The sequence below is a fragment of the Haliotis asinina genome, chromosome 13 (assembly GCF_037392515.1).
Source record: "Haliotis asinina isolate JCU_RB_2024 chromosome 13, JCU_Hal_asi_v2, whole genome shotgun sequence".
NCBI lineage: Eukaryota > Metazoa > Mollusca > Gastropoda > Lepetellida > Haliotidae > Haliotis > Haliotis asinina.
Genome location: NC_090292.1, coordinates 24,052,051 through 24,124,139, shown reverse-complemented (window position 1 = coordinate 24,124,139; position 72,089 = coordinate 24,052,051). Strand labels below are relative to the sequence as shown.

At 38.9% G+C, this 72,089-nt stretch overlaps 1 protein-coding gene across 1 annotated transcript; it reads right to left on the bottom strand.

Annotated features, from left to right (window-relative positions):
• Positions 1-58,976: 58,976 nt before the first annotated feature.
• Positions 58,977-59,879, bottom strand: LOC137259448 (uncharacterized). The gene has a single exon (XM_067797103.1). It carries the CDS (start codon positions 59,877-59,879, stop codon positions 58,977-58,979), a length of 903 nt encoding a protein of 300 aa, XP_067653204.1.
• Positions 59,880-72,089: the final 12,210 nt, after the last annotated feature.

Here is a 72,089-nt window from a genome sequence, read left to right as displayed (position 1 = left end):
ATTAGCAATATCGGATTTATTTGTTAGTAGCTGGTTTCCGTCTTTTAGGTGGTGAATGCTAGCTCGAGAACCCTTACCCTTGATCTTCTGGATCATATTCCACACTTTCGAAATTGGGGTACGTGCATTGATTTTAGAGACATATGTTCGCCAAGATTGGCGTTTATTTTGCTTAAAAGTCCGCCGTGCTTTTGCGTTTAAAAGTTTAAATTTGTTCAAGTTATGGACTGTGGGATGGCGACGGAAATAATGTTCGGCCTTCTTCCGTGACTTTCTGGCCTGTTTGCAGGTATCATTAAACCATGGTTTTCGAATGTGTGGGTTCATAGAGGACTTAGGAATACATTCATCGGCTATCTTTTTCAGCTCATCAGAAAATAATTGTATAGGGTCAGAGACATCAATAAACACATCTGATTTTAAATTATTAATGGCAAGCATTTCAAATAAAGACCAGTTGGCCTTATTAAAATTCCATTTTGTGGAGGGAGGGACATCAGAAGGAGTCACAGGGTTTAGAATGGTAGGGAAGTGATCACTTCCACAGAGGTCCACGTGAACGGACCAGTCAAATTCGTTTAGCAGTGTGCGTCTGTAATTGATAAATCAAGAGCAGAGTAAGTACCAGTACCGGGATGTAAATATGTTTGGGAGCCATCATTAAATACACATAAGCTGTTATTAGAAATGAAATCTTCTAGGAGCTTCCCCTTAGTATTGGTCTGAGAACTACCCCAAAGTGGATTATGTCCATTTAAATCCCCCATGATAACGCAGGGCTTTGGGAGCTGGTCATAGAGAGCTTGAAGTTCAGATTGTTGGAGAGATGAAGACGGTGGAAGATACAGAGAACACAATGTAAAAACAATATGTAAAGTTACTCTGACGGCAACAGCTTGAAGAGGAGTAGTAAGGTTGATAGGGCTATGGATGACACCTCGTTTCATTAGGATTGATGTACCACCAGTGGCTTTAGCTCCATGAGGTGAAAAGACATTATAAGAAGTATAGCCTCTGACATCAAACTTGTCAGTGTCTTTGAAGTACGTTTCTTGTAAGCATATAGCCGATGGATTAAAATCTTGAATTAAGAGCTGTAAATCAGTGAAATTATTCCTAAGACCTCTACAGTTCCACTGAACTAATGTACTTTTAGACATTATGGTGGAGTTATAGGAGATCGCTCACGGTCTTTCTTCTTCGGAGAATGACTCCGGGAACGGGTGCTCTGAGGAGAGGAAACATCCATGTCCTCTAGCACGCCAAACTTATTGAAGAGAAAAGCAGTATTTTTCTGTGCTTTAGGCACACGATCTGAACGTTGCTTTTGCTTGGAATAGTTTACATTTGGATTTGTTTTCTTTTCATTTGAATGATGATCAGTTTGTGACGCAGATGTCCGTTGAGATGATGTGGCATGAGCATTAGTAGACAGTAATAACGGAGCAGAGGATTCAGTCCATGTGTATTCTGTCTGGCAACCCACTGTATTAACTGAAATGGTTCATGGGGCTGTATTAGAAGCTGGAATAGAAACGGAAACAGTAGCAGCATAGGATGGCCCTGGGGTTTCTTGGGCAAGAACAATCTTTTTTGCATCCTGGAAAGAGATATTGCGTTCATATTTGACGCGTGAAATTTTGGATTGCTGTTTCCACACTGGGCAGTCTTTAGATGAAGAAGGATGATTGCCTGAACAATTGACACAAGAAGGGGATTTGTCACACAATGCACTGTTTTCACATGTTCCGCCACATCGATGACAAGCAGCTGGGTTTCGGCATGATTTAGAGCCGTGTCCATACTTTTGACAACAGTAACATCTCAGTGGATTTGGAATAAATGCATCGACCCTTAGATGACAAGAACCTGCTTTTAGCGAGTCCGGACGCGTTGGAACACCGAAAGTGAATAAATAAGTGTTAGTATTTTAATTTCATTGTTTTTCCTGAGAGTAAAACGTTTCACATCAATAACACCTTGCGAATGTAGCTCTGAAAGAATGTCACACACATTCATATCTGAGAGGCATTGACCAACATCGCGGACAATGCCTTTACAGGTGTTTAAAGTTCTATGAGGTGAAACCTCAATAGGAACGTTAGCTAGTGACTTTGCAGAAAGGAGGATCTGTGATTGGATTTGTTTTTTGCATTCGATAAGTAAATGTCCCGATCGAAGCTTTTTTATCTGTTTGACGTCACCAGCTAATCCTTCAATGCCCTTTGCAATGGCAAAGGGATTTAACTTGAGAGGACTGCCATCAGGAGAACACATAACAAGATAACGTGCCCAATGATCAAGTTTGTTTTGAGATAGTAAGATATCATCATCAGAAGAACAAGAATCATCCGATTCGTGTGAACGTTTTTTTTGTGGGGGTGCCATGGTTGTAGCAAATATGATTCACCCTCCTAGCTCCCCACCCACCATGGAGTGTCTACATGGACGATGCCTTATGTCAGTGGGTCTCCAGCAGACGGCACCAAGGATACTAGGAGGGTATACTCAAGCAGGAAAAATCTTGAAAAGATAAATCCTACCAGATTGGCCCATGAGCCATCGCCTTCTGGCATAGGACTCTAGGCAAAAGAATGAGTCAGAAATTATGTTTTTCAACCAACCTTTAGCGCCAAGACAATACAATACATAGTGGAATAAATCATATTGTGTGCAACATATTTGTCCATGCACAGGGCTTGGCATGACCAGCCGATTGGTAGAATCGGGCCCATTCTACCACCCGTCTAGGTGAAGTAAGGGGCAAAGTGGTGTGTTGGACAAAGGAACGCTATTCCTGGAACCAGTGTCTTCAACCACCAGCCTACCGTCCTCCACCGACACGGGACGCAACCCACGGCCAACAGGTTGCCCAATTCGGTTGCTCCTTGCAACCAGCAATGGGGTGCTATGGACCTAATTGACCCGTGACAAAATCTATAAAGCAACTTGTACTGACACCTGCTAGACATCTCACTCACTAAAAACTGAACAATTTTACAAACTTCTGTACGATTAGAAACAATGACAATATTAAAACAGTTATCGAGGTAGGTTGGAATTGGTCAGAGTGAAAAATGTTGACAACAGTCTGTTTTGTTGTTGCAAAGATGTAAATGTTTTGTTTTTGCAAAGATGTAAATGAGAGTTTGTGTGAAGTTTATTGGGAATGTCAGGTGACTCAAAACTTTCGGATAAATTTAAAAATCTGGCTTAACAATTTTTATCCACATCCATTGGAATTATCACAAAACATTTAGTTTGGTACTCAAGGTGAAAATAGACTTCTAAATCACATCATAGCATCGAATAGACATATTCACATATGCAACATTAAAAGTATGCTTCCAAATTTAACTTTATACATGAAAAGAAATATTCTTTGTGGATAAGCATGTATCAATAAGAAGTAATAAAATAAACAGCTTTCATAATAAATGGCGTATGCTTGCCCAGTACTGCAATGACTCATACTGCATTGATTTGTTCTTGACATTATACATCATGTATTTAATGCACCATGCGTGTATATAAAAATATCATTACAATAATATTTCATCTGTACATTATGTAACTGTATTACTTTAAGTCGTGTGTATCACAGCCTGGTACTTGTATATCTGTATTGGTTTGATCTTGGGAACCAGTAAAAAAATAATTAAAAACATATGTACAAACTTAGTTTTAAACATAACATTTTAGACACTAGGAAATGTGTTAAAGACATCTGAAGGCAACGCAGTGGAAATGTTACATGAAAATGTCCACACGTTACAGTGCTCAAAGGGCCTTGATTGTTTTCCTTGTGTATCAGGTAATACTTTTCTACAGTTTTAAGCAAAATACTTGATAAATTTTGAATATTTGAATGGCTTTGAATTTTGTATGATGTTACTGAGATTACTGATGGCAGTTAAAGTAAAGGCATTGTCTCCCTGACGCGAGTCCAACTTACATAACGTATTTAACATGAACTAGTTGTCTACTTACTCGATTACAACTATTTAAAAATATTTCTTAGCTCGGCATAAAACCACAGAGGGCCAAAGTAATGACGTAAATCCTGCTGGGAATCAGAGTGAGTCGGGTTTTACACCGTTTTTAATAATATTCCAGCAATATCACGACAGAGGGCGCAGGAAATTGGCTTCATACTACGTACCTACACACCAGTGCCAGTTATATTCGGACACATGACGTAACTTCCTTAGACTTTACATGTTATTTCAGTGTAGCGTTAATGATTTCCATGAAATGACTTTAGGATAGATCTTTGTTATATTTGACAGGCAAATGTGGACTTATCTTTGCGCACATAATTTCAATTCAGTTTTCCGACCACCATATAACTAATGACATTACATTTATCATTCAAATATGGTTCTACAATGCCCAGTCTTGTGCTTTGCCATGTTAAAGGCCATCTTGGCACCGTACATATGTTGATCAACTTGTTGTCATTCGATAAATAAGCAACGGAAAATTAAACAGAAATCATGCAGTTGTAGATAAGATGATTCCCCACAAATGTGCAAAATTTGACTTGTATCATGTGAATTAAAGTCATGAAAATTATTTATGCTACACTAAATTAACATGTAAGTCTATGGGAATTACGTTAAGAGTTCGAATATAACTGGCACGGCACTGCACGTGGGAAACGAACACTTTAACAACGGGCCAACCCCACCGAACCTTGAAGCTAGCAGACGTATTCGGGCCAGAAGAACGGGACTTAATTAGTATAACAAAACATTCTATTTAAGTAGATTCTTATTAAAGGTAAAGAGGAATTATAAACTTGCCTCGTTTATGTGTCTATAGCATTGCAGGAATAGGACGAAATGTGGGACTGTGAGTGTAAGCGTGCTGGGTGCATGCCAATGGACAAGCCTTTACTCAACATGGGGCGTGGTTCACGGTGGTCCGAGGTGATTGAAACGTGATTCAGTATCATCTATAACACTATGCCTTTCTCATATGATCTTGAAACTAAACATAACAAATGTTTTCTACAAAATTAAACTCTTTCGATTGATAGAGTATTTAGCTACATACATCAAAACGTAAGAATTAATATTGTTTCCTTTCAAAACTTCTAAATAAACTAGAGCTTATACTAATTCATAGATCCTTTATAGACGGTGAGTTTCATCTGTCATGCGTTTCATATTCATGAATTTTATTTAATGTTCGAATTACATCTAGTTACTTTGTATTTTAGTCGAACCATTGTTTAATTAGATCTATTCCGTTTTGTCTTATAACATTGTATTTAACCTCAGTAAAATTTCTAAAATTTCTCAGATTATTAAAAAGCCGTCCAAGCCCGATTGCCGGAGCATAAAATGGGGAAGAGTACGGTGATATTCAAAAGCTCCCCTTTCATTTCTGCGGCAGGCTCGAGATAGATTTCGTGAGCGTCGGATCTCTTATGCTGTATGTTCCAGCTTGTCACGTCAGTTTCAGCCACGTGCAGTTCGTGCGACACAGTCGCTCCCACTCAGGGTAGATGAAAAGCCAATGACGAAGCGGCCTTTGCCAGGGTATAAAACTTAGACAGACTGTAGAAACACGCCTCAGGGTGTTTGGTTCTGATCCCAATATGGCATCGAAACGTTGAGAAACAGTCCGTGAATTTAATCGTCAGGCCTGGGATCAAACATAGCAAGGAAAACCCATGCAGTTCTATATAATATGAGGCAGCTCAACATTACTGCCTTTTCTGAGAACGAGGACAGTCCAGCTTGACATTTTTAAAAAGTGAATTTACAGACTTTTAGTTATTAAGTAAATTATTGAACTGTAGCCATGCATCCGTGATCTGCCTAGGGGTCCTGGCAGAAGAAAGATTCCTACCCAGAATGGCCTGTCAGACATATGTCTGCCTTCTAACCTTGAGACTTTGGCATTTATTACTAATGTCACGGTCTCGCAATGTCCGTTAGTATCACACAAATATGTATGAATATGTCAGTGTTAGTGACTTTTCTAAGACGTGAATTTGCAAGCGTGGATTTACTTCAAGAGCTTAAAGACCCGATCGGGAATGGTGGCCATGGGAACCCGGTATCTCATTGTCCCATTGTTAGTGGAGCTATTTAATTTGATATTTGAAACAGGTGTTTTAGCAGACCCATGGTTAACGGGAATAATTAAGCCGATTTATAAGACAAAAGGGGATAAATCTGATCCTAACTCATATAGACCAATTACGCTACTTAGATGTTTTGGAAAATTGTTCACCAAAATATTAAACAATCGCCTTTCAAATTTTCTGGATCCAAATAACATTTTAACACCGGCCTAGGCTGGGTTCAGAAAGTTATTCTCCACCGTTGATAATATATTTATTATTTATAATGTAATGCAAATTCTGAAAGATAGGAAACAAAAACTCTGTTGTGCCTCTATAGACTTTACAAAAGCTTTTGATACTGTTTGGCGAGTAGGATTGTGGAAAAAAATGCAGACGATTGGTATGGAGGTTAAATTCCTGAATCTTGCTAAATCAATGTATAATGATATCAAATCACTTGTACAATGTAATAAAGAGGTATCAACCATCGTGTAACAATGGCGTCAGACAAGGAGAAAATCTGTTACCGCTTTTATTCTCCATTTTCATAAATGATATTGAATCTAATTTACTTCATTCAGACTATAATGGTGTAAATCTAAATTATATTGAAGACGAAAATTTGGTGATATTTGTAAAGTTATTATTTCTTTTATACGCAGATGATACTATAATATTTGACGAATTGCCAGAGGAACTACAAGATTCTTTGAACTCATTTCAGAACAAATGTGATTCATGGAAGCTAAAAGTGAATTTAAGCAAAACTAAAATAGTAATTTTTGGGGGAGGACCATCAAAAAGCACAAACAATAAATTCAATTTGGATGGTATGTTTCTTAAAATAGTTGATAGTTACACCTACCTCGGTATAACGCTCCACAGAAACAGAGAACTCGTTTCGAGTATCAAAACTGGAAGTAATAGTGCTTCGGAAGCAAAGTATAATTTAGTTAAACAAAGCTAGAAAGTTGGATTTGCCTTTAGGTTGCTTATTGTCAGCATTTGATTCAATGGTAACACCTATCTTAACCTACGGGGCTGAAGTGTGGTCTTTTGAAAACCTTGAAATTCTTGAGAAAATTCATTTAAATTCTTTAAGACTCATTACAGGATTAAGAAATTCAGCCCCTGGTTTCATGCTGTAAGGTGAACTAGGAAGATTCCCTATTAGAATTATGATATATAAACGTTTATTAAACTTTCGGCACAATCTAACTTACCAAGAAGGTGTTTTTTAAGCTTACCAACTTAACTTACAATTACCTATCATTCCAAAGAAGAACAAATAAAAAATGTAGTCCCCGGCTACAGCACTTTAAAAATATATTAGACTCTACTGGACTATCTTATGTTTTTGAAAATCCATCAACTTGGACACCCCAGAGGCTGGTCGCAAAAGTTGATTATATTCTTAAGGATCAGTTTATCCAAAACTGGCACAATGACATTATTTCTAGCCCCAAGGGAATTTACTATCAACATCTAAAGCCTTTTCCTATTTTTGACGAATATCTCTTTCTCCCAAAACGTATTTCATTGCCACTGTTGAGATTTAGAACATGTAATCATAATTTACCTATTGGGACGGGCCGCTGGTATAATATTCCATGGGACGAGAGAACGTGCCAGCTATGTACTTCTAAAAACATTGGGGACGAGTATCGTTATAATTTCCATTGTAAAGCATTAGATACTTTGAGGAAGCAATATCAACCAACCCATCTAATCATTTTTCCTAATTAAATAAAGTTTTCGAAAATACTTTCTGTCAAAACTTCGCAAGATATAATGAATCTATCAGAATATAATATGTTAATGTGTTTACATGTTGTTTTCCTGCCATCTTTGATCTGAGCTGATTTTGTATTTGTATATGTGTCTAGATTATATGCTCTTGTACCACCAAGGTGGTTTTTGGAGAATAAAAAAAATGAAATTGAGATATAAACTACAGGGTCTCACCGGCGCAGATCTGGGTTAAGTTGTATGCAAGGTGATTAAGGAATGGTGTGGTCAGGTCCGCTGCTCTTAATCACTGGTGTGTCTGGTCTAGTGTTGATTATTTTACAGACCGTGTTATATAACTGGAGTAGGGCTTGGCGCGGCCGTAAACAATAACCTGGTAACAAACTAGAAGGTCACGACTTCATGTTTTGTTGGGACAGCCAGTTTCCCTTCACGGGAGACATCTATTGCGATATGCGGATTTACTGACCCGTCAAGACCTGGGTTAGAACAGCTCAAACTTGCAGTAACCATATCGCATGTTCAAACATCAATCACCGGCTTGTTTTGTCCACACTCGGTAATTTACTCAGATCAGTGCCATTACACTAGATTATTGCCGAGCGGCGCTAAAGAGATACACAATTGATCAATAAAGGACGCGGTGAAATTTTGTAGTGCTGAGTGAGAGAGTGAGTGATTAAGTTGGTTTAAGTTTTGTTCTGTCACTCCCGTCACATTGCCTCCAATCAGAAAATGCTTACTCACAGAGTGGACATATCGGCTTTAATGGTCATTTCTTGCTTATTCCATCTTGGGGTCAAGGTGGATAAAATGCGGGAAAAATAAATGTTGAACATACATCAGCCAAACCCGTTGAACCTGCTTGTAGAATATAAGGTAATTATTTCATCATTGTTGACATTCATGTTATTTTACCGCAGGTTTTTTGACAGGTTTTCATATCGTTAAAGATCGTGTTTCTTATTAGTCTATAAATTTCATATTCTGAAATATAGCCTATGTGACTTTTTAGTGTTCACTCGCTCACTCTCTTGTTGAAAACATAGTCTGTAAATATATACATGTAGATGACAAACATCTAAAATAAACATGTTTATATTTCATAGATAATCGTCGGGTGGTCAGACTGGCTGAAACTATATCACATCCCAGTTGCGTAGACCGATGCTCATGCTGTTGAACACTGGATTGTCTTGTCAATTATTTAGAGACAATTCGACTGTTGCTTACCGCGGCCTCTATAGTTTTATAAGATGCCTTAGCTCCAAAGTTTGGCAGGATTTGAGCGGATTTTGTTGAGAGCATGTTTACCTTTTTCATTCGGCCTTACTTATTTAAAGCTCAACAACAATGGGCGCTTTGATGGGTGAAAACAGTGAGGATTCGAAGTGATTGCAAGAGTATACAATGGGGAGAGTACAATGTATGCAACTGTAGCCCTTGCAATTCTCCGACTGGGTGCGTTGTACTCAGACCACACCAGCATATATTGTAAGAATTTATCTCTCCAATGCTGTCTGCCCTAGTGAGCCGTGTCAATTTCACTCACGTGAATTTCGTCCAGCACAGTCGCTCCTACTCAGGGCGGACGAGATCCTATGTTGAGGCAACCTTAGCCAGGTTATAGAACTTGGACAGACTGTAGACAAGTGCCAGACGCCTTTAACGTTCGATACCAATGTTGATGTGGCCTCAGCCAGGTTATAGAACTTGGGCAGTTAGAAGCAAAACGTGAACTCACAGGTTCTCAAACAAATATATCCATAACGGCCCATGCAGGTATATAAGATGTGGCAAGTCTTGATCGCTACAGTTTCTGAAAATGAACTAAGTCACTTAGCTTGTTTTTTATTCCATATTATTCAATTCATACAATTAACGATAAATTCACAGACTCGCTAAAACTACATGCGCACTTAACCGAAGCTGATTAGATTTAGTAGTATCACTCCCGTGAAAACAACGGAAAGAATTGATATTTCGCAGCCTATGCGGAGGCGACAATCAGGTCGTGTGTTCTCGCTCGCTGACTTGGCTACGGCACTGACCAACGAGCTGAAGGCTCCAGCAAACGCATAATTTTCAAATCACTTTGAAGCTGACTAGGTCCTTGCTCATAATGTTGATCATTGGATTGCCTGGTACAAACTCGATTGAAGAGCACCGCCATAGAGCTGGGAACTAGGTGAGTGCCGAGTAGAATCAAAAAACTTTAATGGCCTTGGAGAGATGATACATATAGGGGGTTTCTCCATGTGATGGGACAGCAAGCAGCAAACAATCACTCTTGTTTTAGTTGTTAAGTAACGTTTCCTTTTCCGACGTCGTACGACAGATTTCGCTTACGTTAAATTATCAGTAACTGTTTCTTTTTCTGCATTGTTGACGCATGACGTTGTACGACGTCGTCAGATGTCTTTTTCTATCGCTACATGTGATGTGGGCCGTTATTCTCGAAACGTTCGTAGCCCTAAGAATTCTCAACTTTGATCGTAGTCTGTGCGTTAGGAATGGACCTAAGAAGTTCGTAGGGCTACGAACGTTTCGAGAATAGCTAGCCTGTTCGTATGACGGAGCCCGTTGTATGGGTTTCAAGGGGCAACTGTGCTAAAAATAATCCGGGAAATTCCAATTTTCAGTTTTGACCATGTGCTTCGAACTCTCTAATGGCGTATGTATTTCTGAAATTTCATGTTATGAGTGAGTGAGTGAGTGAGTGAGTTCATATATACCGTCACATCGGCAGTATCTCAGCCATATCGTGACGAGAACATTAAATTCTAAAATGAAATATATGCCTATTATAAAACCTGTCAACGAAGGACAGTAAAAGAACTAGAATATCACAGAGGAGAATATAAAACTAGTAACTATACCTAAAACAATTAATCTATAGAGGACAATACAACACAAAAATGGGCTATAGATTGCTAACAACTGAAGGTAGATCACCATACTAGGGACCATGGGGACTTGCAGTACCTTTGCTACCTGCATGGACCCTAGCTGAATTTACATCATCCCCTCAGCCGTCAGCAATTCGGGAAATTTAGCCATTCAGTAAACGACACTTATTCTACGATTAAAAACATGGAAAGTTTGAATTTAATTTGAATGTTTGTGGACTTACGTACCCTCTCAGGAGGACAATAGTTTTACGGTACTTCAACCCCCTTTGAGGATACAGCCACTAACAAGCACAGTTACCAATTTAAACTTCCAATAATAAACAATTATCTATGTACAATTCATTTAATAAATCTAATTCTTTTGAAAATCCAATAATTAAATGAGAACTGATATTAGTAAAAAGGTCCTTCATACTACGTGATTTAAAATAGGTATCCCTTGTGATGGAATATTCCACGCACTCAAGCAAGACATGCTTGACCGTGAGTCTTTCATCACAAGGGATACAAAATGGAGGATCCTCACCTTTCAAAAGGTATTTATGCGTATATCTGGTGTGACCAATACGACATCGTCTCATAATGACCTCTTCAAATATGGACTGACAGCCCAAGTAGGTGTAACCAATATACGGTTTTTATTTCATGTAATTTATTGATACCTACTTGAGTGTCCCACTTCTGCATCAGATCACGGATATACCTTCTAATGCAAGCTTTGTAATCAGTGTATGGAATAAGAAGTGGTGTCACAGATTTGTTGAGTGCTGCCTTGCCAGCCAACGCGGCTGGGTAACCAACAGAATACGATGCCGCATTGGCCAGTAGCAAGAGTATTATACAATTTAATGTACTGGTTGTGTTTATGGTGTCTCTGAATATAGCGTCACAGATTTGTTGAGTGCTGCTGTAGCAGCAAGGTCAGCCAGTCTGTTACCAGAAATGCCAACGTGGCTGGGTAACCAACAAAAGACAATGTCGTATTGGCCAGTAGCAAGATCATTGTACAATTCAATAATTTCTATTAAAAGTGGATGTTTACAAGAAATATTTTTAATCGCCTGAAGACGAGAGAGAGTCTGAATAAATTATATATTGTTTACGTTTAGGATGTCTTTGAATATATTTAAGAGCTGTTAATATGGCGTTTGCTTCTGCAGTAAAAATAGAGCTGTTACCTGGAATTCTAGAACATATTGTTCTGGATCCAATGACAGTGGCAGGCACAAACTACTGCACCACCGTCCTTAGAACCATCTGTAAATAAGGGTTTATGATTGCTATATTTAGTTTTTAATTGATTATTTTCTTGTTTATATCGTAATTCATTCGTTTCTGATTTTTTAAATGAAGTTAATGTTAGGACGACTTGTGGTCTTACCAGTTGCCAAGGAGGAGAAGAAAGAAGACGGGAAAGCGATATACTTTCCAGCTTAATGCCGGCAGAAGAAAGAAAGGGTTTAATTCTGTGCTCTAAAGCGGATTGAACACACAGTTATAGGCAGGGTTAGATTCATTAGAATATAATTTAGTAATGTGTTGTAAGGATAATTTTATAGACGTTGTGGAAGGGATGGTTCATCAGCCTGAACGTAGAGACTACCAATAGGTGAAGTTCTAAAAGACCCAAGGCAAAGTCTTAAGAAGTTTAAAGTTGCTTTGGCAGGCTCCAGCATATACGATGGAGCCATAATCGAGTTTTGAGCATTTAGCTTCAAGCGATTTAATGTGCGGTAAAAAAGGTAAATGAGAATTGAAAATTAAAGCCAAGGACTTGGCCTCCTTTACAACTTTGATGGGAGTGCTATTTAAAGATAGTTCAAGGTCCTTATGCGGCTTATAATTCTACAAAGGTATATACAATTAGTTTCGGATTTAGAAAATTTAAAGCCGTTTTCAAGACACCATGTATTTTTTTTATTTAAGCACAACTGTAGTTGGCGTTCAATAGTATGCATATTTTTACCACGACAAGAAATATTAAAATCATCCAGAAACAGTGATCCGTAAATGGAATCGTTTAAAACTTTGGATAAACTGTTGATCTTAATACTAAATAATGTGACAGACAAAATACTGCCTTTTGGAACACCCTGATCCTGATTGTAATGATCAGACAGGGTAGAACCCAAGCGGACTTGAAATTGCCTGTCATTTAAAAAGTTGGCTATAAATTGAGGCAAACGGCCTCGCAAACTGAAGCAATGCAATTCTTTTAAAATGCCATCTTTCCAGGTTGTGTCATATGCATTTTCAAGATAAAAAAAGATAGACAGAACATGTTGTTTATTACTCAGCGCGTTTTTTACAAAGGATTCTAAACGCACTTCTGTTTTTACGGAAACAACACTGTATATCTGTTATGAGTTCATTGGTTTCCAAGTACGAAACAAGTCGATTATTTATTATACGTTCCATGATCTTGGAAACGTAGCTAGTTAGTGATATTGGTCTATAATTGGAGGGATCCGTATGATCACGACCTGGCTTTGGTATGGGAGCAATAATAGCATCATTCCATTAATGGAGATGTTCCAGATGTCCAAATGTCATCAAATATATGTAAGAGCGTCTCTAATCAATACTCAGGTAAGTGCCTTAGGAGCTGATAATGTATACCATCACTGCCTGAAGGAGGATCGTGAGCCTGGTCAAGCGCACTATGAAGCTCATGCATCGAAAATGTTTCATTGTAATCTTGACCATTATCTGAATTGACATTAATATTTTTCTTTTTTTCCATTTTTTTAAATATTTTTCAAATTCGGATATATAATTGGATGAGGAAGAATTGTTTGGCTAGCGTTTCACCTAATTTATTAGCAATATCTGATTTATTGGTTAATAATTGATTCCCATCTTTGAGATTTAGAGCCCTTACCTTTGAGTTTCTGGATCATATTCCATACCTTTGATACTGGTGTGCGCGAAATAATTTTTCATGCATAGTTCCTCCTAGAGTGGGGTTTATTTTGCTTGAACATTTGAAATTTTAAATTTGCCCAAATTATGGACCATGCGATATCGACGGAAAAACATTTCAGCTTTCCTCCGTGCCTTCCTAGCCTTTTTGCATTTATTGTTAAACCATGGTTTATACACATGTGGAATTGCAGAGGACTTCAGGATACACTCATCAACTATGTTATTTAGTTCATCTGAAAATACATTGTATGGCATCAGGTATATCAGGATCAGTTCAGGTTTGAGTTTGTCAGTACATAGACTTTTAGCCTTTTCAAAATTCCACCTTGATGATGGAGGAGCATCTGACGGAGCAATAACTTTGAGAATGGTTGGAAAATGATCACTGCCACACAGGGTATTGTGGACTGACCATTCAAACTGATTCAGAAGATCCGGGTCTATCATTGACAGATCAAGGGATGAGTAAGTACCTGTACTGGGATGGAAATACGTGTTGGAAGTATCATTAAAGAGGCATATGTCATTGTTGGAAAGAAAATCTTCAAGTACTTTCCCCTTATTATTAGTGTGTGCACTTCCCCAAAGAGGGGTGTGTCCATTCAAATCACCCATGATGATACAGGGCTTGGGAAGTTGATCATACAACACCTGAAGATCAGCATGCTGAAGAGATGAAGAGGGAAGAACATAAAGTGAACATAATGTACGAACAGTGTGCAAAGTTACTCGGACAGCAACAGCTTGGTGGGGGTATTCAGAGAAACAGGGCTGTGAATAGTACCTTGTCTCACCAGAATCGAAGAACCTCCTGTTGCTTTAACACCCGGGGGTGAGAAGAAATTGTATGAACTGTACTGTCTTAGGTTTCTCAGTATTTGGTAAATATGTCTCCTGTAAACATAACGCTGAAATGTTGTCTCACCAGAATCGAAGAACCTCCTGTTGCTTTAACACCCGGGGGTGAGAAGAAATTGTATGAACTGTACTGTCTTAGGTTTCTCAGTATTTGGTAAATATGTCTCCTGTAAACATAACGCTGAAGGTTTTTAAATCCTGTATAAGCTATGGTAAATCATTTAAATTATTCCGCAGTCCTCTGCAATTCCACTGAGTGATATGTGAGTCATTCATGGGGGCTTAATTTGAGATCGGGATTAAGGTGTGCTATCCCTCACAATGTGCGAGGGACCATCTCCATGTCAAGAGGTTCAAACGAATTATGAACCTCAACAGTATTTGGAAGTGAAGAAGGTACCTCCAAGTGCAGGAGGGACCTGGTTTTTCTTCCCATTTGTGTCTTTTCTTTTCTGGATAACTGGGCTGTGCCCTGAACTGCCTTGTTGGATGTATTTCTGGCATAATATCAGTTTGAGATGCTGATGTTGAAGTTTTAGCATCAAGCTGAGGATTTGGAGCTACAGTGTCCAGTGGAACCTGTTGTTTGAACCAGGAAAGTGTTGTTTGGCAAGCTACAGATACTGTCACTGGAGCTGGTGTAGATTGTTGAGTTGAACTGCTGAACAAGTTTTAGTTGACAAAGAAGATACAGATGCTTGTGACATCAATAACTTTTTAGCCTCATGATATGAAATGTTGTGTTTGCACTTAAGTTGAAGAATTTTTTATTTATCTGCACATCATTTGGAATAGGCCAGATAGTTTACAGTTTGCGCACTTAAATGTTTCTGTAGCGCATGTGGAACTGTCATGAGTATAACTGCAACGAGAGCACACAGCGTTGTGATTGCAGTTCTTTGGTCCATGGCCAAACTTTTGACACCTGTAACATCTGAGACGCGTTCATACTTGTTGGCAATTTTGGAAGGGAAAAGACCCGTGAAGGTCCCGGGGTAGAATAGGCCTTCAGCAACCCATGCTTGCCATAAAATGTGACTATGCTTGTCGTAAGAGGCGACTAACTGGATCGAGTGGTCAGACTAGCTGACTTGGTTGACACATGTCATCGGTTCCCCATCGATGCCAGATCGATGCTCATGTTATTGATCACTGGATTGTCTGGTCCAGACTCGATTATTTGCAGACCGTCGCCATATAGCTGGAATATTGCTAAGTGCGACGTAAAACTAAACTCACTCACTCACTCATTGGAAGGGAAAACATGAAGAGATAGGTGTTAGTCAGGATAATATTGTCATTTCGCTTTTTAGTGAAACGTTTCACATCAGTCACTCATTGACTCTTCATTTCAGCAACAATGTCCTTTTCACTCATGTCAGATAGACATTGAGCACGATCTCGTACGATTCCTTTAAATGAATTCAGTGCTTTGTGTTCTGAAACGAAAACCTCAATGGTGGCAAACTGTTTAATCGACAAAAGGTTCAAATATTGCTGTTTACGTAAACTGTCTACTAGCGAAGAGCCGGAGAGAAGGCGAGTAACATTTTTCACTTCAGTATTCGTATACCAAAGTGCATGCCAGGGAGGATGAGTCCAGTGACAAGAAATTGGAAACATAACGAATTTGGAAGTCAACTTCACCAGATTGGCCCATGAGCCACAGCCTTCTGGCATAGGACTATAGGCAGTTAACCATATTAATAATTTGAACAATGGAAGAGGCAAACACCGAAAACGACGAAAATGTGCACAGAGTATTAGCTATGCACATGGCATTGTGTGACCAGCCGATTGGTTGAACCGGGCCAGTTCTACCACCTGGGCACCCATGAAGAGCAACCTCCTCGTGGTGGGTGCTAGGTAAAGCTAAGTGATCTTCTCCTGTGTGGACCCGGGACAGAATGTGTCCATATTACCCCATTGCTTGTCGTAAGAGGCGACTAAATTGGGCAACCTGTTGGCCGTGGGTTGCGTCCCGTGTCGGTGGAGGATGGGATCCTGGTGGTTGAGGGCATTTGGGCTTTTAACTGCGTTCCATTGCCCAACACGCCACTTTGGCCCTTACTTCACCTAGATGGGTGGTTGAATGGGCCCGATTCCACCAATCGGCTGGTCATGCCAAGCCCTGTGCATGGACTGTGTATGTGTTATTGCACAAATATGATTTGGAATTGTTTTAAATTTTGGCCTTGGCACTACTGCTTATCTGTAACTTTTTGATTGTGAATTCTAATATGAACTTTGCCTAGAGACTTATGCCAGAAGGCGATGGCTCATGGGCCAATCTGGTAGTTTAATTATTTATAGTTCTTCTACTGGAGTATATCATCCGGGTATCCTTGGTGCTGCAAGTTGGAGGCCCGCTTGCTTTAGCATTGTCCTTGTGATACTCCGTTGTGGGTGGGGAGCTCGGATGATGAACCATATGACACCAACCATGGCTTATGAAGTACCCAACAAAAAAAACAAAACGTCCACTTGAAATTGATCCTGTTGATACTGACCACAGACCATATCTATCGAATGAGTATTGGCCACGTTTCCTTGTTATTGGGACTCCCGACAAGACAACATTAAAGCTGAACCCTTTCGCAGTATCCAAGGGTATTCAAGGTATTGCTGGGGATGTTACATTTGATGCATACGTTTGGGTGCGCTACTAGTTGAGTGGGACAAGAAACAACAAGCATCCAATCTGATGGGCATTCCGGTCATAGTCTCTACTCACAAGACCTTGAACACTAGTAAAGATATCATCAGACATCGTGATCGATTGTTTGCTGATATGTCCGAATTTGACATTGCATCAGAAATGAAAAATCAAGGTGTGCTGTATATAAAGCACTTTTCAAACCGAAAAAAACAATGAAACATTCCAAACCAATACGTTTCTGTTTTCTTTTTTTATGTCCAAATGCTCCTAAATCAGTGAAGGCAGGTTACTGTAACATTGTCAGTTGTATGTGCTCACTGTGGTGAGAAGACACATACAACAGAAGATTGCGAGAGTACCTTTATGAAATGTAACAACTTCTCGGGTGCTCACTCATCTTTTTTCCAAAGCTTGTCTAGTTTGGAAACAGCATATGGAGATCAACAAGATCAAATGTACTCAAAACATTAGTTTCTCTGATGCAAAAAAGATTGTCTTAGGTTCTGAGATTAAGGAAACGTATATGCTTCAATTGCAAAAACAACCTCGGATAAACCCCCCACAGTAACCATGTCATCTGATAGCTGTCAAACGAACTTGACTTGGCTTAAAACCGAATCTCCTACGATGTTACCGCCTGTAATATCTACACAAACTGTGGAACCAACGTCCTGACAAGCCCCAAACCCAATCCGAACCTTCTTCTGCTTGTGATACATCTTCTCAGGCATCTCAAATGACTCAGTCTAACAGGAACGTTCAACCAGTTGTCAAAAGCAAAACCAAACCGAAACCAGATTCTTTCACAAAGCAAAGTGGCAGGGCCCCAAAGGGGTCAGATGATAAGATCAGATTATTTAACAGATACGGATCCCTTGAGGACATGGACGTGTCTGAAAACGTCCATTCTAGGGCACATAGCTTGTCGCCCTCGAAAAGGGTATGGGGTATATCCCCTATTAATCCACCTAAAAGATAGGTCCATCTCAGCATATCGTGCAGTGGAACTGTAGAGGACTACGAACAAATCTACAGTTGTTAATCCAGGATTTAGCACCATCAGTGTTCTGTCTGCAAGAGACATATCTGAAACAGACAGATAACTTTAGTTCACGTCAGTTTGAACCGTATTATTTTTTTCCCCTGCAGCTGATAGGGCCACTGGAGGTTCCACTATCCTTATACGACGGGATGTAATTCACAGGCCTGTTACACTTAAAACTAATCTACAAGCTGTTGCTGTGCGACTGACTCTGGGAGTAGCATTTACACTATGCTCTCTGTATATTCCGCCTTCGTCAAAACTACAACAGACACTCACTCTATGACCAACTCCCGAAGCCATGTGTTATTATGGGTGACCTTAACGGTCACAACCCACTATGGGGCAGTACTAACACTAATACTAAATGCAAAATACTTGAAGATTTCATTTCAAATAATGAGTGAGTGAGTGAGTTACTATTTAACGTCACCTTGGCAATATTGCAGCCATATCGTGACGGGAACATTTAACAATGAACAGGACTATATGTATATTATAAAAACCTGTCATCGAAGGACAGTAAAACAACCAGATTATCACAATTTGAAATAAAACTAGCGTGGGGCGTTAAAACTAATATCGCTATTTAGACGATGCAATATAAAAACAGGCTATATATATCGCCAACAACCGAAGGTAGATCACCACACTAGGGACCATGGGGACTTACAGTACCTTTGCTACCTGCATGGACCCTAGCTGGATTTACACCATCCCTTCAGCTGTTGGCGATTGTAAGAAATGTAGCCACGATTAAATTAGAGGAGTACTACGTCTAAAAATCCTGGTAAGTTCAAATTTACTTCAAATGTTTTGGGACTTACGTATCCTCTCAGGGGGACAATAATTTTACAGTACTTTAACCCCCCTCGAGGATACAGCCACTAACAATCTTAGTTACTAATTCAAACTTCCATCCATAAAATATATATCTATTTACAAATCACTTAACAAATCTAATTCTTTTAAAAATGCAATAATTAAATGAGAATTTACGTTACTAAAAAGATCCTTCAAAGTTCGTGATTTAAAATAGTTATCCCTTGTGATGGAATATTCAACACAGTCAAGCAAAATATGCTTGACTGTAATTCTTTCATCACAAGGGATGCAGAACGGAGGATCCTCGCCTTTCAATAGGTATTCATGAGTATACCTTGTGTGGCCAATGCGACATCGTCGCATAATGACCTCCTCAAATCTGGACTGACAACCCAAGTAAGTATAACCGATATAAGGTTTTATTTCATGTAATTTATTTAGACCTACCTGGGTATCCCACTTCTTCTGCATCAGATCACGGATGTAAGATCTTATTGTAGCTTTATAATCTGAGTAAGGAATAAGAAGTGGTGTCACAGATTTGTTGAGTGCTGCCTTCGCAGCAAGATCGGCCATTGTGTTGCCAGAAATGCCTACGTGACTGGGTAACCAACAAAGGACGATGTCGCATTGGCCAGTAGCAAGATCATTATACAATTCAACAATTTCAATTAAAAGTGGATGGTTACAAGAAATATTTTTAATAGCCTGAAGGCAGGAAAGAGAGTCGGAATAAATTATATACTGTTTATGTTTAGGGTGTCTTTCAATATATTTAAGTGTCGTTAGTATGGCGTTAGCTTCTGCTGTAAAAATAGAACTATTACCTGGTAATCTAGAAGATATTGTTCTGGATCCAATGACAGTGGCACAAGCCACTGCGCCACCATCCTTGGACCCATCTGTAAATAAAGGTTTATAATTGCTATATTTATGTTTTAATTGATTATATTCTTGTTTGTATTGTAACTCATTTGTTTCTGATTTTTTAAAAGTAGTTAATGTTAGGTCCACTTGTGGCCTAACCAATTGCCAAGGAGAAGAAGACAGAAGACGGGAAGGAGCTATGTATTCCAGCTCAATGCCGGCAGCAGCAAGAAATGGTTTAATTCTTAAACCAAGAGGCGGAACAAGAGAAGATTTCCTATTGTATAAATCCTCATACAGAGAACTGAAAACACAGTTATATGCAGGGTTTGACTCACTGGAATATAATTTTGTTACATACTGTAAAGCCAATTTTATACGTCGCTGCTCAAGAGATGGCTCATCAGCCTCAACGCACAGGCTGTCAACAGGTGAAGTTCGAAAGGAGCCAAGACAAAGTCTCAGACCTTGATGGTGAACAGAATCCAAAAGTTTTAGGTTGCTTTTACAGGCTCCACCATATACAATGGAGCCATAATCAAGTTTTGACCGGATCAGTAATCGATAAAGCTGCAGGAGGGTAGCTTGATCCCCACCCCACTTAGAATTTGAAACGACTTTCAACAAGTCAAGTGCCTTCAGGCATTTAGTTTTGAGGGATTTGATATGTGGTAGAAACGACAAATGTGAGTCAAACATTATTCCCAAAAACTTGGCCTCCTTTACAACTTTTATGGGAGATCCGTTTAGAAACAGTTCAGGATCATTATGCGGTTTATATTTTCTACAAAAGTGTATACAATTAGTTTTGGATTTAGAAAATTTAAAGCCGTTTTCAAGACACCATTTATTAATTTTATTTAAACACAGCTGCAGTTGCCGTTCAATAGTATGCATATTTTTACCACGACAAGAAATATTAAAATCATCCACAAATAACGATCCATCAATTGAATCGTTTAAAACTTTTGACAAACTATTTATCTTTATACTAAAAAGTGTTACAGACAAAATACTGCCTTGTGGAACACCCTGATCCTGATTGTAATGATCAGACAGGGTAGAACCCACTCTAACTTGAAATTGCCTGTTGTTTAAAAAGTTGGCTATGAACTGAGGTAAACGACCTCGTAAGCCAAAGTCATGCAAATCTCTTAAAATCCCATGTTTCCAGGTAGTGTCGTAGGCTTTTTCTAAATCGAAAAAAATCGATACTGCATGTTGCTTATTAATTATGGCATTCTTAACAAAAGATTCTAAACGCACTAAATGATCGATAGTACTTCTGTTTTTACGGAAACCACATTGAATATCTGTTATTAGGTTATTGGTTTCCAAGTACCAAACAAGTCGATTATTTATCATGCGTTCCATGGTTTTGCAAACACAGCTAGTTAATGAAATTGGCCTATAATTGGAAGCATCAGTATGATCACGTCCAGGTTTGGGGATGGGAACAATTATTGCATCTCGCCACGACGAAGGGAAATTTCCACTTGTCCAGATGTTATCAAAAATATGTAACAGTGTCTCCAAACATGATTCTGGTAAGTGCTTCAGAAGTTGATAATGGATGTTATCAGCTCCAGAAGCAGTGTCGTGAGCCTGATCAAGAGCAGTATGAAGCTCATGTATCGAAAAGGTTTCATTGTAGTCTTCTCCATTATCTGCATTGAAATTAATATGTTTCTTTTCTTGCTGTTTTTGATATTTTTGGAATTCAGGTACATAATTAGATGAGGAAGAATGTTTGGCCAACGTACCACCAAGTTTGTTTGCAATATCTGATTGATTAGTCAATAATTTGTTCCCATCTTTTAGATGGTGGATGCTAGATTTTGATCCCTTACCCTTTATTTTCCGGATCATATTCCACACCTTTGATATGGGCGTGCGCGAATTGATTCTTGATACATAGTTGCGCCAAGACTGGCGTTTACTTTGCTTGAAAGTACGCCGTGTTTTAGCATTAATGAGTTTTAATTTATCTAAATTGTGGACCATAGGATGGCGACGGAAGTAATGTTCAGCTTTCTTCCGTGCCTTCCTAGCCTGTTTGCACTCATCTGTAAACCATGGTTTTCGTATGTGAGGAACTGTAGAGGACTTTGGGATACATTCGTCAGCTATTTCATTTAGTGTATCTGAGAAACATTTTATGGCATCAGGGATATCATTAAAAAGTTCAGTTTTGAGTTGGTCAGCACAGAGACTTTCATATAAAGGCCAGTTAGCCTTTTTAAAATTCCATCTTGATGATGGAGGAACGTCAGATGGATTCACAGGGTTTAGTATGGTTGGGAAATGGTCACTTCCACAGAGGTCGTCGTGGACTGACCATTCAAATTCACTCAAAAGGTTGGAGTCCGTAATAGATAAATCAAGCGCTGAATATGTTCCTGTGCCAGGATGTAAATAAGTATTTGCACCGTCATTATAAATACACAAGTCATTATTTGAAATGAAATCCTCCAGTAATTTACCTTTGGTGTTTGTAACATTACCACCCCAGAGTGGGTTGTGGCCATTTAGGTCACCCATGATGATACATGGTTTAGGTAACTGATCATACAATGTCTGGAGATCAGACTGTTGAAGCACACAAGAAGGTGGAATATACAAAGAGCACAACGTAAACACAACGTGCAGTGTAATTCGCACAGCAACAGCTTGAAGATTGACATTCAGCAACACAGGGCTGTGGATCACTCCCTCCCTTACTAAAATAGATGAGCCTCCAGCAGCTCGTACCCCAGGAGGAGAAAAACAATGATACGAGCTAAAGTGTCGTATTTCAATTGTATCTGACGCCTTCAAATACGTTTCTTGAAGGCAAAGAGCTGAAGGTTTCAATTCCTGGTTCAGTAGCTGTAATTCATTTAAGTTTGTCCTAAGTCCTCTACAATTCCATTGCATTAGTATTTGGGAATGATTCATCTCTTGGGCGGTTTGATTGGGGACCTACCTCGCCCATTTCTTTTAGGTGAAGAACTTTCAATTCTACGGTGGATAGTTTCTGAGACATCCATCTCTTCTAATGATCCATACTTATTGTACAGTTTGATGGGATCATCTGAACCTTTAGACTGTCTACCAGTTTGATTTGCACGAGAAGATGTGTTGTCCGATTTACGTGACGCTTTAACGTTTTGGTCTTTTCCAGAATGTGCCTTTTGTGATAGTTCATGGTGTAAACCTGACTGTGATTTTGATGTAATTGTCATAGAAGGTAAAACGTCAGAGGCCTCTGTGGCTGAAATTTGATCAGCAGTTTGTGTAGTAGAATCAGATGTTACGATGGGCTTTGGGTTCACAGAATTCACCCACGTTATATCTGTCTGACATTGAGTTGATGCTGTCATTGTTGATACTGCGTGTCCTTTGGTCACATTTGCATACGTAGCAATCTGCTCATTATTTGGTACAAGTTTCTTTGCCTCTGCATACGTGATGTTTTTGGTGCATTTTATTTTGCTGATTTCCATCTCTCTTTTCCAAACTGGACAAGATTTACTGGAAGATGAATGAGACCCAGAACAGTTCGTACATTTTTTGACCTCACTGATACAGTCTTCAGTGACATGGGTAGTTTCACTGCAATGTGCACAGGTTATATTGTTTCTACAGGAATTGACACCATGCCCAAATTTCTGACATTTAAAACACCGCAGTGGGTTAGGGATATACATGTCAACATCTATTTTACAGTATCCTGCTCTGACTGATTTTGGTGCAGTGGGAGATGAAAAGCTAAACAGGTACGTATTTGTGTTGATTGTTTCAGCACCTTGACGCCTGGTGAACCTTTTCACAAATCTAACACCTTGATCCCTCATTTCGTAAGCAATATCCAATTCAGTCATATCACTGAATAGTCTATCACGATCTCTAATAATTCCTCTGCTAGTATTGAGAGATCTGTGAGGAGACACACTGACTGGGACTCCGACAAGTTCATCAATTGACATCAGGTTTGTTGCTTGTTGTCGTTTGCAACACTCAATGAGAATTGATCCACTTCTCAACCGTTTGATATTTTTTACATCACCCGCTATTCCATGAATGCCCTTTGCAACAGCAAAAGGGTTAAGTTTAATTGGGGTTTTGTCAGGTGTTTCCATCACCAAGAATCGTGGCCAGTATTCAACAGATTTTGAAATGAGATCAACATCATCCGTCTCAGAATCATTTTCAAGCGTACGTTTGGATTTTTTAATGGGAGTTTGAAAAGCCATGTTTATATGTATAACGTTTCATCATCTTTACTCCCCACCCGCCACCGAGTGCCAACAAGGGCGATATCTAACGCCTGTGGATGTCCAACAGACAGATATCAGAGATATAAGGATGATATACACCAGCAGTAAGTTCTACCAGTTTGGCCCATGAGCCATCGCCTTCTGGCACCAGCATCTAGGCAAATTTGTTCAAATTTAAAATTCATGTAACACAATGTATACAAAAACACACAAGTCAGTAATATTTCTAAAACAACCAAGCCAAATAATCACAGAGCAATAACAATTAGGTGCTCAGGGCTCGGCATGACCAGCCGATTGATAGAACCGGGCCGGTTCTACCACCCGTCTAGGTGAAGTAGGGGCCAAAGTGGTGTGTTGAGCAAAGGGAACAATGTTCGAGCTCCCACTGCCCTCAACCACCAGACTACCGTCCTCCACCGACACGGGACGCAACCCACGGCAAACAGGTTGCCCAATTTGGTCGCCTCTTACGACCAGCAATGGGGTGCTGTAGACACATTCTGCCCCGGGTCCACACGGGAGAAGAGCACTTAGCGTTACCCAGCACCCACCACGAGGAGGTGGCTCTTCATGGGTGCCTTCAAATAATGATCTATGCATATTTAATGATGATTCAAGCACCTATATGCACCCTGCAACTGGCACTTTTTCTTCTCTAGATTTATCTCTTGCAGATTCTAACATCCTCAATGAATTTGATTGGCCTGTTCATAATGGCCTTTGAGGAAGTGACCACTTCCCAACTATCCTCTCAGAAATTACTCCATCTGATTCTCCATCGTTTATGAGATGGAACTTTTAAAAGGCTAACTGGTCTTTAAATCAAACTATGTGTGAATCAAAACTTGGACCTGAGTGTTTTAGTGATATAACTGAGTGAGTGAGTGAGTTAATATTTAACGTCACATCGACAATGTCTCAACTATATTGTGACGAGAGCATTTAATACTGAAATGAAATACATATATAGTATAAAAACCTGTCAGCGAAGGACAACTAGAATGTCACAAATGAGATTAAAACTAGTGTGGAAAGTTAAAAATAATATAACTATTCGGAAAATACAATATAAAACCAGGCTATAGATTGCCAGCAACTGAAGGTAGATAACCATACTAGGGAGCATGGGGACTTACAGTGCCTTTGCTACCTGCATGGACCCTAGCTGGGTTTACATCATCCCCTCAGCTGTTAGCAATTTAGACACATCTAGCCAAAAATTAAAAATACACATATACTACGACTAAGAACAGTGGAAAGTTTAAATTGACTGTGAATGTTTTTGGACTTACGTGTACCCTCTCAGGAGGACAATAATTTTACAATACTTCAACCCCATTTGAGGGTACAGCCACCAACAATTCAAGTTACCAATCCAAACTTCCAATAAATAAAATACATCTATTTACACAACATAATTTCAAAATTCAACCAAAAATTTCTTTTAAAAAATCAATAATTAAATGAGACCTAACGCTGGTAAAAAGATCCTTAATGGTTTTAACTGTAAAATACTTATCCCTTGTGATGGAGAATTGAACACAGTCAAACAGGATATGCTTGACCGTAACTCTCTCATCACAAGGGATACAAAATGGAGGATCCTCACCTTTCAAAAGGTATGCATGAGTATATCTAGTATGGCCAATGAGACATCGTCTTAAAATAACCTCTTCAAATCTGGACTGACAACCCAAGTAGGTGTAACCAATATACGGTTTTATTTCATGTAATTTATTTGTACCTACATGGGCGTCTCACTTCTTCTGCATCAGATCGCGGATATAAGTTCTAATGCAAGCTTTGTAATCAGTGTATGGAACGAGAAGTGGTGTCACCGATTTGTTGAGTGCTACCTTCGCAGCAAGATCGGCCATTGCGTTACCAGAAATGCCAACGTGGCTGGGTAACCAACAGAATACGATGTCGCATTGGCCAGTAGCAAGTTTATTATACAATTCAATAATTTCTATTAAAAGTGGATGTTTACAAGAAATATTTTTAATAGCCTGAAGGCAAGAAAGAGAGTCTGAAAAGATTATATACTGTTTATGTTTAGGGTGTCTTTCAATATATTTAAGAGCTGTTAGTATGGCGTTAGCTTCAGCTGTAAAAATAGTGAGAGAGTGAGTTAGTATTTAACGTCACATCGGCAATATTTCAGCCATATCGTGACGAGAACAGATTTGAAATTGAAATGGGATATGGCTATATGATAAAAATCTGTCATCAAAGGACAGTAAAACGACTAGAATATCACAGTTGCGGATAACACTAGTGTGGAACGGTAAAACTGATATAACTATTGGGACAAGACAAGGTAAAACACGAGCTATATACGTCACCAGCAGCTGAATGTAGATCACTATGCGAGGGTCCATGGGGACTTACAGTGCCTTCGCTACCTGCATGGATCCTGGTTGGATTTACACCATCCCTACAGCCACTGGCGATGATATGAAGATTTAGCCAGAAGTTAAAAGAACAAAAATACTACGACTAAAAAGTATGGCTGGGCAAAATTGACTTTGAAATTTTTGAAATTTTTGAAATTGACTCCTCTCGGGAGGACAATAATTTTGCACTACTTCAACCCCCTTTGAGGGTACAGCCACTAACGATCGCAGATGCTATTTGACAATACCATGATTAAAATACATATTATCTATGTACAATACATATTCAGAATTTATGTAGCAATTCTATTTCCTTTAAAAATTCAATTATCAAATGATGATTAACATTATAAAAAAAATCCTTTATAGTTTTCACATTGAAATATTTGTCCCTTGTGATGGCAAAATCAACACAGTCAAGCAGGACATGCTTGACCGTGATTCTTTCATCACAAGGGATACAAAACGGAGGATCCTCACCTTTAATTTTTTAACTCATTAAGGCCGAGAGCCGCATATATGCGGCAAATTAATTAGCTTCTCACAGCGAGAGCCGCGTATTGGGGGTAATAAAAAGCACCTCTTATTCAGCGAGAGCCGCATATTGGGGGTTTTACATTTTATATTCGTACATTACCTATAATTTCAATCCATTTAGCAGTAATGATCAAAGATTAGCCTTTCTTACGAGAGAGATTACTTTCTGTGTTAATCAGAAGAACTATTAATGTGTTTTGATAACAATTGCTTGCAATGTCGGGGGCTTATACAGGCAAATGAACACATGTCTGCGAGAAAAGGGATTATCAGATGTTGTTTCAGGAGGTACGTGTTTGTTACTCGTCATTGGGAGTGAATACTAAGATACTATGTTTGCACATTGATTGAATTAACGGTGACAAGGTTACAAAACCTTCTTCTAAATTAAATAATTCATTCATTCATTGAAATAGTTCATATAATGAATCGTAGACATAAATAGCAATATTATATTACACTCATGTTCGTGTAGATTTGAAATAAACCAAGCTACTAATTTAGACCTAATTCATTTGCGACTATTGATTTTTAAAGTTGACAATAATACATAATCGAATATGAAGTGATAACTCTTGCATCTACTCATAATATACATATATAGTACACATAAACCATCCAAAGGTAACTGGGGTATTTTGTTCAAGCTGTTTCATGCTTATTTGAAATGTGATTTTTCAATGCAATTTACATAAGCATTGTGTAAGAAACGTTTGTATTTGATCTCTGTAATTATCTTATCCTGTGTAATGGTCACGTGTATCAGATCCATCGTCAATAAAAGGAAGAGAATATATCAGTTACGGAACTGATGCGTATAATCATTCAATCAGACAACACTAAATATATGAACACCTCTTTCAACCTCAAAATAACAGCCTCTAGTCGAATGCATGTCCAGGTAAACTTTTGTCCTGTGACAAGTGTAAAACAAACTTATGCGCTTTTACATCATTGGACAACCTGTTTTGTGGAGTCACGCCCATTGTCAATCTTCTGAACCTCGTTTGCTTTCAAAACAAATATAAGTATGCCCATCTTCATAAATATTTGCTGAGATTCAACTGCAAGTGTATACATCACAATAAATCAGTATCGTTTTACTTTTTTGAATTCTATAATACATGTACTTGAATTATGATATTTATTCATAACAATGTACAGATTATATTGAAATGTTCAGCAAGCCATTATGTTTGATGTACAAGTAGTGTGCGCAAAAAGTATACGCAAATAAATACTATCTCTACTCAATGATTGGATTGGGTTATCCGGGGTAAAATTAATCGGACTGTAGCGCTTTGAACGCTTAGAAAAAAATAAACTCGTCAAAGTATTTGTTAGTCCTGCGTGTACATTTCAGGCATCCTTACGATTATGTATGTTCACGATACACAAAGTTTTTCATGATAGCTAGAGGTGATGAAGCCGAAATCTAGCATATCGATTGGTCAACGATCTAACCAATAGTCAATCTGTATCCAAGCTGTCTAGTGACCGAACGTACTCTTCAGAAATTTAGCCCACGCCCCATCACCTGTCATTTCCAATGCGACAGGTATCTCATGATACGATTGGTCATAGATAACAAATCAGGGACTACATTGAACAGTTAAGATACAAAACGTCCTATTCGGGAACTTTAATGACGCCCATCCCATGACCCTTTGTCTTATATATGTGCATATATACATTCATACATCATTACAGTAACTGATGTTATGTTTACAATACACAAATTGTTGCATGATAGTTGATACAGCTGAAACACAACATAGCCATTGGTCAACGATAAAGCCAATAACCAATCTCTACCCTATCACTTTGAGTGTCCAAACGTGCTCTTCAGAAATTTAGGCCACGCCCCATCACCTTGCCCTTCCTGTGTGACAGGTTCTCACGATACGATTGGTCAAAGTATCAGCCAGTATAATGAGTAACTGAGATATAATGCGTTACATTCGGGATATTTTATCCCTTCACGTGACGGGAAGCTTTGTTTAGCATCGAGTAATGATAAATGTATCATGCAGTATGTATGTGTATGAATGGTGATGTATGTTTGCAGCGTTAAGTTCAGATGAACAAAGTGACAAACTATAAATCTCTATATGTTCCATGTTACTTACACACCTATTGATACTTTCCTTGAAATAGTCAGTAAGCACGAGCAATGTATTGGCAAAAAATATAGACGATTATAATGCAAGCCCCCCTCTTTTAAACTCTATTATAAATAATATATCATCATTCAGTCCATATGATGAGAGAAACAAGAGGAATTTGTATATTTGTTCATCTCGTACGTACAAAGACCGCGTAGGTGTTGATAAAAATACAGCACACACTGGCAAAGGGGTATGAGAGACTCAGGTAATAAATTACATGAAATGCTGTAATATATGTATTCACATCGGCCTCTTTCCCATTTACATCTTTACGACACAATTAAATAATCAGTACTTGTTTGTGAGACTAGACAGTCTCCTGTCATATGCGAGACCTGCCAGGGAAATCAGGCATGATTAGCACTAATTAGCCTCTCGTCGCAGCAATCAGGCAGTCAGCGATGGGTGCCAGGTGTTGGGCAGTGGAGCGGCTCCAGGGCTTAATGAGTTAACAAGTATTCGTGAGTATATCGCGTATGGCCAATGCGACATCGTCGCATAATAACCTCGTCAAATCTGGACTGACAACCCAAGTAGGTATAACCGATACAGGGCTTTATACCATGTAATTTATTGATACCTACTTGGGTGTCCCACTTCTTTTGCATTAGATCTCGGATATATGATCTTATAACGGCTTTTTAATCAGAATAAGGGAACAGAAGCGGTGTCACAGATTTGTCGAGAGCGGCCTTGGCAGCAAGATCGGCCATTGTGTTACCAGAGATTCCAACATGACTGGGTAACCAACAGACGACGATGTCGCATTGGCCAGTAGCAAGATCATTATACAAGTCAACGATGTCAGCTAAAAGTGGATGTTGAGAAGATACATTTTTATTAGCCTGGAGGCATGAAAGAGAGTCTGAATAAATGATATATTGTTTATACTTAGGGTGTTTTTTGATATAGTTTAGGGCTGTTAATATGGCATGTGCTTCTGCTGTGAAAATGGAACCGTTATTTGGTAATCTAGAAGATATTATTCTGGATCCAATGACAGTGGCACAAGCTACTGCACCACCATCCTTGAACTCATCTGTAAATAAGGATTTATAATTGCTATATTTATGTTTTAATTGATTATATTCTTGTTTATATTGTAATTCATTCGTTTCTGCTTTTTTATATTTACTTAATGTAAGGTCAACTTGTGGTCTAACCAGCTGCCACGGAGGAGAAGAAAACAAGCGAGAAGGAGCTACATTTTCTAGTTCAAGGCCAGCAGCAGAAAGTAAAGGTTTCACTCTTAGCCCAAGAGGTGGAGCAAGAGAAGATTTCCTATTGTACAAATCCCCGTACACGGGATTGAAGACACAGTTATATGCAGGGTTGGACTTATTTGAAGACAGTTTAGCGAGATACTGTAAAGATAGTTTAATACGACGGTGGTCAAGAGAAGGTTCTTCTCCTTCAATGTATAGATGGTCAACAGGAGAAGTTTGGAATGATCCAAGACAAAGCCTTAGACCTTGGTGATGGATAGAATCAAGTATTTTGAGGTTGCTCCACCATAGACAATGGTATTTAAGATGTGGCAGAAAGGTTAAGTGTGAGTCAAAGATGAGACCAAGGAACTTAGCTTCCTTGACAACTTTGATGGGTGCACCATTCAACGATAAGTCAGGGTCTTTATGAGGTTTGTATTTTCTGCAGAAGTGAATGCAGTTGGTTTTAGATTGAGAAAATTTAAACCCGTTCTCAAGGCACCACTTATGAATTTTGTTGAGACAGATTTGCAACTGTCTCCCAATGGTTCGCATGTTTGTACCACGACAGGAAATATTAAAGTCATCCACGAAAAGGGAACCGTTGATTGAATCTGTTACCACTTTTGAAAGACTATTTATTTAAATACTAAATAAAGTGACAGACAAAATGCTGCCCTGATCCTGATTGTAATGATCAGACAGGGTAGAACCCACGCGGACTTGAAATAGCCTGTCATTTAGAAAGTTGGATATAAATTGGGGCAAGCGGCCTCGCAATCCAAAGTCATGTAAGTCTCTTAAAACCCCATGTTTCCAGGTTGTGTCGTATGCTTTTTCTAAATCGAAAAATACTGACACTGCATGTTGCTTATTAATGATGGCATTCTTCACAAACGATTCTAAACGCACTAAATGATCAATAGTACTTCTGTTTTTACGGAAACTACATTGAATATCTGTTATTAAGTTATTCGTTTCCAAGTACCAAACAAGTCGATTATTTATCATGCGTTCCATGGTCTTGCAAACGCAGCTAGTTAATGAAATCGGCCTATAATTGGAAGGATCAGTGTGATCACGTCCAGGCTTAGGAATGGGCACAATTATAGCATCACGCCATGATGAAGGAAATTTCCAGACGTCCAAATACCATCGAAAATATGAAGAAGCGTCTCTAAAGATGATTCTGGTAAATGCTTCAGGAGTTGACAATGTATGTTATCAGCTTCTGAAGCAGTATCGTGAGCCTGGTCAAGAGCAGTATGGAGTTAATTAATCGACAATACTTCATTATAATCTTCACCATTATCGGAAGTAAAATTAATAGGTTTCCTGCTGATTTTGATACTTTTGAAATTGAGGTACATAGTTTGATGAAGAAGAATGTTTCGCCAGTGTTTCACCAAGTTTATTAGCAATATCGGATTTATTTGTCAGCAACTGGTTTTCGTCTTTAAGATTGTGAATGCTAGATCTAGAGCCCTTACCCTTGATCCTCTGGATCATATTCCATACTTTAGAAATTGGTGTACGTGCATTGATTTTAGAGACATAGGTTCGCCAAGATTGGCGTTTATTTTGCCTAAAGGTACGCCGTGCTTTTGCATTTAAAATTTTCAATTTGTTCAAGTTATGGACCATTGGATGGCGACGGAAATAATGCTCAGCTTTTCTCCGTGCCTTTCTGGTTTGTTTGCAGGTATCATTAAACCATGGTTGTCGAATGTGTTGATTTGTGGAGGACGTAGGAATACATTCATCGGCTATCTTCTTCAGTTCATCTGAAAATAATTGTACAGGGTCGGCGATGTCAAGAAATAGATCAGGTTTAAATGTACTAGAAGCAAGCAGTTGAAGTAAAGACCAGTTGGCCTTGGAAAAGTTCCATCTTGTAGTAGGAGGAACATCTGAAGGAGTCACAGTTTTCACAATAGTGGGGAAGTGGTCACTTCCACAGAGATCCTCGTGGACAGACCATTCAAATTCGTTTAATAATGCTGCATCTGTAATTGCTAAATCAATAGCAGAGTAAGTTCCTGTGCCTGGATGTAAATAGGTGTTTGAGCCATCATTAAGTATACATAAGCTATTATTAGAAATGAAATCTTCTATGAGCTTCGGCACCCGTGGCGAGCCACCTCCTCGTGGTGGGTGCTGGGTAACGCCAAGAGCTCGCCGACACCCCCGTTGTGAACCCGGGGGGATATTTGGTCCACCAACCCGTTTGCCGTGGGTTGCGGCCCTGTGTCGGTGGAGGACGGGTGTCTGGGGGTTGAGGGCACTGGGGGCCTGTAATCGTGTTCCCTTTGCCCAACATACCCCTTCGACCCTTACTTCACCTAGACGGGTGGTTGAATGGGCCCGGTTCAACCAATCGGCTGGTCATGCCAAGCCCTGTGTATGGACTATATATATGTTAATGCACAAATTTTAATTGGAATTGTTTGATTTTCGGACTTGGCCTTATTATTACAGTGACATTATTTGGATTTTGCAATATGATAATTTGTACTTGAATTTTGCCTAGAGTCTTATGCCCAGAAGGCGGTGGCTCATGGGCCAATCTGGTGGATTAGTTATTCATAATCCTTCCGCTAGAGTATATCATCTGAGTATCCTTGGTGCTGCAAGTCGGAGACCCACTTGCGTTTAGCACTGTCCTTGTGATACTCCGTGGTGGGTGGGGAGCTCAGATGATGAAATCTAACTAACTAAACATGGCTCACGAAACCCCTCAAAAAAAGAGCAAAGGTCAACTTGATACTGATCCTGTTGAAACTGACCACAGACTGCCCAACTCAATTGATTACTGGCCACGTTTTCTTGTTGTTGAGACTATTGACAAGACCCCTTTAAAGTTGAATCCTTTTGCCGTAGCTAAAGGTATACAAGGCATCGCTGGTGATGTTAAAAACATTAGGCGATTACGTTCCGGTGCCCTTCTCGTTGAGTGTGCAAAAAGACAGCAAGCCACCAATCTTATGAGCATAAAATCTTATGTCGGCATTCCAGTTACGATCTCGGCTCACAAAACACTTAACACGAGCAAAGGAATTGTCAGGGACCGTGAACGTTTGTTTGCTGACATGTCAGAACTTGACATCGCCTCAGAGATGAAGGAGCAAGGTGTCCTTTTTGTCAAACGTTTTACAACCCGTAGAAATGATGCTACTGTCAACACAAACACATATTTGTTTTCTTTCTCTTCTCCAAATGTTCCAAAATCACTGAAAGCAGGATACTGTAACATCCAGGTTGAAATGTACATTCCAAACCCTCTTCGATGTTTCAAATGCCAAAAGTTCGGCCATGGGGTTAATAACTGCACATTGTCTGTTGTTTGTGCTCACTGTGGTGAAAAGACACATACAACAGAAGATTGTGACAGTAACGTTAAGAAATGTACAAACTGCACTGGTGCCCATTCATCCTTTTCTAAACAATGTCCTGTCTGGAAGTTTCACATGGAGATCAACAAACTAAAATTCACCCGAAACATTAGTTTTGCAGATGCCAAAAAACTGGTCCAAAGTTCTGAACCTAAAGAAAGCTATGCTTCTATAACTAAAACAACGTCAGAAGCAAGGATTACAAAATCAACCACAAGCTGTCAAACTGACTTGACGTGGATTACATCAGAAGCTCCTCTGATTACTTCACCTACAATATCTACCCAAACGCCAGAGTCACATTCGTCCCAAATCCAATCAGTAGCACCATCTGATCATGAGGCATCTTCTCAGTCAACTCCAAAATCTTCGGAAACCGTTAAAACTAAACCTAAAAGGCCAGATCCTTTGAAAAAACTAAGTGGCAGAGCCCCGAAAGGGTCACAAAACAAGATTCAGTTGTTTAATAAATATGGGTCACTTGAAGACATGGACGTTTCTGAAAACGTCCATTCTAGGGCACATAGCTTGTCGCCCTCCAAAAGAGTGCGGGGTAGATCCCCCATAAATCCCCCTAAAAGATAGTTTATTCCAATAATATTGTACAGTGGAACTGCAGAGGATTGAGGACTAATTTACATGAATTACAGCTATTAGTCCAAGATTTTACACCTTCAGCGATATGTCTCCAAGAGACATATTTAAAACAAACAGATACATTTGACCTTCGTCATTTTAATGCATATCATTCTTTTTCACCCCCGGGTGATAGGGCCACTGGAGGATCATCCATTCTAGTCAGACAAAACGTTATTCAAAGCCCTGTTTCACTTAATACTAATATGCAGGCTGTTGCTGTGAGAATTACTTTACATGTAGCATTTACGCTATGCTCTCTTTATATTTCGCCGTCTTCGACGTTTGCTAAAACCGATCTCCAAGCTCTATATGACCAGCTCCCGAAGCCCTGTATTATAATGGGAGATTTAAATGGGCACAACCCACTCTGGGGTAGTGTAACTACAAACACTAAAGGTAAATTGTTGGAGGACTTTTGTTCCGACAATGATTTATGTATTTATAATGATGGTTCCAACACATATTTACACCCTGGTACAGGGACTTATTCTGCTCTCGACTTGTCATTGACAAATTCCGAACTATTAAATGAATTCGAATGGTCAGTCCACAATGACCTGTGTGGAAGTGACCATTTTCCTACTATATTAAAAGCTATAACTCCATCTGATGTTCCTCATCAAGGCGGGATTTTAAAAAGGCTAACTGGGCTTTATATGAAACACTGTGTGCTGAAAAACTTAAACCCGAACGTTTTATTGACGTTCCTGATGCTATCAAATGCTTTTCTGATGAACTGACTTCCATAGCTAATGAGTGTATACCAAAGTCCGCTGCAGTTCCACACATAAGAAAACCATGGTTCAACGATGAATGCAAGCAAGCTAGGAAGGCAAGGAAAAAAGCAGAACATTATTTCCGTCGCCATCCTATGGAGCATAATTTAAATAAATTTAAAATTTTAAATGCTAAAGGACGGCGTGCTTTTGGACGGGGCAGACGCCAGTCTTGGCAAAGTTATGTATCCAAAATAAATTCTCGGACACCAATGTCCAAGGTGTGGAATATGGTCCAGAAAATCAAAGGTAAAGGTACTAAATCTACTGTCCATCATCTTAAACATGGAGATCAGTTGCTTGCTGATAAATCAGATATTGCTAATAAACTGGGTGAAACCCTTGCTGGACACTCTTCCTCTTCAAATTATGTACCTAAATTTCAGCAATATCAAAAACAACAAGAAAAGAAAACTATTAATTTCAATTCTGATAGTGGGGAAGATTGTGGTGAAACGTTTTCTATTCATGAACTCCATACTGCTCTTGATCAAGCTCATGACGCTGCTACAGGAGCTGATAACATACATTGACAACTCCTGAAGCACTTACCAGAATCCTGCCTAGAAACGCTTCTCAATATTTTTGATGATATTTGGACATCGGGTAGCTTTCCTCCGTCATGGCGTGACGCCATAGTAGTACCAATACCTAAACCTGGACGTGATCATACGGATCCGTCCAATTATCGACCTATTTCACTAGCTAGCTGTGTTTGCAAGACCATGGAACGCATGATAAATAATCGACTTGTTTGGTACTTGGAAACAAATGATCTTATCACAGATATACAGTGTGGTTTCCGTAAAAACAGAAGTACTGTCGATCACTTAGTGCGACTGGAGTCATTTGTTGAGGACGCACTAATTAATGGGCAGCGTGCTGTGTCTGTCTTTTTTGGTCTTGAGGAGGCGTGTGACGCAGCCTGGAAACATGGTATTTTGAAGGATTTGCATGACTTTGGTTTGCGAGGTCGTTTGCCTCAATTTATTGCCAACTTTTTAAACGACAGACAATTCCAGGTCCGTGTGGGTTCTGCCTTGTCTGATCATTACAATCAGGATCAGGGTGTTCCACAAGGCAGTATTTTGTCTGTCACTCTTTTTAGCATCAAGATCAACAGTTTATCAAAAGTTTTAAACGATTCAATTGATGGATCGCTTTTCGTGGATGATTTTAATATTTCTTGCCGAGGTAAAAATATGCATGCTATTGAACGGCAACTGCAGTTGTGTTTAAACAAAATAAATAAATGGTGTCTTGAAAACGGCTTCAAATTTTCGAAGTCCAAAACTAATTGTATACATTTTTGCAGAATATATAAGCCACATAAGGACCCTGAACTATCTGTAGATGGCACTCCCATCAAAGTTGTGAAGGAGGCCAAGTTCTTGGGATTAATTTTTGACTCGCATTTGACGTTTCTACCACATATTAAATCCCTCAAAACTAAATGCCTGAAGGCACTTGACTTGTTGAAAGTCGTTTGAAATTCTGAATGGGGGTGGGGGGGGGGGGGGGCCCAAGCTACCCTCCTGCGGCTTTGTCGATCACTGATCCGGTCAAAACTTGATTATGGCTCCATTGTATACGGTGGAGCCTGTAAAAGCAACCTGAAACTTTTAGATTCTGTTCACCATCAAGGTCTAAGACTTTGTCTTGGCTCATTTCGAACTTCACCTGTTGACATCATGTACGTTGAGGTCGATGAGCCATCTCTTGAGCAGCGACGTATCAAATTGGCTTTGCAGCATGTAACAAAATTATATTCCAGTGGGTCAGACCCTGCATGTAGCTGTGTTTTCAGTCCTCTGTGTGAGGACTTATACAATATGAAATCTTCGCTTGTACCGCCTCTTGGTTTAAGAATTAAACCATTTCTTGCTGCTGCCGGCGTTGAGCTGGAGGGTGTGGCTCCTTCCCGTCTTCTTTCTTCTCCTCCTTGGCAGTTGGTTAGGCCCGCAGTGGACCTAACATTGACGAGGTTTAAAAAATCAGAAACTAATGAATTACAGTATAAACAAGAATATAATCAATTGAAACATAAATATAGCAGTTATAAATCCTTATTTACAGATGGATCCAAGAACGGTGGCGCAGTAGCTTGTGCCACTGTCATTGGATCCAGAACAATATCTTCTAGATTACCCGATAATAGTTCTATTTTTACCGCAGAGGCTAACGCCATATTAACAGCCCTTAAATATATTCAAAGACACCCTAAACGCAAACAATATATAATTTATTCCGACTCTCTTTCTTGCCTTCAGGCTATTAAAAATATTTCTTGTAAACATCCACTTTTAATAGAAATTATTGAATTGTATAATGATCTTGCTACTGGCCAATACGACATCGTCTTCTGTTGGTTACCCAGTCATGTAGGGATCTCTGGTAACACATTGGCTGACCTTGCTGCTAAAGCAGCACTCAACAAATCTGTGACATCACTGCTTATTCCTTACAGTGATTACAAAGCCACGATTAGATGTTATATCCGTGATCTGATGCAGAAGAAGTGGGACACCCAAGTGGGTATGAATAAATTACATGATATAAAACCTTACATTGGTTATACCCACTTGGGTTGTCAGTCCAGATTTGAAGAGGTTATTCTACGACGATGTCGTATTGGACACACTCGATATACTCATGCGTACCTGTTAAAAGGTGAGGATCCTCCTTTCTGTATCCCTGTGATGAGAGAGTTACAGTCAAGCATATTCTGCTTGACTGTGTTGAATTCTCCATCACAAGGGATATGTATTTTTCAGTTACAACAATGAAGGATCTTTTTAGCAGCGTTAGTTTTCATTTAATTCTTGGTTTTTTAAAAGAAATTGATTGTTTGACTGAACTTTGAGCAATATGTTTCTGTAAAAAGATGTATTTTAATAATTGGTAGTTTGGATTAGTAACTAGAATTGTTAGTGGCTGTACCCTCAAAGGGGGTTGAAGTATTGTAAAATTATTGTCCTCCTGAGAGGGTACGTAAGTCCAAAAACATTGATAGTAAATTTAAGTCTACCACTGTTTTTAATCGTAGTATTCCTGTTGTTTTAATTGTGGCTAGCATATTGTACACTCGCCAGCGGTTGAAGGGATGGTGTAAATCCAACTAGGGTCCATGTAGGTAGCAAAGGTACTGTAAGTCCCCATGGTCCTAGTATGGTGATCTACCTTCAGTTGTTGGCGATCTATAGCCTGATTTTATAGTGTATTGTCCAAATGATGATGTTATTTTTAACTTTCCATGCTAGTTTTAATTCCATTTGTGATATTATAGTTTTTTTTTGTTTTTTTTTTGTCTTTATTTTATTGGTTCATGTGATTACACATAGTACAAAACACAGGTACATATGGATGGATGATATACAGAAATCATATCAACATTTTGGTAATAGACATATACAGGTTGATATAGGTGATTCGTAGGTATATAGGAAGATTAAAATTTATCCAAGTACTGGGAAAAGAGGGCCCCATTTATGACTGAAATGATCTATTTTATTAGTTTTTTGGCATATATGTTTCTCAACAAAGAATATTTCTTTTAGGGTTTTTGTAAATGAAGTCATATCAGGATGTATATTCTTAATACTACATATGTAAATGTGTCTTTTGGCTGCAAGGGTGATGTGGTTTAGTAATGTATTTCGGTTTAGAGTACCAAACCAAACCATATGTTTTGTAAAGTGAAATGGATGAGGGAATGAATTGTTGAGCCAAATTTGTAATTTTCTCCAAAATGTTTGGGTCACTTGGCATTCCCAGTACACATGACAAACAGTCTCATTTATATCCTTGCAGAAACAGCATGTACTACTATCAACTTTCTTCATTTTAAGCAATTCTCTTTTAGTATAAATAGCACCTTGTAGAAATCTATATTGAAAATCTATGAGTTTTGTGTCTTGCAAATCTTTTCTGTATCCTGTGAATATTTGTTCCCAGTCAAAGTCTGTTTTTGGGAAAAACCGCTGCCACTTTTTACAAACATTTTGGTATATATCATTGGAAATAAGTTTATCATAAAAAGTTCTGCATCCTTTAGATGTTTTTATGAGACAAGTCTGGCAATGGTTAATATTTAAATCCCAGACTGGTATTGAATGACATTGATTTAGAGTATTTTTCCAAGAATCTGGAAATGTGTGTAGTAAATATCTATAATCTAAAAAAGTACATTGGATATCATATACTTCTTTTAAAGATTCCAATGACAATAGTCCATTTTCGTCACAAATATCCCTAATATTAATAACCCCTTTATCTGCCCAATTCTTTATATAGTTTAATGAATTTTTGAAATTGTGATTAAACCATAATGGTTGTGATAGAATTTCATTGATGTTATTTGGGTCAATATAATGTTTTTGGTGAAATAGTTGCCATGCTTTCAGTGCATCCTGCCAAAAAGGGTTTTCAATCTTAATGTAGGCCTCAGAATTTGCTCCTAAATTAAATATGTCTTTGAAAGGTATGTTGCATGGATTTTCCTTATCACCTTTTCCGAAGTATCGTCGCAACGTGGATAATTTCAAAGCGTCTATAAATGTTTTAATATCGATCATTCTCAAACCTCCTTCTTTATAGTTATTTTTTATTATATTCCTCTTTATTTTGTCATTCTTGTCATTCCAAACAAATTTAAAAAGCATTTTTTCAATAGAAGTAATAAAATCTGCTGGTGGGTTGGGCAGGGAATTGAAAATATGAACCAATTTGGAGATTGCTAGAGTTTTTATTACTGTTATTTTACCAATAAGTGTTAAATTTCTCTTTCTCCAAGATGCTAGGAGTCTATTAATTTCTTCAAGTCTTTTCCTAGTGTTGATTACCCATAGATCTTCAAGATCTGGTGTAAATTTGATACCTAGTACATCAAATTCACCAACTACCCATTCAACTTTTAGATCATGACATATCATATCAGTAGATTTAGCTTTTGATCCAATCCATATTGTTTTTGATTTATCCACATTAATTTTCAAACCTGACATCTTGTAAAAAGTATTAACTGTGTCTATTGCAGAGTACAAACTCTCTTCAGTTCCATTCAGAAATAGTTCAGTATCATCGGCATATTGATTCAGTTTATATTCATTATCATAAATAACTATACCTTTGATATTTTCATTATGTCTTATCATGCAACCAAGAATCTCAGCTACAAAGAGGAAAAGATATGGGGATAAAGGGTCTCCTTGTCTACAGCCCCTTTCATTTGAAAAAAACTCAGACAAGTTACCATGCTGGATGACACAAGATGTTGTTTCGTAAGTTAGTGTATTTATCCATCCTATCAGTTTGGGGCCAAATTTGAATTTATGGAGGACTAGATTGATAAAATCTTTTGAAACAGAATCAAAAGCTTTTTCAAAATCAATAAGGATTAGCAAACCAGGGATGTTCTGTTTCTTTGTTTCGAACATAATATCATATAATAATCTTGTATTTTCACTAATTGTCCTCCCTGGTATGAAACCAGTTTGGTTAGAATGAATGAGTTCGTCTAGGGTAGTTTTTAATCTGTGTGCTATACAGGAGCTGATGATTTTGTAAATAGCATTCAGTAAAGTGATCGGTCTCCAGTTTTTAAGTAATGTTCTATCTTTATTGGTTTTTGGAATACAGGTAATAACACCTCTTTTCCAATTCACAGACATTTCATTCTTGGCTAATACATCTCTAATGAATCTATAGATCCATGTTTTTAATTCTTTCCAAAAAAATTTAAAGAAATCAATAGGAAAACCATTAATCCCTGGACTTTTATTATTCTTCATTCTGTGCACAGTATTACTAATTTCATCTAAACTGATTTCTCTTTCAAGATAGTCCCTCTGTGTTTGGTTTAAGATTGGAGTATTAATATCCTTCAAACAATTTTCATCCTCATATTGTTTGTGAGAGGCATACAGATTTTTGTAAAATAATTTTAGTTCATTCAGTATTGACTTGCTGTCAGTAATTTCACTATTATCATTAGTTACTAACTTGTTGATTGATCTTTGGGTGAACGTTCTATTTTCCAGGTGACAGAAATATTTTGAAGGTTTTTCACCTTCTTCATACCAAAGAAGTCGGTTTCGAATTTGTATTCCTTTCATTTCCTCATTTTTAATTTCTTCCATTTCTTTCTTATATTTTGATAGTTCACTCAAAAGTTCTTCATCTATGTTTTGAAAGTTTTTTCTTATAGTATCTTCAACCTGTTTTATTTTAAGTTCTAACTGTTCTGTATTTTTTGCTTTTGTTTTCTTCAAGTAGGATGAGAAAGATATAGTCTTTCCTCGAATTTTCATTAGTAACGTTTCCAGAAATAAAGAGTTAGAAATAGTAAGTATAATATTTTCGGTGTTATTAAGATCATCCAATTTTTCTGTTGCATATTCCTGAACTGTGTCGTTCAAAATAGATCTGACTAAGTTTCCATATTCAGGATTTAACAGCAATGAAGTGTTAAACTTCCAATATCCATGTCCTCGTTCCTGGCCTAAAGTGTTGGAAAAGGTTAATGTAATTGTTGAGTGATCACTTTTATAGCCTGGCAAAATATCTGAGTCTAGAGTTATGTCAAATATATCCTCTGATACAATAAAGAAATCCAGTCTGGCTTGTTGTCTTGGATTTTTTTCCACCAGGTGTATTTTCTGCATTTATCATTCATATTCCTCCAAACATCAACAAGACTATAAGATTCAATAAATTCTAAAACAGTATTTCTTGATTTAGGGTTGTTTACATGTTTATAATTCTCAAGATCAATTGTTGGATCAATCACCAAATTCCAGTCTCCAACTATTATCAGAGAATCATTCTCAAGATTTAGAATATTTTTAAATAGATTACTGTAAAAATTACTGTCATCGATATTTGGACCATAGAGATTAGTTAGTGTTAGTCTTTTATCCTCTATTGTTACATCAGCTATTATATAATTTCCATTTTCATCTATTAAGGTCTTATGTATTTTAAGATCAACATCATTATTAAAGAGAATGGCCACTCCTCTGGAATTAGATTTAAAAGGTGCAATTATGGATTGTAAACCCCATTCATTTCTCATGATATTGCAAGTAGATGCATCAATATGAATATCTTGCAGACATATGATTGAGTGTAGTTTTTTCCGGTGTATGTTCATTAATTCTTTTCTTTTAAATTTGTCTGCAAGTCCTCTACAATTAGCTGAGATAACTTTGATTTTCTTAACATTATCCATTGTAGTCAATGGTTACGAGAACTATCAATATACCTAAAATTAAACTGACACAGTGGTATCCTTGCCAACTGAATGGAGGTAGAAGCGCTCATAACATGCTTGTGGGAGAGCTTGTACAGTAAATATTTGTGTTGTGATATCACGAGAACCTTTTTTTCCTGATAAATAGAAAACATGCATTAAAAGAAATAGAGGGTAACTAAAACGAAATAGCGGGCGAACCATGTTCTTGGTCTTCGAAGTCAAGCCGCATGAATGATAGTCCAAATGTGTGCAATGTGAACTAGAGCTAGATGTCCAACTGACGTAATATATATACATTGATGCCGGGACCTGCCTCTAATAGTATTGAAAGAGGAATACTTATCCAGAAACATCCTTATACTGAGTGGAGAAAAAGCGTAGAACGTCATAGATAACATCATACGAACTTCGTCTAACTGTGCTAACACATCCATCAGAGTAACGTAACAACATCCGGTAGCCCCGGGGTGAATAAAGCCGCTATAAATAGATTACCACGTGTATTTGTTTACAAACATTAGAAGCAAAGCAAGGATGGAAACGTTTTGGTGAGAATGGCTCCCAGAAAGCTTCTCGTTGCCAGATTGTCGAATTGTTCGGCACATTTGGGTTGTATAGTCATCGTGTCCAACTTCAACAGTAGTCTTAGATGTATATAAAGTAAATTACGTCGTTTGAATACTTATCCTTTACCCGAGTGGTGCACATGTTTACATATCCGTGCAAACAGAACACAAAGATTAGAAAGTTTAGTACAGTCCAATTGTTCTCCAGTTATCTTGTGGGTTCTTCCTGACCTGCAAGGAGATGTCAATTCCTTTTTCAAGAATCCGTGTCTGTACTTTATGGGTTTTTCTCAGTTCAAAGGCTTTATTTGCAAGGCGACCACGGTGTTTTTTCAGAGAGACAGGGAGATCAGTTCGGATCGTGACCTTCTTTCCCTTCAGAATTCCCCAGTTCTTGCCTGCAGCACTGTAGACATTCTGTCTATCTATTGCCCTGACGAATTTCACTACGATTGGCTTCGGCATTGAAGCCCTGAAGTTTTGAGGATCCGTGCTTTTTCTGGGTAGTCTGTGCACATTGTCGAACATCATCTCCTTGGCATGCTGTATCCCTAGTAGACTGAAGATTTCTTTTGCGGCTGTTTCAGGATCTTTTTCGTCGGGTATGCCATAGATTAGCAAATTGTTTTTCCTGGAGTAAAGTTCAAGAGTGAGAAACTTTTTGTCATATTCTGTTTTCATCGCCGACATATCATCTTTTAGCTGATTTATTTCCAAAATGTTCGCCTCAATTTGTTCAGCATTGTAGTGAACAGTGGCAAGTATGTCGGACGTTTTCGTGTGTAAATCCTTTATCTCAGTATTCATTGATTCCATTCTACTTACTATTTCCTTAGTTTGTACTTGTAGAGCTTCAGCAATAAAGCTTTTTAAGTCGTCCCGGTCTACCTTGTCCGAGTCGAGAACAATGGCGGCTGGCGTGGTTGACAAGCTAGATGTGCTTGTTGTTTTCTCGGTGATCATACTGGATCTTGTCTGAGCCCCATCATCTAGAATTGTGTGTGATATTATGGTTGTTTTACTGTCCGTCGTTGACAGGTTTTATAGTAGACATATAATTGATTTTGATATTAGTTGTTCTCGTCACGATATGGCTGAGATATTGCCGATGTGACGTAAAATATTAACTCACTCTATGAGCTTCCAATTAGTATTCGTCTGAGCACAAGCCCAAAGGCTGTTGTGTCCGTTTAAATCACCCGTAATAATGCAGGGCTTGGGGAGTTGGTTATAGAGATCTTGAAGTTCAGACTGTTGTATAGAAGTAGATGGTGGAAGGTACAGTGAACACAATGTAAATGCAATGTGCAAAGTTATACGGAGTGCTACAGCTTGAAGCGGAGTATTCAGATGGACAGGACTATGGATGATGCCATTTTTAAATAAGATGGTTGAACCTCCAGTCGCTTTATGCCCAGGAGGGGAAAAAACATTATAGGAAGTATAGCCTCTTACGTCAAATTTATCAGTGTTTTTGTAGTATGTCTCTTGTAAACAGATGGCCGATGGTTGAAAATCTTGAATTAAGAGTTGTAAATCATCTAAATTATTCCTAAGACCTCTACAATTCCACTGTATTGGTGGTCATTTAAGGTGGAGTTATGGGAGATCGCTCACGATCTTTTTTCTTTGGAGAATGACTCTGGGAGCGGGTGTTTTGAAGAGGGGACACGTCCATGTCCTCTAGCACCCCAAACTTGTTACACAGAAAAGTGGTGTTTTTCTGTGCTTTAGGAACACGATCAGATTGTGTTTTTTTCTTCGATTAATTAACATTTACCGTTAGTGTTCTTATCTCTGGAAACAGGAGTTGTCTGTGAAGCAGATGTCCTCTAACCGGGTTGAATCTGGATAGGTGGAGGCAGTAAAGTAGGAGCCGAAGAATCAATCCAAGTGTAGTCAGTCTGGCAACCAACGGAATTGCACGAAATGGCTCTAGAATCTGTGCTAGAAGTTAGAGTGGACGTGGAAACAGCAGCAGCGTATGATGGCCCTGGTGATTCTTGGGCAAGAACAAGTTTCTTTGCATCAAGGAAAGATATGTTACGTTCATGCTTGATGCGTGAAATTTTAGATTGTACCTTCCAAGTTGGACAGTCTTTGGATGAAGAAGGATGATTGCCAGAACAGTTTACACAAGAAGGAGATTTGTCACATACTGTGCTATTGTCACATTTCCCACCACATCTATGACAGGCAGCTCGGTTTTGGCAAGATTTTGAGCCATGTCCATATTTTTGACAAGAGTAGCATCTAAGGGGATTTGGTATAAAAGCATCTACCCTTTAATTGCAATAGCCTGCTTTGAGTGAATCCGGGTGTGTTGGGACACCAAAGGTAAACAAATACGTATTGGTGTTCGTGACTTCATTGTCTTTTCTGGATGTGAATCGCTTTACATCAGTTACTCCTTGTGAGTGAAGTTCTGAAACAATGTCATACACATTCATGTCTGATAGGCATCGTCCAACATCGCGTACAATGCCTTTACTGTTGTGTAAGGTTCTATGCGGTGAAATCTCAACAGGAACATTTGCCAGTGATTTGGAAGAGAGTAAAATTTGAGACTGGATCGGTTTCTTACATTCTATCAGTAGAAGTCCAGATCGAAGCTTTTTGACCTCCTTTACGTCTCCAGCTAAGCCTTCAATGCCCTTAGCAATGGCAAAGGGATTTAACTTGAGAGGACTACCATCGGGAGAAGACATAACGAGAAACCGTGCCCAATGATCAAGATTTTTTGGAAGTGTTATAACATCATCATCGGAAGTACACGAATCATCCGATTCGTGTGAACGTTTTTTTTTGTGGGGGTGCCATGGTTATATTGGATAGAATTCATCCTCCTAGCTCCTAACCCTCCACGGAGTGTCTACATGGACGATGCCTTATGTCTGTGGACCTCCAACAGACGACACGAAGGATACCCGGAGGGTATACTTAAGCAGGAATATATCTTAAAAGAGATATGTCCTACCAGATTGGCCCATGAGCCACAGCCTTCTGGCATAGGACTCTAGGCAATGTAAGTATATGACATGGTTAGAACATACAAAGTGAAAATATTCGAAAGTATTCTAAACTTTTCTCAGTTATCAAAATTAACGTCCATGCGCAGGGCATGGCGTGACAAGCCGATTGATAGAATCGGGCCGATGCTACCACCCGTCTAGGTGAAGTAAGGGCCAAAGTGGTGTGTTAGGCGAAAGGAACACGGTAACAGGCTCCCATTGCCCTCAACCACCAGACTACCGTCCTCCACCGACACGGGACGCAACCCACGGCAAACAGGTTGCCCAATTCGGTCGCTCCTTGCGACCAGCAATGGGGTGCTATGGACCTAGCTGACCCGGGTCCACACGGGGATTTGAACAGCTCTTAGCGTTACCCAGCACCCACCTCGAGGAGGTGGCTGTTCACGGGTGCCGATGTAAAAATAGAACTATTGTTCTGGATCCAACGACACTAGCACAAGCCACTGTGCTACCATTCTTGGACCCATCTGTAAATAAGGATTTATAATTGCTATATATATGTTTCAATTGGTTATATTCGTGTTTATATTGTAATTCATTAATTTCTGATTTTTTAAATGTGGTCAATGTCAGGTCCACTTGGGGCCTGACCAACTGCCAAGGAGGAGAAGAAATAAGACGGCTGACGACAAGAAATATTAAAATCATCCACAAATAACGACCCACCAATTGAATTGTTTAAAACTTTTGATAAACTATTTATCTTTACACTAGAAAGTGTCACTGACAAAATACTGCCTTGTGGAACACCCTGATCCTGGTTGTAATGATCAGACAGGGTAGAACCCACGCGGACTTGAAATTGTCTGTTATTTAAAAATGGCTTATGAATGCAGGCAAACGACCTCGCAAACCGAAATCATGTAAATCTCTCAAAATGCCATATTTCCAGGTTGTGTCATATATTTTCTCGAGATAAAAAAAGATAGACACAGCGTGTTTTTTATAAATCAGTGCATTTTTCACAAATGATTCCAAACGCACTAAGTGATCGACAGTACTTCTGTTTTTTAGGGAAACCAAATTGTATATCTGTTATGTGGTTATTTGTTTCCAAGTACCAAACAAGTCGATTATTTATCATGCGTTCCATGGTCTTGCAAACGCAGCTAGTTAATGAAACGATAATTGGATGGATCCGTATGATCACGTCCAGGTTTAGGTATTGGTACTACTATGGCATCACGCCATGAAGAAGGAAATTTCCCGGAAGTCCAAATATCATCAAAAATTGATAAGAGCGTCTCTAAACAGGATTCTGGCAAGTGCTTCAGAAGTTGATAATGTATGTTATCAGCTCCTGTAGCAGTATCATGAGCTTGATCAAGAGCAGCATGGAGTTCATGAATAGAAAAAGTTTCATTGTAATCTTCCCCATTATCAGAATTGAAATTAATAGTTTTCTTCTCTTGTTGTTTTTGACACTGCTGGAATTTAGGTATATAATTTGAAGAGGAAGAGTGTTTAGCGAGGGTTTTGCCCAGTTTATTTGCGATATCTGATTTATCCCTAAGTAATTGATCTCCATGTTTAAGATGATGGACAATTGATTTAGCACCTTTACCTTTGATTTTTTGACCATGTTCCATACTTTGGACATGCGTGTCCGAGTATTTATTTTAAATACATATTTTTTCCAAGATTGGCGTTTGTTCTGTTTAGAAATACGCCATACTTTAGCATTTAAAATTTTATTTAAATTATAATGTTCTGCTTTTTTTCAGAAACGTCCATGTCTTCAAGAGACACATATTTATTAAAGAATTGAATTTTATTTTGTGACCCTTTAGGAGCTCTGCCACTTTGTTGTTTTGAAGCATCAGGCTTAGGCTTCGGTTTACTTTTAAGAGGTGGCTGACTATCAGCTGTCGATTGAGACTTTCAGTGTGACTGAGACGGTGATGATGATGATTTGTGATCGGAAGAAGACTTTGATGAAGGAGATGCGGTCTTTTGTTTGGACTGAGCTGTGTCTGTCTGAGTAGACTGTTCTGAGATAGACTGTGGAAGATCAGTAGAGATAGACTGAGGAATATCTGAATTTACCCATGTCAGGTCAGTCTGACATGAGCTTGACGAAGTTAGTACTGGCGTAGTTGTTCCTTTTGATCAGGTTTCAGATGTTTTTTTTTTTTTTTGTGACAGAGGCGTAAGTTTCAGGGTGCTCAGTACATTGTACAATCTTTCTTGCTTCAGCAAAACTGACGTTCCTGGAAATTTTGACTTTGTTAATTTCCATTTGCCTTTTCCAAATGGGACATTCTTTCGAGAAGGATGAATGGTTTCCTGAACAGTTTGCACATTTTTTGTGAATACTGTCACAATCTTCGGTTACATGTGTATTCTCAGCACAGTGAGCACATGTAACAGACAATGTGCAAGTATTAACACCATGTCCGTACTTTTGACACTTAAAGCAGCGCAGAGGATTTGGAATATATAAGTCAACATTCAGATTGCAGTAACCTGCTTTGATTGACTTTGGAGGTGTTGGAGCTGAAAATGAAAACAGATATGTGTTGGTCTGGACAGTCATCTTACTTTTCCGTGTTGTGAAACGTTTGACGAAAGATACTCCTTGATCTTTCATCTCGGACATTATATCAAGCTCAGTCATGTCTGCTAGAAGACGCTCACGGTCTCGAACTATACCTTTGTTTGTATTCAGTGTTCTGTGGGCAGAAACTAATACCGCGATTCCGGCAAACATATCAGTTGATAACAGGTTGGTAGCTTGTTGTTTTCTGCTACATTCAATCAGCAGTGAACCTGATCGCAAGCGTTTGATATCTTTTACCTCACCGGCAATGACAAAGATACGGCAGGCCTCCAGCTTACAGCACCAAGGAAACTGGGATGATATACTTCAGCAGAAACATTAAAAATATTAAGAGTTCCACCAGATTGGCCCACGAGCCACCGCCTTCTGGGCATAAGACTCTAGGCAAAGTTCATGTAATCAAAAATCAAGTCAAATAATATTCTAAGAACAAAGGGAGTGAGTGAGTGAGTGAGTTAAAATTTAACGTCACATCGGCAATGTTTCAGCCATGTCGTGATGAGAACATTTAATTCTGAAATGAAATATATGTATAGCGTAAAAAACCTGTCAACAAAGGACAGTAAAAACACTAGAACATCACAGATATAAATATAAAACCAGCATGAAAAGCTAAAACATTGTAATTAAAGAAGTCCATTACATGATAAAACACGAGCTATAGATCGTGAACAACCGAAGGTAGATCACCATACTGGGGACTATGGGGACTTACATTACCTTTGCTACCTGCATGGACCCTAGCTGGATTTACACCATCCCTTCAGCTGCTGGCGAGTGTACGAAATGCTAGCCGAATTTAAAATGACAAGAATGCTACAATTAAAAACATGGTAGAATTAAATTTATTATCAATGTTTTGGGATTCACGTATCCTCTCAGGAGGACCATAATTTTACACTACTTCAACCCCCTTTGAGGGTACAGCCACTAACAATACAAGTTACCAATCTAAGCTACCAGTATTTAAAATACATCCATTTACAGAACATAGTACTCAAAATTCAACCAAAAAATCAATTTCCCTTAAAAAACAAATAACTAAATGAGAGGCAACAGTGGTAAAAAGATCCTTGATGGTTCTGACATTGAAATATCTATCCCTTGTGATTGAGAATTCAACACAGTCAAGCAGAATATGCTTGACCGTGACTCTCTCATCACAAGGGATACAAAATGGAGGATCCTCACCTTTTAACAGGTAGTTATGGGTAAATCTTGTATGGCCAATACGACATCGTCGGAGTATGACCTCTTCAAATGTGGACTGACAACCCAAGTGGGTATAACCAATGTAAGGTTTTATCTCGTGTAATCTATTGATACCCACTTGAGTGTCCCACTTCCTCTGCATCAGATCACGGATATAAGATCTAATGGTGGCTTTGTAATCACTGTAAGGAATAAGAAGTGGTGTCACAGATTTGTTGAGTGCTGCTTTAGCAGCGAGGTCAGCCAATCTGTTCCCAGAGTGAGTGAGTGAGTTAAAATTTTACGTCACATCGGCAATATCTCAGCCATATCGTGACGAGAACATCTAATATCAAAATTAATTATATGTCTGCTATAAAACCTGTCAACGAAGGACAGTAAAACAACTAGAATATCACAAATGGAATTAAAACTAGCATGGAAAGTTAAAAACAACATCAGCATTAGGACAATACACTATAAAATCAGGCTACAGATCGCCAACAACTGAAGGTAGATCACCAAACTAGGGACCATGGGGACTTACAGTACCTTTGCTACCTGCATGGATTCTAGTTGGATTTACACCATCCCTTCAACCGCTGGCGAGTATACAAAATGCTAACCAAAATTAAAACAACAAGAATACTACGATTAAAAACCTGGTAGATTTAAATTTACATCGAATGTTTGTGGACTTACGTACCCTCTCAGGAGGACAATAATTTTACAATACTTCAACCCCCTTTGAGGGTACAGCCACTAACAAGTCTAGTTCCTAACCTAAACTACCAATCATTAAAATACATTTATATACAGAACATATTTATCAAAATTCAATTAAGAAATCAATTTCCTTTAAAAAACCAATAATTAAATGAGCGCTGACTGTGTTAAAAAGACCCTTAACAGTTTTTACAGTAAAATACTTATCCCTTATGATGGAGAATTCAACACAGTCAAGCAGGATATGCTTGACCGTGACTCTCTCATCACAAAGGATACAAAACGGAGGATCCTCACCTTTTAAAAGGTATGCATGAGTGTATCTTGTATGGCCAATACGACAACGTCGCAAAATGACTTCTTCAAATCTGGACTGACAACCCAAGTATGTATAACCAATGTAGGGTTTTATTTCATGTAGTTTATGTATACCTACTTGGGTGTCCCACTTCTTCTGCATCAGATCACGAGTGTAAGCTTTAATGCTAGCTCTGTAGTCAGAATAAGGAATAAGAAGTGGTGTCACAGATTTGTTGAGTGCTGCCTTAGCAGCAAGATCAGCCATTGCGTTACCAGAAATGCCAACGTGGCTGGGTAACCAACAGACGATGTCGTACTGGCCAGTTGCAAGATTATTATACAATTCAATAATTTCAATTAAAAGTGGATGTTTACAAGAAAGATTTTTAATCGCCTGAAGGCAAGAAAGAGAGTCGGAATAGATTATATATTGTTTATGTTTATGGCGTCTTTGAATATGTTTAAGAGCTGTTAATATGACGTTAGCTTCAGCTGTAAAAATAGAACTATTATCGGGTAATCTAGAAGATATTGTTCTGGATCCAATGACAGTGGCACAAGCTACTGCGCCACCGTCCTTGGACCCATCTGTAAATAAGGATTTATAACTGCTATATTTATGTTTCATTTGATTATATTCCTGTTTATATTGTAATTCATTAGTTTCTGATTTTTTAAATGAAGTTAATGTTAGGTCCACTTGGGGCCTAACCATCTGCCAAGAAGGAGAAGAAAGAAGACGAGAGGGAGCTATGCTTTCCAGCTGAATGCCGGGTGAAGAAAGAAATGGCTTAATTCTATGTCCTAGAGGTGGAACCAGAGAAGATTTCTCGTTGTATAAATCTTCATAAAGGAGATTGAAGACACAATCAAATGCAGGGTTAGATTCATTAGAGTACAATTTCAATTTAGTAATGTACTGCAAAGCTAATTTTATACGGCGCTGGTCAAGCGATGGTTCATCAGCCTCAACGTAGAGACTGTCAACAGGTGATGTTCTAAAAGACCCAAGACAAAGTCTTAGACCTTGGTGATGGGCAGAATCAAGAAGTATCAGGTAGCTTTTGCAAGCACCACCATATACGATGGAGCCATAATCGAGTGTTGAACGGACAAGTGATCGCTATAAATGTAGGAGAGTTGCTTGATCACCTCCCCATTTTGAGTTGGATACCACTTTTAGTAAATCGAGTGCCTTTAAGCATTTTGTTTTTAGTGATTTGATATGCGGCAAAAACGTTAAGTGGGAATCGAAAATTAGACCCAAGAACTTGGCCTCATTTACAACTTTGATGGGAGAACCATTTAAAAATAGTTCTGGGTCCTTATGCGGCTTATATTTTCTACAAAAGCGTATACAATTAGTTTTTTATTTAGAAAATTTAAAGCCGTTTTCACGACACCATTTATTTATTATGTTTAAACACAACTGCAATTGTCTCTCAATAGTATGCATATTTTTACCTCGACAAGAAATATTAAAATCATCCACAAAAAGTGATCCATCGATTGAATCATTTAAAACCTTGGATAAACTGTTTGTCTTGATACTAAAAAGTGTTACAGACAAAATACTGCCTTGTGGGACACCCTGATCCTGATTATAATGATCAGACAGGGTTGAGCCCACTCGGACTTGGAATTGTCTGTTATTTAAATACTTGGCTATAAATTCAGGCCAACGTCTTGCCTGTCTTTTAAAAACTGTGATATGAAAAGAGGTAAACGACCCCTTAAACCGAAGTCATGTAAATCCTTCAAAATGCTATGCTTCCAGGTGGTATCGTAAGCCTTCTCGAGATCAAAGAAAATCGATACTGCGTGTTGTTTATTTACTAGAACATTTTAAACAAAGGATTCTAGGCGTACCAGACAATCAATGGTACTACGATTTTTCCGGAAACCACATTGAATATTTGTGATAAGGTTATTGGTTTCAAGATGCCAAACTAATCTATTATTCACCATTCGTTCCATGGTTTTACAGACACAGCTAGTGAGAGATATTGGTCTGTAATTTGACGGATCTGTATGATCCCGGCCAGGCTTTGGTATTGGGACCACAATGGCATTACCCCAGGAAGGTGGGAAATTCCCTGATGTCCATAATTCGGGCAAATGCTTCAGGAGCTGATAGTGGATATCATCAGCCCCTGTTGCTGTATCATGCGCTTGCTCAAGGGCGGTATGTAGCTCATGTATTGAGAATAATTCATTATAATCATCACCATTGTCTGAGTTAAAATTTAATCTTTCTTCTCCTGTTGTTTCTGAAACTTTTGAAACTCAGGGACATAATTGGAAGAGGATGAATGCTTGGCGAGAGTTTCACCAAGTCTATTTCCAATGTCAGTTTTGTTAGTTAATAAATTATTACCATCCTTTAGGTGATTTCGAACCTTTGCCCTTTATTCTTTGGATCATGTTCCACACCTTTGTCATTGGCGTGCGTAAATTTATTTTACTAGCGTAATTTCTCCACGACTGAATGTTGTTTGAATGCCCGTCTAGCTTTGGCATTTAAAATTTTTACTTTATCTAGATTATGTACAGTGGGGTGTCGGCGAAAATACGTTTCAGCTTTCCTTCTACACTTTCTTGCCTGTTTACATTCATTATTGAACCACGGTTTACGAATGTGAGGAACTGCAGAGGACTTAGGAACAGACTGGTCAGCAATTTCATTTAACTGAGCAGAAAACAACTCTATCGGGTCTGATATATAGATACAATTTTCTGGTATTAATTTTTCCATACACAATGCTTCATATAAAGACCAATTGGCCTTCTTAAAATTCCACCGTGATAAAGGTGGGTCATCGTCAGGTTTGATAGCTTTTAGGACAGTTGGGAAGTGGTCACTTCCACAAAGGTCGTCATGAACAGACCAGTCAAATTCGTTGTAAATATTCGAATCAGCAAGAGACAGATCAAGTATAGAATAGGTTCCAGTTCCAGGATGAAAATAGGTGTATGATTCGTCATTAAAAACACACAAGCTATTATCACATATAAAATCCTCAATAACCTTGCCTTTATTGCTTGTACTTGTACTTCCCCACAGAGGGTTGTGCGCATTCAAATCGCCCATGATAATATAGGGCTTTGGTAACTGATCATATAGATTCTGAAGATCAGTTTGTCGAAGAGCAAACGAGGGTGGAATGTACAAAGAGTGACCGCAATGTGCAAGCTGAGGCGAATAGCTACGGCATGGAGATTTGTATTCAGGTGAACAGCGCTATGAATGATATTCTGTCTAACTAATATAGTTGAACCTCCAGTCGCTTTATCCCCAGGAGGAGAAAATGAATGATAAGAACAATACTGCCTTAAATCAAATGCATCGGTATGTTTGAGATACGTCTCTTGGAGACATAGTGCTGACGGTTTAAAGTCTTGAACCAACAACTGTACTTCATTTAAGTTATTTTTAAGTCCTCTGCAATTCCATTGTAATAGATTAGGTGAATAACCCATTGTGGTTTAAATATCTAAGGAGCAGTAACAGGAGATACTGCTCTCTCTTTCTTTTTCGGTGAGTGACCACTTGGATGGCCACCAGGGCTCACATGGGTGGATACTTCAGTATCCATATCTTCAAGCAATCCGTATTTATTGTGAAGTGTCTTTTACTGCCTTCGGCAATCTATCTGACTGACTCTGCTTTTTCTTAATATCTACTTTGGCACACTTTGACATTTTGATTTGATGGGATTATGTTTGTGTAGATGATGTTGTTCCTGTTGGTTTTAACGATGGCTGTTTTGAATCTGAGGCTACTTTTTGAATCAGTACTGTTTCGGAAAGGGATGTTGGATGGTCCAATGTTACCCGTGGCGAAGTTAAATCAGTTTGACACGGAACACACTTTTTTGGCTGCTGAAGCATAAGATCTCGGTTCAGCATTTTCATGTATAAGTAGTCGTGTTTGTTGTCTGGCATCAGAGTAACTGATTCGTTTCTCATATTTCAGTTTCTGCACACTGGCCTCATATTTCCAAATGGGACAGTCTTTTGATGATGCCATGTGATCGCCTTTGCAATGTAAGCACTTAATGGTGTTAGTGCACATCTTCCCATCATGATCAGATTCTCCACATCTGAAAAAAGTCAGTTTATTCTTACAAGAATTTTGCCCATGACCAAACTTCTGGCAATTGAAACAACGTGTAGGGCGTGGAATAAAAAGATCCACAGGCATAGAGAAACATCCAACCTTAATAGAACTTGGCAGTACTGGCGTGTCAAAAGTCAAAAGGTATGTATTTGACGGGTACACACGGTCATCTTTACGATAAGTGAACCGTTTGGCATCAATGACACCTTGACTTGTAAGCTCTGATACGATTCCTTCAATAGATTCATCAGCAAGGCTTCGGTCTCTATCATGGATAAGACCCTTAGAGAAATTAAGGGTTTTATGTGCAGAACAGGTAATTGAAATGTCTGCTAATTTGGTTGAAGTCATAAGATTAACAGCTTGTGATTTCCTCGCACATTCAACCAAAAGACCTCCAGAGCGTAATTTTGTAACATCTTTCAAGACACCAGCTTTACCTTGTAGACCCTTTTCCAAAAGTAATGGTGAGTAGGAAGAAAGGGCACGCTCACCCTTTGCTTCCAGCATAAGAAAGCGTGGCCAAGTATCCCTTTCAGAATACAATAATATGGTAACGATTTCATCTTCATCAGAATCAAGATCAGAATCGGATTCTGAAAGTTGACGTTTTGGTTTTTTTGGATTGTGTTTACCCATGTTGAAATGTATATTGGTTCAGCAAACCTAATCCCTGCCCGCCTTGGAGCGCCAACAAGGGCGATGTCATACGGACTTCCAGCAAACTGACACCAAAGGGTTACAGGAATGGTATACTCCAGTTAATCCAGAGGAATAACCAGATTGGCCCATGAGCCACCGCCTTCTGGCACAGGACTCTAGGCAATATAATATCAGGAATAATTGTAATTTCAAAAAGCCAAGACCAAATAATATATCAAATTTGTGCAATAATAAATCACTATGCACAGGGCCTGGCATGACCAGCTGATTGGTAGAACCGGGCCCATTCTACCACCCGTCTAGGCGAAGTCAGGGCCAAAGTGGTGTGTTGGGCAAGAGGAACGCGGTTCCAGGAACCTATTGCCCTCAACCACCAGGATCCCCTCCTCCACCGACACAGGGCCGCAACCCACGGCAAACGGGTTGGTGGACCAAATATCCCCCCGGGTCCACAGCAGGGCTGTTGGTGAGCTCTTGGCGTTACCCAGCACCCACCACGAGGAGGTGGCTCGCCACAGGTGCCATGAACAAAGGGAGCCAAGACTAAAATGTAAACAATTCCAAATCAAATTCTGTGCAATGACATAAAATCCATGTACAGGGCTTGGCATAAAATCGATGTACAGGGCTTGGCATGACCAGCCGATTGGTTGAACCGGGCCCATTCAACCACCCGTCTAGGTGACGACAGGGCCGAAGTGGTGTGTTGAACAATAGGAACACTGGTCCTGCTCCGATTGCCCTCAACCACCAGGGTCTCAATAATCAAAAAACGTGGCCAGTGATCAATTTGTATAGAGGGTCGATGTTGATCATCGTTTTCCAGTTGACGTTTTGTTTTTTTGTTAGGGGTTTGGTAATCCATGTTTATTGGTATAATGGTTCGTCATCCAAGCTCCCCACCCGCCACTGTGTATCACAAGGACAATGCTAAAGCAAGCAGGCCTCCAGCTTACAGCACCAAGGATACTCAGATGATATACTCCAGCAGAAATATTAAAAATATTAAAAGTCCCACCAGATTGGCCCATGAGCCACCGCCTTCTGGGCATAAGACTCTAGGCAAAGTTCATGTAATCAAAAATCAAGTCAAATAATATTCTAAGAACAAAGGTAGCCAAGCTTAAAATGCAAACAATTCCAAATTTATCTGTTTGTTTTAAATATGTTTCTGGGAGACATAACGCTGAAGGTGTAAAGTCTTGGACTAATAGCTGTAATTCATGTAAATTAGTCCTCAACCCTCTGTAGTTCCACTGCACAATATTATTTGAATAAACTACCGCTTGGGGGATTTATTGGGGATATACCCCGCACTCTTTTGGAGGGCGAAAAGCTATGTGCCCTAGAATGGACGTTTTCAGAAACGTCCATGTCTTCAAGAGACGTGCATTTATTAAACAATTGTATTATAGTTTGTGACCCATTAGGAGCTCTGCCACTTTGTTGTTTTGAAGCATCATGCTTTGGCTTCTGTTTACTTTTCACCATTTGGTCACTAACAGCTGTCAATTGTGACTTTGAGTATGACTGAGATGATGATGTGTGATCAGAAGACGACTTTGAGGTACAAGGAAGTGATTCTTCTGTCTGTGATGATATAGCAGAGTGCAAAAACTGTGGAGAATCGCAATTTACCCACGTCAAGGTAGTTTGGCAGCCTGTGGTTGATGTTGTTTTAGAGCTAGCCCCCGATGATGTTTTTGCGACTGCAGTATAACTTTCTGGAAGATCAGAACTCTTTACCAGTTTTTTGGCCTCAGGAAAAGAGATATTTTGAGTGAATTTTATCTTATTGATCTCTATTTGCTCTTTCCAGATTGGACACTGTTTAGAAAATGAAGAATGATCGCCTGAGCAATTGGTGCATTTTTTATAATCACTGTCACAATCTTCTGTTGTGTGTGTCTTCTCACCACAGTGAGCACACACAACAGACAATGTGCAGGTATTTACACCGTGTCCATATTTCTGGCATTTGAAAGATTTGAGCGGGTTGGGGATGTAGGTATCAACTGGAATATTACAATAGGCTGCCTTCACTGATTTGGGAGCATTAGGACATGAAAAAGTAAACAGATACGTATTTGTCGTGATGGTTTCGTTGTTTCTCCGAGTTGAAAAGCGCTTGACATAGAGCATACCTTGTTGCTACATTTCAGATCCTATATCAAGTTCCGACATATCATCAAACAATCGATCCCCATCTCTCATGATACCTTTGCTTGTGTTCAAGGTTTTATGCGGAGAGACCGTGACCGGAATGCCCACGAAAGATTTGATGTTCATAAGGTTGGTTGATTGTTGTCTTTTTCAATTCAATTAACAGCGCACCCGAACGTAAGTGTCTGATGTTCTTTACGTCCCCAGCAATACATTGAATACCCTTAGATACTGCGAAAGGGTTCATTTTTAATGGTGTCTTGTCCGGAGTCTCAAGAAAACGTGGCCAATACTCAATTGATATAGACGGTCAGTGGTCAGTATCAACAAGATCAATTTCAAGTGGACGTTTTGTTTATCTGGGGGTTATGTCATAACCAGTGGTTAGTCTAATTTGGTTCATCATCCGAGCTGCCCACCCACCACTGTGTATCACAAGGACAATGCTAAAGAAAGCGGGCCTCCAGCTTGCAGCACCAAGGATGCCCGGATGATATACTTCAGTAGAAGAATTATAACTAATTAGTCTACCAGATTGGCCCATGAGCCATTGCCTTCTGGCACAAAACTCTAGACAAAGTTCACATCATCATAATTTGGATATTTCACAATCAAAAAAGTTACACATCAACAGTAGTGCCAAGAGCAAAATTCACAACAATTCCAAATCAAATTTACATACATAGTCCATGCACAGGGCTTGGCATGACCAGCCGATTGGTTGAATCGGGCCCATTCAACCACCCGTTTGGTGAAGTTAGGGCCGGAGTGGTGTTTCGGGCAAATGGAATGCAGTTAAAAGCCCAACTGCTCTCAACCACCAGGATGCTGTCCTACATGGGACGCAACCCACGGCAAAGAGGTTGCCCAATTTAGTCAAGTCAAGTATTTTTTTTTATTCCGTACGTAGGCCACTGGCCCATATACAATATACACGCAATTGTTACAAATATAAGTTAATTATTACAGGGTATACATATCAATGGTGCATGTGGATTGTATTAACAGATTCTTGTCACTATAAATATAACATTGTGATATAAACATATATACACACAAATGTAAATATATGGTTAAAATGTACGAACCTGTGGTTTGAAGAAAAATTATTGAAGTTTGATTGTCCTGCTTTTATAAGCATGATAGATATATTTACATAAATTTCTTAAAGTTGTTTCATTGTTCGTTGATAACAGAGACTTAAATTTATAGTAGTTTGGTTGTTTCTGATATATACATGGCAAGTATTTTAATCCTAGTGCGTTATATTCAGTACATATAAAGATGAAATGGTACTCGTCTTCTACACCTAGATTACACAGAGGGCAACTACGTTCAGCAACCTCGACATTCAACCATCTACCTTCATTATACTTTAGCCTTAATAATCCACATCGGAATTTGGTCAAAATATTTCGAAACTTTTTGTCCAATATACATGATAAATATTTTTCTGGAGTTAACAGACTTTTAAACTCACGGTACATATGGTATCGTGAACTGTTATTCAATGTACTGTTCCATGATTGAAAAAATATATTGATTGCAACAGTCTTGAATCTACTTAAAAATAAAGCTGCGTCACCAACTGTCTGGGACATCCAGACGTAACCAAACCCATGTGCAAAAAGTATTTCTCTTATGTAAGAAGCATATGTCTTGTAGCCACAGTTATCGTAATACACTTGCATTTTGTACACTTTCAAGGGGATTCTATCTTCATGCATATGAATAACCTTTACCCAATATTTCAAAGTTTTACACAATGCGTTTATATAGAGAGGATATCTTCCACATTCGCCATATACAATAGCAGTAGGTGTTTGAGGGCTGACATTCAAGAAACGTTTGCAGGCTATTAAATGGACCTTTTCTATTTCATAAAATCTATGCATTCCCCAGATTTCTGCTCCGTACAGTAATATCGGCTGTATCTGGGCATCAAAAATTTTGAAGTACACACTGGGGTCTATTATTCCAATTCCATTTAAATTACTTATTACTTCCATTAAGGCCCGCTTGCCCCTCAATGCTAAATCAGTGATGCAATTTCTCATTTTGAATGTTGACGAAAATACAACTCCCAGATATTTATAAGTACTTAATGTTGTTATTGGCTGGCTTTTCATTCGTTGCTAAGCGCCCTCCCCTTCTAAAAACAACTATATTTGTCTTGTCTAAATTTCCCTCTAGACTTGAATATTCAGAGTAATTGTGCAGTATATTAAGTTGATTCTGTAAGCCTGTAATTTTATCAGATATAAGAACAACATCATCTGCAAACATAAGTAACATTATTCCTAATAGGTCGGGAAATAACTGCACTCCATATTTGCCATATCTAGATATGTCATCTGATAATCCATTAATGAAAAAGGAAAACAATACGGGGCTAAGAACACAACCTTGCTTTAAACCAATTGGACAATCAAAATATTCAGTATACCCATTATAACCTCTAACACAAGCTGTTACTGAACTATATATACTCATGATAGCAGATAGCATTTTCCCCTGAAGACCAGATTTGAATAAGCACTTGTATAACTTAGGACGGTCAATTGAGTCAAAGGCTTTTCTAAAATCAATAAAAGCAACATATAACTTTTTCCTTTTCTTAATTAGACATTTTTCTATAACACCATGTAAAGTAAAAATATGATCAATCGTAGAGTACCCTTGTCTAAAACCAGCTTGTGTTTCGGGAATTTTACTCCTTATATTTGCCCAGGTTCTGATGCGGACATTTAAAATGGACGTATATAATTTACTTAACATGCACAGTATTGAAATCCCTCTGTAATTATCTGGGTTTTAGCGATCGCCCTTTTTATGTAAAGGAATAACTATTGCTTTCGTCCAAGCCATGGGACAAACGCCTGTATCAAAAATCTTATTAAACAATACCTTTAAAAAGGGCATAATAACATGCTTAGATGATTTCAACAGCTCAGTAATTACACCATCACTACCCGCTGACTTGCCATTTTTCAGATGGGAAAGACATGAACATATTTCCTCATCAGTGATAGAGGACTCAAGAATATAGCTATCAATATCATTTAAAGGAATATTCACATCAGGACAGAAAACATCATTCTCAGTGGTATCGTCAGCTAGATTTCTAGGTGTGAACAACCCTTTAAAATGATTATACAGTAAAGATTTGTCTAGTGGACAACGTGGGCTCTTTGTAGCATTCAGACTTCTCAGCTCTTTCCAGAACGCAGAAGTGTTATGGATGGAAGATTTTAACTTAGAACTTTTCTTACGACAAGCAATGGGGTGCTGTGGACACATTCTGTCCCGGGTCCACACGGGAGGAGAGCACTTAGCGTTACCCATTACCCACCACGAGGAGGTGGCTCTTCATGGGTGCCTGTATTCCAAAAGGTTTCAACTTTATTGTGGTGTCATCCTTTCTCTGAATCACGAGAAAACGTGGCCAGAGAACGTGGGCAGTCCTTTGTCGTTTCCATCTGGATCAGTGTCAAGTTATTCTTTGTAATAGGAGTTCCGGACGCCATAGTTAGTGAGGAATGGTACTTCATCCGAGCCCCCCATACTCCGTGGAGTATCATAAGGAGAATGCTTAACACAAGCGGGTCAGCTACAAAGCACCAAGGATACCCAGGTGATATACTCCGGCAGAAAATATAAAGAATCTAGCAGACTGACCCATGAGCCACCGTCTTCTGGGCATAGGGCTTGCCATGACCAGCCGATTGGTTGAACTGGGCCCATTCAACCAACCGTCTAGGTGGAGTTAGGGCTTAAGTGGTGTGTTGAACAAAGGGGAAGCGGTGCTCCCAGAGCCCTCAACCACCAGGATCCCGTCGTCCACCGACGCAGGGCCGCTACCCACGACAAACGTGTTGATGGACCAAATATGCCCCTGGGTCAACGTGGAGGTTGGCGAGCTAATAACGTTACCCAACACCCACCACGAGGAGGTGGCTTGTCAGGGGGCCCCGCTGTGGTGACAAGCATTAGGGCAATGACTAGGACAGTAAAGTGTGCACACTGCAGCGGTAACCATATTGCCTCTTCCAAGTCTTGTACAGTGTGGCAAAGTGAATCAGAGATCTTAAAGGTCAAACACAGAAAATGTCTCCTTTCACGAAGCTAAGAAGACGGTCGCCAGTTTAACTGCAACTCCTCCAACCATCTTCTACTCTTCTGCCGTTTCTCGTCTGCCTATGACTACTGCAAGTATCTCTTGCCAGACCGATCTGGCATGGGTCACATTTTCTCAGCCTATCTCAGCCGATAAAAACCTCTGATTCACAAACACCCGCACGAATGTCCAAAGCATGAAACGGAAAAGAAAGAAAAGAAACTGCAGAAACTAAGGCAGATAGAGCAACTGCCAAATCCCAATCCTCGATCACCATTGGAAGAACCATGAATCCACAAAACATGATTGAACAGAACTGCAGAGGACTTCAGAATAATTTTAATAAACTGCAGTTATTCATCCAAGATTTTCCAAGAAATCTGCCAAAACGAAAAGAACCAATAAGTTCGACATCCATTGGTGCAGTTCCTACCACTCCTTTTACCCTTTCGGTGTTAAAGCTACAGACTTCTGTCCTGTTCAGGCAGGGCATCCCCCACAGCCCTGTTCCACCAACCTACAAACTTTAGCTGTGTGCATCACTCTGAACATAGCGTTTACTATGTTCACTCGATCTTCCTGTATCCTCAACTGACTGCCTATCAGATCTTCAAAACATACATATTTTTACAAAACCCTTTATAATCATGGACGACTTCAACGGTCATAAGCCCCTAGTGGCGTAGTACTGACACAATCAACAAGAGAAAGGTTCTGGAACTTACTCTGTTCTCGATCTATCACTTACTGATTCTAATCTTCTAAACGAGTCTGAATGGTGGGTCCATGATGACCTTTGTGGAAGCGACCACAACCCCACATATCAGCAGGTAAAATTGATCTCAACACAATAGCACCTTACTGGTTTTTATCTTCAACGCTCTGGCAGATGGATCGAACGATGATGGCCAGGTTGCCAATTTGTCATTGGATCCACTGTCTCCTGAAGAATCTCAGACAACAGTTCCATCTTCACTGCGAGGCCAAGGCTATATTCACAGCTTTGCCCTATATGAAACACCAGAACCATTCGAAAAATAATATCGTTTTAACAGACTCATTATCTTGCCGTCAAGCATTTCAGAATGTTACTCTGTCACCCTATCATCTTGGACGTTTTCTACTGGTTGCCAGGTCACGTCAGCATTGCAGCTAAAACGAAGACCGATGCTGCAGTTCTTGATAAGTACTTCTCTGCACTGCTGATGCCCTACACTGACTTCAAACCCACTGTCATAACTTATTCTCAGGACCCTAAGCAAAAAACGTTTGCACACCCAGGTAGGAAGAAATACACTTCATGGACTGAAGTGAACAATTGGATATACTTACTTGGGTTGTCAGGCAAGACTTGATGAAATGTTTTTTGCGGCGATGTCGTACTGGCCACAGCCGATTTACTAAGGACTATCTGCTGAAAACGGATGGGGATGTATCTCCCATGAAGTGTTCACCATCACACATATGTTGCTTGACTGTGTAAACCTATCTGTTGCAAGTAAGTCCCATTAAGATGTGAGAAATCTGAAAGATCTGTTTTCCCTGTAAGTGCGTATCATAGATTACCTGAGGACAGTTGACCTGTATCATATGCTTGCTTGTGTATTTATTGCTATGTCATTTCCTGTTTTTAAATGGTAGTGAAATGAAAGGGTATGTTTTTGAAATAGGGCACTTTTGGACCATGGACTTTGAATGGTAATTCATGCAAAATTGATCTCGTCACCATATGGCTGGACTGAAAGATGTGCCGTTAAGCCCAGCTCAACTCATTGCAAGGGATAAAAACGGAGGATCATCACCTTTTAACAAGTGTTCGCGTTTATATCGCGTATGGCCAAGCGACATCGTCGCACAATGAGCTTCTCAAATCTGGACTGACAACCCAAGTAGGTGTAACCAGTGCAGGGTTTTATTGCATGTAATGTATTGACACCTACTTCAGTGTCCCACTTCTTCTGTATCAGATATAACATCTACATTTGTTGAGTGCTGCCATCATGTTTTCAGAAATGCCATCTTGGCTGGGTAACCAATGAAAGACGACGTCACACTGGCCAGTAGCAAGATCATTATGTAATCATTACATTTGAGAGGAAACCAGCAAAGGACGATGACGTACTGGCCTGAGTGAGTTAATATTTAACGTCACATCGGCAATATTGCAGCCATATCGTGACGAGAACGAATAAAATACAAATGAGTTAATAGCACGGACATTGCAAAACCCTGTCAGCGAAGGACAGTAAAACTGACTAGAATATCACAGAATAGAATATAAAACTAATGAATAGACCTAAAACAATGTATCTATAGAGGAGAGTACAATATAAAAATGAGCTATAGGTTGCCAACAACTGAAGGTAGATCACCATACTAAGGACCATGGGGACTTACAGTACATTTGCTTCCTGCATGGACCCTAGCTGGATTTACATCATCCCTTCAGCTATTAGCAATTTAGACAAATCTAGCCATAAAGTAAAAACACACTTATTCTACGACTAAAAGGCTGGAAAACTGAATTTACTTCGAATGAGTCTGGATTTACGTACCCTCTCAGGAGGACAATTGTTTGACGGTACTTCAACCCCCTTTGAGGGTACAGCCACTAACAATTTGAGTTACAAATTTAATCTTCCAATTTTAAAATATTTATCTATTTACAGTTCAGTTAACAAATTTAATTCCTTTAAAAATGCAATAATTAAATGAAAACTAACACTGTTAAAAAGATCCTTCATAGTTTGTGAATTAAAATACTGACCCCTTGTGATGAAATACTCAACACAGTCAAGCAAGATATGCTTGACTGATTCTTTCATCACAAGGGATGCAGAACGGAGGATCCTCACCTTTCAAAAGGTATTCATGTGTATATCTGGTGTGGCCAGTACGACATCGCCGCATAATGACCTCTTCAAATCTGGACTGTCAACCGAAGTAGGTGTAACCAATGTAGGGTTTTATTGCATGTACTTTATTTATACCCACTTGGGTGTCCCACTTCTTTTGCATCAGATCACGTATATAAGATCTAATAGTAGGTTTAAAATCTGAGTACGGAATACGAAGTGGTGTTACAGACTTGTTGAGTGCCGCCTTGGCAGCAAGATCGGCCATCACATTCCCAGAAATGCCTACATGGCTGGGTAACCAACAGAATACGATGTCGTATTGGCCAGTAGCAAGATTATTATACAATTCAATTATTTCTATTAAAAGTGGATGTTTACATGGCATGTTTTTAATTGCCTGGAGGCAAGAAAGAGAATCAGAATAGATAGTATACTGTTTATGTCGGGGATGTCTTTCAATATACTTAACAGATGTTAATATAGCGTTTGCTTCTGCTGTGAAAATAGAACTATTATCTGGTAATCTGGAAGATATTGTTCTGGATCCAATGACAGTGGCACAAGCCACTGCGCCACCATCCTTGGACCCATCTGTAAATAAAGATTTGTATGTATTATACTTACTTTTTAACTGATTATATTCTTGTTTATGTTGTAATTCATTTGTTTCTGATTTTTTAAATGCAGTTAATGTTAGGTCAACTTGTGGCCTAACCAACTGCCAAGGAGGAGAAGAAAGAAGACGGGAAGGCGATATACTTTCCTGCTCAATACCGGCAGCAGATATAAATGGTTTAATTCTGTGCGCAAGGGGTGGAACAAGAGAAGACTTTTTGTTATACAAATCCTCATAAAGGGGATTGAACACACAGTTATAGGCAGGGTTAGATTCATTAGAATTTAAAACTTGTCAGTGTTAGGTCAACTTCGGGTCTAACAAACTCCCAGATGGAAGTAGACGGGGAGGAGATATATTGGCTAGCTCAATGCCGCAAGCAGACAGAAAAGGTTTCACTCTAAGTCCCAGAGGCGGAACAAGAGAAGACTTTTTTTGTACAGATCCTCATAAAGAGGATTAAAAACACAGTTAAATGCAGGATTGGCTTCATTAGAATATAGCTTTGTTATATACTGTAAGGAGAGTTTTATACGCCGTTGAGTAAGAGATGGCTCATCGGCCTCGACGTAAAGACTGTCAATAGGAGAAGTTCTAAATGACCCAAGACATAGTCTTAGACCTTGATGGTGGATAGAATCAAGTAGTTTGAGGTTGCTTTTACAGGCTCCACCATAAACGATGGAGCCGTAATCAAGTTTCGAACGGATGAGAGATCTGTATAAGTGGAGTAGGGTAATTTGGTCTCCACTTTGAATTGGAAACAACTTTTAACAGATCAAGTGCCTTTAGGCATTTAGTTTTAAGGGATTTAATGTGGGATAGAAAAGTTAGATGTGAGTCGAAAATAAGACCCAAGAACTTGGCCTCCTTTACAACTTTGATGGGGGTGCCATTTAAAAATAGTTCTGGATCTTTATGCGGTTTATACTTTCTGCAGAAATGCAAACAATTTGTTTTTGTTATAGAAAATTTAAACCCGTTTTCAAGTGACCATTTTTCAATTTTATTCAGACAAATTTGTAATTGCCTCTCTATTGTATGCATATTTCTACCTCTACAAGAAACATTAAAATCATCCACAAATAGTGATCCATCTACTGAATCACTGAAAACCTTAGAAAGACTATTGATTTTAATACTAAATAAAGTCACAGACAAAATACTGCCTTGTGGAACACCCTGATCGTGAGGAAAATAGTCTGAGAGGGTTGATCCCACACGTACTTGAAACTGTCTGTCATTTAAAAAATTGGATATAAACTGAGGCAAGCGACTTCTCAACCCAAAAGAATATAAATCTTTCAAAATACCATGCTTCCAAGTAGTATCATATGCTTTTTCGAGATCAAAAAAGATTGATACTGCATGTTGTTTTCTAATGAAAGAAATTTTTACAAATGATTCCAACCGAACAAAGTGGTCAATTGTGCTTCGGTTTTTACGAAAACCACATTGTATATCATTAATCAGATTGTTGGTTTCCAAAAACCAAACTAAGCTATTATTTACCATTCGCTCCATGGTTTTGCAAATAGTTAAGGAAATAGGTCGGTAATTTGATGGATCTGTATGATCCCTCCCAGGCTTTGGAATAGGAACAACTATGGCTTTTTTTGGATGATAATTTGAGGAGGACGAATGTTTAGCCAAAGTTTCACCCAACTTGTTTGCAATATCAGATTTTGCAGTTAGTATGTTATTATCATTTTTGAGATGCTGAATACTACTGGATTTGGAACCCTTGCCTTTAATTTTTTGGATCATATTCCATACCCTTGACATAGGAGTACGGGAATTCATTTTGGAAACGTAATTTTTCCAAGTATGACGTTTTATGTGTTTAAACGTTCGTCGAGCTTTAGCGTCACTGATGTTTACATTATTTAAGTTATGAACAGTGGGATGAAGACGAAAATATTTCTCTGCTTTCTTCCTCTTTTTCCTAGCCTGTTTGCATTCATGGTTTACGGATGTGCGGATTTACAGAGGACTTAGGAATAGTTTCATCAGCTATATGTTTTAGTTTGTCTGAGAACATTTTAATTGGATCAGGGACATCCATGAAAAGGTTTGGTTTAAGTTCCATAAGGCAGGTGGCCTGAAATAATGGCCAATTGGCCTTTGAAAAATTCCATCTTGTCACAGGCGGATCATCGGAAGGGTTAACTGCTGTAATTACTGTAGGAAAATGGTCATTACCACAAAGATCATTATGGACTGACCATTCAAACTCATTATAAACGTTTGAATCAGTGAGTGACAGGTCTAAAGACGAATATGTTCCCGTTGCAGGATGCAAATACGTGTCAGAACCATCATTAAATATACATAAATTATTATCAAATATAAACTCTTTCCCTTTACTGTTGGTATCAGGACTTCCCCATAATGGGTTATGTCCATTGAGATCACCCATTATGATACAGGGTTTTGGTAATTGGTCATACAAATCTTGAAGATCATTCTGATGGAGAATGGAAGAAGGGGAGATATACAAGGAACAAAGAGTGAGAGTTATATGTAAAGTAAGACGAACAGTAACAGCCTGAAGATTGGTTTTAAGAAGAACAGGGCTATGAATAGTACCATGTCTCACCAGTATGGAAGATCCACCCGTGGCTTTGTCACCAGGGGGTGAAAAAGAATGATAAGTATGGTATTAACGCAGTTCGAACTTATCAGTATGTTTCAAGTACGTTTCTTGAAAACTAAATGCTGATGGTCCATAATCCTGTGCTAGTAATTGTACTTCATTAAAATTGGTCGTAAGTCCTCTGCAATTCCATTGGATTAAGGAATTATTGTTCATTTGATAGCAGGTGGTAGTACTGGGGACCGACTTTTCCCCTTCCGAGGTGAACTGCTTCTGTTTCGCGCACGGGGATGAGGAGAGACGTCCATGTCTTCTAAAAGTTGAAACTTGTTATAGACTTGTACAGGATCACGTGATCCCTTTAGTACTCGATCAGATTTTTGTCTATAATCTACTTTATGACAAGGATTTTTCACTGCAGGAGATATTGTTTGTGATTCGGTCTGACAAGCTGATGTGGCATGATTCTTAGCACCAGCAGAATCTGATGTACTTAAAGTTTGTTTGTCAGCTTTAACCCAGGTGATATCTGTCTGACATGAAACAGACAGCACAGATTTAGCATGAGGGCGAACAACGACAGCAGAGTATGTTATACTTGATGACTGAGGCAAGGCTGCATTTACTAAACGTTTTGCCTCATGATAGGTGACATTCTTTTGAGTTTTGATTTTGATAATTTCATATTCACGTTTCCAGATTTCACATGACTTTGATGAAGACATATGGTCTCCCAGGCAATTAACACATTTTGGAGAAGACAAACAGTCAGAACCTTCATGATCTTCTTCACCACATCTGTAGCATGTTGCACGATTCCTGCAAGATTGGGCACCGTGACCAAACTTTTGACAGTTGTAACAACGAAGTGGATTTGGAATATATTGCTCCACCTCGATATTACAATATCCAGCTTTGATATACTTTGGATGTTTCGGTTGTGAAAAAGAAATCAAATAAGTATTTGTATTGAAAGTTTCTCCATTTTTCTTAAAAGTGAATCGTTTGACATGAGTGACTCCTTGATTTTGTAGTTCAGTGGCGATTTCTGTTTCACTCATGTGGGCAAGCCACCGGTCTCTGTCTCTCAAGATGCCTTTGCTGCTGTTCAAAGACTTATGGGGAGAAACAGATACTGCAGTATTTGCAAGCTGTTTTGTACCTATGAGGGTAGCTGATTGTTTCGCTGTTTTACACACAATGAGGAGAAACCCAGATCTATTTTTTGTAACAGCTTGGACATCCCCAAGAAGTCCATAAATTGCTTTTGGTGTGGCAAATGGATTGAATTTTAGAGGTTCACCGTTAGTAGAAGATACAACCAAAAATCTACTCCATGTATCCGGTAATCTGTTTGTAGCACTGTCCTCGTCCGAGAACAAACACTCAACTAGTGCTCGTTTATGTTTTTTGGGTTAAGCCATGGTTAATAATAGAAAGTTCACCATCCCAGCTCCCCACCCTCCACCGAGTATCACATGGACAATGCTATATACCAGTGGCTTTCCGACTGGCAGCACCAAGGATACTGGAATGGTATACTCCAGCAGAAGACCAATTCAAAATTAATCGATCCACCAGATTGGCCCATGAGCCACCGCCTTCTGGGCATAAGACTCTAGGCAAAGTTCTTAACATCGGTTTTCAAATCTAAAAGTTTTATATGAATGAAAAAGCCAAGGCCAAAATTGAAACAGTACAAAATCAAATCTGTGCAATTACATAAATAATCCACGCACAGGGCTTGGCATGACCAGCCGATTGGTCGAACCGGGTCCATTCGACCACCCGTCTAGGCGATGTCAGGGCCAAAGTGGTGTATTGAGCAACAGGAACACGGTTACAGGTCCTTATTGCCCTCAACCACCAGGATCCCCTCCTCCACCGACACAGGGCCGCAACCCACGGCAAACGGGTTGGTGGACCAAATATCCCCCCGGGTCCACAACGGGGGTGTCGGCGAGCTCTTGGCGTTACCCAGCACCCACCACGAGGAGGTGGCTCGCCACGGGTGCCACTGGCCTGTAGTAAGACCACTATGTAATTCAATAATTTCAGTTAAAAGTAGATGTTCATAAGAAAGATTTTTAATCGCCTGAAGGCAAGAAAGAAAGTCAGAAAAGGTTGTAAATTGGTTGTATTTAGACTGTTTTAGATATATTTGAGAACTGTTAATATGGCGTTTGCTTCTGCTGTAAAAAGTAGAGCTGTTATCTTCTAATCGAGAAGAAACTGTGTGCCATTACATGGGATAACTAATTTAAATCACGACCTAGGAACAATGTTTCAATAATATTAGTTTACATTTAGTTATTGCATTTTTAAAGAAACAGATTTTGTAACTAGATAACTATTTTAATATTTTAACTTTACATTAGTAACTTAACACTTGTTTACGTGCACCAACTTAAAGAAATAATTATACTCAAATTTTTGTACTCTTTAACCATTGCATATGAAAGACTTGTGGTGTGCCATATGCGGAACACCAAACTCATACTTAAAATAAAAATTCTCGCTAATTCATACCAAGCGATTAAAAGTTGCCAAAAAAGCGGTCTGCTTCACTCTCGACCGCCAACGAAACCACATACAGGTTACGTAACTCTGTAGCCAGAGCCAGAGTGACGTTATATGAGGATTTTGCAGTTAGTTATATGGGAAATGTGTAGGAAGCTCATCATTTTGCTGATTTCTCGACGTCAACAATGCCGAATAGTTGAGTTCCCGTCAATTGCTCCTTGGGGTCAGGTGATGGTGTCGCCATGCACAGATTTTCAAAAATTGTGATGTCACCGGCCAAAGTTCGTTAGAATTAATAAGATTGTTGTTTGTTTTCATCAAGTTGGACAATCAAAACTACTTTCTAAAATAGTTAGGAATAGTTAGGAATAGTTACAATACGCATTTGAGTCATGGTCAAGAGGATTTGCATGACACAACTTGTAACATAACTGTTCTTCCACGGAAGCGAGGTGGGGGTCGAAGTGACAATACTGCGCGATATATTTCTTCAGTTGCTAAATTCACTTGGTTTATACACGTTGACTCACGAGTATGTAGACATTAGTCACTTTAATCCGCATAAAAGTAATTAATCAATCAGCATGTTATGGATCCCTTGATCGATACAGACACAGGAAATGCCAAAATGGGAACCTTTGAGGGGTAATCTATGTGGTGTTACCACTAATTATACCTGTTATAAATTCACTAACTGAATATCAAGTGAATGACAAATAGTGTGTAGGTTACAACCTAGCGACACCAAATGATATTGACAGAATCGTGTATGAAAACAAGGGTTGTAACTCGAAAACTAGAAAGAAGGAAACAAAACTAAATAATATTATATTGTGAACATATGGCTTTCATTTTCCCCAACAGCTGTCGCGAGTTCAGGTTTGGACAAACCTGTATACGAACGAAATATATTTAGTCTCCTGAAATGTAAATGTATTTTGCATAGGCCTTCATAGCTATAACTCCATACCTATACACCCCCCAACCAACCCCCCCCCCCCCCCCCCCCCCCACACACACACACACACCTTGTGATCTTTAAGCCCTGTTTATATCCACTCCTTTTACCCCTATTGGTGTTTTGCCCCTGGGTAAATTTACCCATATAGGGAAGAGGTAAAATTGACTTCACATTACAGCGATGAAGATATACGTCCACAATTCAATTTTGAGTCTGGGTTCATTAGTACGCAGAGAACGCACTGTTTGGGTGAGGAGGGTGAGTTAATAATTATTGTCATATCGGCAATTACTCAGCCATATCGTGATCAAAACAATTTAAATGAGAAAATGAAAGCATTTAGAAGAACATATGCTTTCACGATGGACACTAAAAATACTAGGGCATCACAGATATAGATATAAAACTAGCATGGCAAAGGAAAACATTCTAGTAATTAAATTAGACTTTACACGGATTATAGCTCGACAACAACTGAAGGCAGATCACCATACTAGGGACATTGCGGTAAATTCGAAAGAAAGTCTACCGAGTTTTTGAAAGTAGTA

What these genes read in the sequence shown, in the direction of transcription:
- LOC137259448 (XM_067797103.1), bottom strand. Translation starts at nt 59,879, where the DNA reads ATGGAAGTAATAAGTAATTTAAATGGAATTGGAATAATAGACCCCAGT.